Raw genomic sequence first — 72,089 nt, forward strand, 5'->3', positions numbered from 1 at the left:
GTAAATTCTTTCAGATGCCACACAGGAATTTTGCCAGTTCGGACAAGAAGGTCTTTCTTAACGGTATTTCACGTTTGATTACTTCAAAGTTCACAGTTCTCTGGGAGCTTCGCTCTCGGAAAAATGTTCGCATCTCGAAACATGCAGATAAAGTCCGGAGACAAATATCTGTGCATATTTTCCCGCCAAATGGAGGCTATCGTTAATATATACCTTTCCAGCTTGTGTGTTTTCTTTACCTATTTCAGGTCATGTGATGATACTCTAGCCAAAGAGCATTTTCTCTCAAATATGCAAATGTAAGCAGGATTTACAAGAGATAAAGCTGGGAATTCCCTTCAGACCTGAAGTGGGTAAACAAAAACATACAAGCCAAAGAGGTCTAGATCTATTGTCAGGCTGATACGATAAAAAATTGCCAGCCTAAGACAATTCACGGTTCAGTAATATTTTTGAATCAAGGAAAATATCGTGGCAACCCCTGAAAAAAGTGACCGTGGTTACTTTTAACTGGAAGAGAAAAGGCCGACCTGATTGGGAGAAAAAAATAAAAGCAATCATCATTATCTTCGTTTGACACATCTTTTCGGAGTTGAGAAACGAGTGTAATTTGGAAGGGACGTTTTAGCTTTTTCGGGATCACAAATGTCATGTTAATTTCTATCAAACTTCAAATTTTCCTCGTATGTCTGCTCAGAATCATGGGAATCATTATACCTTGTTTTATTTTGCTGAAAAAGCGCTCAAGTTCAAAGGAAAGAGAATCCATTTTTGGGGGGAATCATAAGCAATTTAACTTTTAACATCTGTAGCATGGAATTAGCGTTCAGACGAAAGCAAGAAAGTCTGTTAATTAAAATGTATGAAAATACCCCTCAATGACGTCATAGCTTTTTCGATGTGAATGTGAATGTGATATAAATGTGAATTTCGAGAAGGAACGTTAAACTTGTTAGTAAGTCAGATTTTTTTATTGCGATATTCTTAAGCCATTGGCATTGGTTTTATTGTGAAAGATGCAAGACGTTTGGGTTTTAAAGAGTGTGTTTTTTGTGTGTTCTGGTCACGTGACTTACCAAATATGGTGTGACTCATTCAACGTGACCGAGGAAGAACCTTTAAAACCTTTACGTATGATGCACGATCCTCGCAGTAGATAGCGCTATTTAAGCAATAGCGAAATTCAGACCTGAAAAAAATCAGGCCTGTACGGGACTCGAACCACTGACCTCTGCGATACTAGTGCAGCGCTCTAACCAATTGAGCTAACAAGCCAACTGAGAGCAGGCCGTTAAGTTGATTCGTAATGAACCCGTGAAAGTGATAAATGAGATAGAATAAATATATGAGTGGTTCGAGTCCCGTACAGGCCTGATTTTTTTCAGGTCTGAATTTCGCTATTGCTTAAATAGCGCTATCTACTGCGAGGATCGTGCATCATACGTATCAAATACCGCAGTTCAATATATGATTTTCATATATTTATTCTATCTCCTTTAAAACCTTTGTTAGAACCTTTGTTATTGTTAATTTTTCACCTCGTTCAATTTGTATGTTTTTCTGAATCTGAATTTTAAAGGACGTGCCTTTGGAGTAAATAGGTCACTTAGTTACAGAGGCTAGTTTTTTGGTAGTTTACGTTAAAAACAAAGTTATTTTATGCTGACTCGCATGGCTCGCTTGTTGACTCGCATGGCTCGCATGACTCGCTGGCTCGCTGGCTCGCATATTATACACACTCCCTAAAAAATCGACGAAACCGCGAACCGTTACAATTTCAGGGTCCGAAAAATCCGTTAAAATTTTTCTCTAAATCCGAAATCCGGGCAAAATAATTCTCAGAATCTTCCGATCCGTTAGCCTATTCACCCCCCTCCTTCAAATTCAGAAAACAATCTTTTATTAGTGCTCTATGAAAAAAAGTGACAGATAAAAGGGAAGCTGTACATCAGAACAAACGTGATTCAGCGACTACGTGATAAACATAATAACCACACATTGTGCTGAAGCCGGTTGATCTTTCTTCCCTCAAAGCAATCGTCTTCTCCCGCGTAATCACGCTAAATATAGAAGGTTTCAGGTAGAGAGAAAAGGAGCTCTGAGACGCTTAAGATGAACAAACAGAAAACCTTGGTGAACCTAAGTATTTGATCAAAAATGGTAAGTATGCTCTTATGCAATATCAAACATTTTAAGAAATCATAAAACAACTCTCGGTGCAAAGTTTTTCTTTCAACTCAGTCATGATTATTCTGCTCTTGAAATAACCCATGTGAACTCTTAGCTAAGAAAAGAAAACTTTCCTGTCACCTTACGCACCAGAAAGACAGTTAAGGGTCAATTTGTAGTTTATTTCTTGTTTTCTTTATAGTATATTCGCTCAGTTGTTGCCTGTACCATTGTTTTGTTCAACTGGATCTCGCATTTAGATGCAGAAGAGGCAAGTAGATTTTGTCCTCCTTTTTTTTTTTACATTTATATGATCATTGAAAGTTGAAAGTCCAAAAGGAAAAATGTCAACACAAGTAAATGTTCCGTTATTTTTTGTCCTCTGCTTTCATTTATCTTGACTAATATATTCAGCTTTTCATGTAATATATCGCATTTGTACAACGAGTCTAGAAATCCGTTTTTAATCGTTTCCAAGAACAATATTCAAAAGTTCATCGGATAGCAACCGTCGTCAAGACGGAGGTCACGTGGGTGAAAACCAAGAATTGGCCCTGCATATAGGACTTAAAAAAGTAAATGACTGTAAATACCTGGAAATCATATATGTGAACTGCAGGTTAAGAAATAAACATCAAACGATCTTCGCAGAAATGAACACTACTTGAGCAGTAGCGAAAATAGGGCCTGAAACAAATTCAGGCCTGTACGGGACTTGAACCCAAGACCTCCGCGATACTGGTGAAGTGTTCTACCAACTGAAGTAACAAGCCAACTCGGACAAATCCGCGAGGTGATAAATAAATGACTGGGATTATATCAAAATCCTATGTGTGAACTTTCTTAACCCGCAGTTCGCAAGTATTTCGAAAGTACTTTAGTCTTACTGTTTGGGTTATGCCTTGAAAGACCCCTAAAAATGTTATTGCTGACATTATAGCAAACTGGCCACTGGAACTATGAGATATTCCTGGGTCCAAAATCCAGTATTTAGATAATGAAATTGTACGATTTCTAAATGGATATGAAAAAAGGAACAAAAGGACATCGTGTCGGGCAAGTGTGGTTGAAAATGATGTGACTGTGTGATTTCAAACAGAGCTTGTTTGTAATTTGAAATCAAACATGTGATTTTAAAGCAAATAGAGCTCAGCTCCACTCAGTTTGTTAGGAATGCGGACTGATCGCCCCATTGACTACTCGCCCCACACCGCCTCTGGACTGATCGCCCCACATCAGACACAAGGAGATTTAATGCGACTTTTATTCATCGAATTCCTGCGTTTCTGCTGTGAAATTTACGACGAAAGTGTATTTTAATATTTTGAACTGCTGCTGAATAAAATTCTTTTTTTGTTAGCCTAAACTTATAAAATCGTTTGTATCTGGCGCATGTCAAACCCAGTTGTAGCTTAAAGGTCAAACAGGGATTGTCATTCACTAAATTGGCTCGCCATCAAGTCTTGTGATTGCCTTCGTATGAAATAGTTTTTTGTTGTTGTTCTTGTTTTTACATGTAAGACCGCGTTTTACTAGTCCTCGTTTTACTAGTCCGCGTTTTACTAGTCCGCGCTTTACTAGTCCGCGTTTTACTAGTCCGCGTCTTACTGGTCCTCGTTTTACTAGCCCGCGCTTTACTAGTCTGCGTTTTACTAGTCCAGTCCAGTCCAGTCCAGTCCAGTCCAGTCCAGTCCAGTCCAGTCCTCGATATACCATATGCCAGGAAAAAAAGATTCGAATGGTGATGGCGGCATGTTCATGGTTTCTCGTCAGGAATTTTTCTTTTGTCCTGTTAATAATAATCTCTGGTGGCATTTGGGTAATTGCCGAGGAAATTTTTACCAATTCCTGGGCTGTAAAATTTCGTGGCAGTCAGCGAGAAGCTGAGGAGTTGGCTCAAAAACATGGGTTTTCGTACGACAAACATGTGAGTTAATTTTTGTTTAAGAGTATTTTAGTGATTCTGTGAAAGAGGCACCCCTTTATTCGGGCTAATGCTTCTGATGCTGTATTCTGCACTTCCGAGAAGTGAGACCACACGAGAAATGGTTATTCAGTTTGGTATTTGCGACTGCCGTGGACTTCACAGTTGCGCTCTACAGAGAAAAACCGTCTCATTGCCCGCAAACGCTGGCGTGAACACGTTAAATTAGTACTCGATATCCAAGATTTGGACCTTTCCTAGGTTACATTTCCTCGTTACGGTGGCCAATTTACCATTTCAACTTTGTTGATATATCCAAAAAAATTAAACCAGTTTATCAAAACTCGTTGCGAGTGGAATCTTTGAGGAGAGACGGTAAGTAATTGCAAGGAGGACTCGTAAATTCCTAGGACTCCGCTCGAAGATACTGCCACGTTGGATTCAGAAATTTTTTTGTGGATACTTCCTCCTACCGGAGGCAAATCAAGAGCCACATACGTTATCGAAATGAGTATATGTACGTGATGTTAAAGCAACAATAGAATGCGGAACTTCACCCGATTTTGAACCGAGTTCACTTTTTGTTGAAGGAACTTCGTATAGATCGTTTTCACTTACGTGACCAAAACCCTGACAACTGTTGCTACGCCGCCATATTTGTGTAAGGATATCGCATGCAAATCTACTGCGTCCTTTGAAAGAAGATGGTTTTGTTCTTGATTGTCGGCTGTAGAAAAAGAAGCGGAAGGGATAAAGGATTTTAGTATATACTAAAACAGTGGATAGCGTTGAAGGCGCGCTCTGATTGGCTAGTCAAACTCCGAATATCCTTTGCTATTTACCTTCGAGCAACTCGGGAAAAAATGGCGCCCCCGTTTGCATCTGTGACAAGCGAAGAAATCACACAAATTAACGATGGTGGTGTATATTATCTCACTGTTTTAGTATATACTAAAACAACTATTCACCTCCACTTTGGTGAATAGTTGTTAAATATTTTGCCAAAATACCTTCAATAATTGAAAATCAAGGAAAAGAAGCCAGAGAATTGTTAGCAGAAAGAGGATCGCCCTGGATTTCTGCTATTAGCAGAGACGATCTCACCGATACCATTTTGGAAAATGATCACATGTGCGAGAAACACTTTGTTTCTGGAAAGGCTGCAAAATCATGGGATAAACTTAACATTGATTGGGTCCAAACTCTAAATTTAGGACATAATTTTCTTTACTGTGCTAGCATGGACTGTAAAATCAGCGTCCAGTGGACTGAGATTCAGGACTTCATTTTCTTAGCCGATGTAAAGTTTATATCCCGGGCCCTTGCGTACTCCACGTGGTCTACGAATGAGGGAAGAAGGCATGAGCATTTAACTTGCGTGCAAGCAAGTTTTCCATTTATCTTTGTCCACGCTTCTACGTAAAATAAAATGCGTGCAATATGTGAGCATGATTCAGCTAGCCCGGCCTTACAACCTAGGCAATGAGCGGATAGAATTGTCCCCTCCTTTTCTGCTATAATCCAGATAGGGATCAAAAGTCATTCATTCTCTGCGAATGTCTCACCTTGGCATACACAACAAATTTGTTTGCGATTATGTGGCCTTTAATGCTGGTTATAAATCCCGAAACCATCTGATTGTAGGCTTCCAGGCTTCGGAAAGCCTTAAACTGTTGTTGCGTGTAGAAGCTCGTCTCCAAAACCAGATAGAAAAGGAGATCTGTAGATTCAACTGGAGGCAAGCAGTCTGGTTGAAAATTCTTACTCTGGATAAGGACGGGGTCGATTCCAATCGCCAAAACCTTTTCCAAATAACGCTGCCTTACTCGTGGTTCTAGCTTCTTGGCATACTCAGAAAGAGGAAGATGGATACTGATATCAGTATTGGCACTTAATTTTGCTTCTGTTGCTGTAGTATTCATTTTTACAGGCAGAAATTGTTGATGTCGCATATATAATATTACCCTTGGTTGTACACAAATATGGCGACCGGAAATGATGTGATGTCACGTGAAAATAATCTATATTGATGTCTGCACCAGAGATTATTGGCAGCATACAGCTATGGCGACAGAGCTGAATAACGAAAAGCTACATCAGAAAGTATGCAGTCAACAACACGGGCTCAAATTTAGCGAAATTAGTGGAAAACAATAAGGGCTGGCTTTTAAAACTGAGGAACTCTGTTTTCGTCGAAGGCACTTTCCTATTTCCAGAGGTTTTAAGGAGAAAATTAATTTTTTAAAATTGTTAGGGGGTGCACCAAGTATTTGGAGGTTGTTCTGTAAAAGAAAAGCAGCAAGGAAAACAATTCCTCAAAGCAACAGAATAGGAAATCAACCATGCGAACGACTCCAACTCTGTGTTTTTGCAGCAAAAGCTAACGCATGCATATACAGTATTCAGCTCTGTCCACTATGGCAAGGAGAATGCTTTTGAAACTTCAAACACTCACTGACCTTGTTTCCATGCTGAAATCAATCCCAGTCTGGCGCACCGTCAGCCGTTATGAAAGTCGTGTATAACACTACGGAAAACGATAAACATCTTGACATCTCACTATTATTTCAGTTAAAAACAAAACTTTTCCTTGCAGAAATATCTTAATTAGTGGGGAGGAGAAATTGTTTCTTTTAAGAGATAGCATTTTACCATTTAAATCACCGACCTATACCCAAAATAGCTGCTAAATTTTCCAAGCAGGCAAGGTGCAAAATATGACAGCTTTAGTTTACAGGGTTACCCTATTTTAAGGGAAAATTCTTTACTTGACTCGTGAATTCTGTATTAAATTGCATGCAAAAACCAATATTGCATTCGTGCAATACCAGTTTTCAAGTGCAATTTAACTTATAATTCACAAGTCAAGTAATGGATTTTCCTTGAATCACACTATTGAATTAAAATGAGAATAAAAAGAAACAGCTTTACCTTTAGTCATTATGTATACATAGATGCTAAACAATATCACCAGCCTTGTTTTCAACTTGCAATTCCACCCTAAACACCTCGCTTCATTAACCAATCAGAATGTGAGATTTTACTCAATGATGTGATTCAATGCAGTGATGGAATGATGGAATGGTGTAATTGCAGAATATCCTAAAATGCAGAATTCTTTGTTGTGTAGGACAGAAGTCTCACAAAAATGGAATTGCTTTAAAATAAGAAAGTGAATTATGATTAAAAGGCAAAATTAAAAGAAGCAATTTAGCTTAATCATAATTGGGGCCCAGATGATAGGTTAGCTGTGAGGCTTTCAAGCCAGCCCCTACAACATATTATTTTATTACTGAAGTTATCATGATTATTATTGTTTATATGATTTGTTTGTTACAATTTTATTATTGTTTGAACATAAATTAGACATTTTGTTCCTGAATCATCTTCTCTTCTGGAACAGCTGGGTATACCTCAAATATGAAGGATGTGGTAGGTCTTCTGTGTTGCATGTAAATACACATCTTCTGCAACACTACCTTCTAACATTATTATAAAACTTTTATTTCTGTTCAACTTTATTGTGCCCTATAAGTATAGCCATATCAGCCACATATGCAGCAGTCTCAGAATGTAACTTGCAAGTCCCTTGCAAAAACAAAAGCTAATATTTTGGCAAATGCTGCATCTGGTTTATCAGAACTTAGGCAAATGTAATAATCATTCTGAAATGAAAATGTCTCGTTTTGAGAAAAAGTTGGAAACAAATTCAAACCTTCTCTATGTGAAGATATTTCGTTTCTTATTTTGTCTTTGTCTGTCTTTAAGCAAAATTAAGTTAAGGAGAGATCGCGATGGCTAATATATTTTGTACTCTTTCGGTTTATCTCTGCCAATCATCAAGGACCAATTTGCAATTAATTTCTTTATATATGTTTGTTTATATACGTTCTGTTCTGGAATACAGTGCGCAAATTTTCCCTCATTTGTTACCGATGCATCTTAGTAATGACATCGAAAGGGTCCAAAGGCGTGCATCATTAATTATTTCACCAGAACCGTCATATCATGCCTCCTTAGATAGGCATGGTTTAGCTTCGCTCTACGACAGACGCAAGAGGTTATGTACAGATTTGTTTTTGTCCATCTCAAATCCATTTCATGAATTATACAGTTTGCTGTTAGTTAGACATCATTCAGCATACATTAACACAAGACACCAGTGCATTTTTAACATGCCACGCTTCTACACTGATCATTTCAAGTCTTCATTTATGTGCGTGAGGGCTAATCTGGGGTCTTAGCATCGACTGCATATTTATTCCGTTGCTGTATAATTGTAATTAGTATATACTAAAACAGTGAATAGCATTGAAGGCGCACTGTGATTGGCTAGTCAAACTCCGAATATCCTTTGCTATTTACCTCCGAGCAACTTGGGAAAAAATGGAGCCCTGGTTTGCATCCGTGACAAGCGAAGAAATCCCTAAAATTAACGACGGTGGTGTATATTATCTCACTGTTTTAGTATATACTAAAACAACTATTCACCTCAGTGTCGGTGGTTAGCGGTGGATATTTACCTCGCCGCTTTGCAGCTCGGTAAATATCCACCGCTAACCACCTCCACTTTGGTGAATAGTTGTTAATTATTTTAGGTCTTAGAATTTTGTGTAAATTTTGTAGTTTTATATAGTCTCATATATATATATATATTTATAAATAATTGGGAAAAGTATGCAATTCAGCCTATGGCTGCGAAGTATTTTTATTTTTTGGTAATAAACTATCTATCTATCTATCTTATGTTTCACAAAGGTCTCCCATCAAGTAATCAAATCTGCAAAAAATTATGTTTTCAGCTTTTTCAGGATTATCATCTCTTTCAAAGACCAGATTTAGACAAAAGTTCAGGAAAGACTCAACTATCTTTAAAGATTGATGCAAAGTTGTCAAGAGAGCAAAAGGTACTTGTAAGACATTAGTCAAATTCACAGTGGTTTAAAGTGCTCTGTACTCTCGTCAACAAGGAAATCCATTATCACAGTGGGTAATGTGTGGTGGGTCGACTCGTGAGGTAGAACCAATAACCTCGAAGACATTTTAGCACCCTCAAAATATTCAGGTGGAAGGAGATTCAATCAGGCCAAGGAAGAAGTGAGAGGTTTCTTCAAATGTTCTAAAAAATACAGACAATATAATAGTAGGTAGTTTCAACCATACCAGAAATGCTATATGGATAAGTATGAAGGGCAAAATTAATAATTAAAAACTGTTTTCTGAGTGAAAAGTTTACGTGATCGACAAAATGATGTTAAAAAGTGGAACCTGATTTTTGCTACATCCTTCACTTGTAAACCACACTTATTTTATCGGTTCATGGTTAGGTTTATAGTTTCTTGAAAAACGTGTTGTATTTTTAGGTTGAGTGGTTTATACAACAACAAGAGAAAAAGTATAAACTATTTTCAAAAACTTTTGATGATCCTTGGTTTATTCAACAGTGGTACATTGTAAGTGACATTCTTTTGTCAATTATATGAGTAAAATGAAGTTAACAATTAAATTTGTTTGTGCTATATACATGTTAGTGCCTTCACATGGCTTTTTATTCAAACCTTGCCCTATTTGTCCAACCTCACCCTTTTCTTCAAACTTCTTTTCTTTTCTTCAAACCTCACTTCTTTTCTTCAACCTCACCTCTTAATTAAACATTGTCAAGTTTCCTAAACAGTAAAATATACATGTAGCTTGACAGCAACTTTCAGAATGCCAAATTTGATTGTCAGAAGACTTAAGTGCGACCATGCCAATGCACACTCTATCATATAGTCCAACCAATGTACCAACTTGCCCTTAGTGGACAAGTAAGTGAAACTGCATTCTCCTATTAATGGTGTGTACCTTTATTTAGGAGAGACCTAAGAGTTCTTTGGGGCCAACATACAATATCATCTCTGTTTGGAAAGCAGGTTATACAGGAAAAGGAATACTAGTGGCAGTGGTTGATGATGGTATTGACGGCAGCCATCCTGATCTGCGTGAAAACTATGTATTTCTTAATTAATTCCTTTCTATCATGATTTTGATTGAAATAGGAATGCTAACTAATTGATTGAAAAACTTCTTAGCATTTTTACCTGACTCAAGCCACAATGGGGTGTGAAGATGTCATGATATCCGCTGCAGCAGATATTGCAGTTATCAGGATGTTAATTGCCATGTTTCCAAGCCCCTTGTCCATAGAGTGTTCACAAAGTTTTGCAAACCCAGACAGAAAAGTTTACTTTTGCAGATAGTTTTAAAAATGTATAATCAAGGAATATTGAGTTCGGTTTTTGCAAGATATCATGAACTATCAAAAGCTCCGGTAGACACACTCTGACAGTCTAAGTGTCAGAGTGTGTCTACCTGAGCTTTCTGTCACGAAGGATAACGATCAGTCCCTGGTTGTGATTATTCAAGATATCATGCTCAACCTCATTTATTACTTGCTTGATATGTATAAATATATATGTACATGTGTATAATTTGTTGTTACTTGTAGAATTTTTGTATTCATTGTAATTTAAATTTGCAGTTGTATCTAATATGTACATTGTGTATGTATATATGTGTGTAGTACAGTATTTGTATATAGATATGGACATGGTATAGATATATGAAATATTTACAATTTTATTGTTTTCTAAAACCTATTTTAGAATTTAAAAGCAAGTTATGATTATTTGGATTCAAAACCAGCTCAATTTGGGAATAAAGTACCAGGGTAGGAGATCATGCTTCTTTTACCCCTAAATGTCCAAGTGATATATTAAATTAGTTTGGATTCATAAATTTGTTCTTTTCTTTTTCTTTTTTTTTTTTTTTGGAAGCTCAGTTGCATGTTAACCCTTGAACTCCCAAGATCTGATTGATATTTCTCCTCTCAACCTGCTAAACTGACATTTCCTTGTGAATTAGTTGTGATAATTTGGGGTTAGAATTGCAACAGAAGCACATGCACACATTAGCTCAAATTGATTTTGTAACAGTTAATGTGGCATTTTAGGTTTGCAATCTTGTGTCTCGCCTGCCTGCAAGCTCTTAAGTTCAGTGTATGTGCCCTGAGTTATTTTGACTTTGAAAAAGGTCATGCTTTACATTAAATTATGTTTTCAATTTTATCTCTGGTTCAATTTCTATTTTCCTTTTTTGTTTTGTCATGGTATTTTTGTCAATAAGTTTTAACAAAGAAAAATGAAATAGGAACACCACCGGGAAAAATTGATACATTTTAGTCTGAATTGTATCATATTCTCAGTAAAGGTTGTCATACAAATGTTTTTCCTTTCATTGGAAAAATGTCTTTGTCAATTTGAATGTCAAATTTCACAGTTAACCTATTAACAATCACAGATACTAATTTGTATTTCTCCAAAGTCATGGTAACCGCTGTGCTGGAATCATAGCTGGAGTAGCAAATAAACTTTGTGGGGTGGGATTGGCATACAATGCTAAAATTGCAGGTATTCCATTGTAAGGTTAACACTGAATTTTCAAAATTATATTTATGGAAATTAGGGGTAGTAGACATTTACCAAAGGTTGACAGACTAATTCTTTCAAGAATTATCGCATGCATTGCATCACATATTCACAAGCAGTTTAAGTGTGAGGCTATCAGATTAGTACTGTTTGAATTCCACTGGATCGTTGTGTTAGTATAAGGATAAAAAAAATTAGTTTGTACCAAAATAGCTGGAGATGCATTGAAGGTGTGCCCTGATTGCAGGCCTCTGAAAACTCCTAATATCCTTTGCTATGCACCTCTAAGCAACTTGCACCCCAAAATATTGTAATTGTTGCTGAAATATTCGAGTTAGAATCATCTATTGGTGCTTTATTATCTCACTATTTTAGTATTTACATGTACTAAAAGAACTTCTCACCTCAGTGTTACGTGCAGGCTACTGGTGGATATTTACTTTACTGCTTCACTGCTATGTAAATATCTACCTCCAGTCACCTGCACTTTGGTGAATAGTTTTGAATTATTTTAATATACTTTAAAGGGTGGAATAGTAAAAAAAAGATGGTTTTCAATTTTATGCTCTCATTGTTTTCCAACCATGTTAATTAATTTACGCGTTAAGAGCAAAGAAATCTGTAAAACTGATTGTCAATCTCTCTCGTACCTCCTCACTCAGGTGTTCGCCTCTTTGGTGCTGGAGAAACAACAACTGATGCACTTGAGGCCAAGGCATTAGTGCATGAACAAGGAAGTGTTGACATTTACTCCAACAGCTGGGGACCCGAAAGCAGAGGGTTTGAAATCAAGGGTCCTGGGCTTTTGACAATCAAAGCTATGGAAGATGGAATAGACAGGGTCTGTTTTAATACTTCGTACCTTTTTTATTTATGGGAGTTATGAATACTTTCTTTATATGAATAAGAACTTCGTGGTGTGGGCCAGCATGCATGTAAGTACATGTCCACAGCTGAGATTCACTGAAAAATTGAATTACTCTCATAAAAATCCTCATAACTGAAACACAAGAATGCAGCAAATTCCTTTGTGTTTGAATATGTCATTTGATTAATACAGTTGCATATTTTTAATTAACAAGTGACCATGGCAAGCAAGGAGTTCTAGAAAAATAAGGCCGCAGCTTCAGCATGTTCAGGGAAAAAACTACAGCTTTTATCTCCATTTAGTAAAATTTCAATATGACAGTGGTGATTTGATATACCGATCAACATGATATACATGTATGTTCATGTAGACATAGTTGTTTTTTTATGTTGTCATCAGTATGGGACAAAAAATGTATTCTCCACAAGGAATCAGACGTCAGTCCGTCAGGTTGTTTAGTACTCTGTTCAAAAGCCCCTATGTTGATGTTGTTTATCTTTAAAGTTGACTGGAACTCTCTCTTTTCTCTCAAAGACCTTTTATTATCTATGTCTGTTTCTGAACACGTAGAGTGTTAGTAGTGGCGTATTAGTTTCTTCCCAATCAACGTGCGAGTCCTTGGAAAGAACGTCTTTGTTTCCGGAGACTCGCCAAAAGGGGTGGACATCACTATTATTCGTCATCAAATTTTAATGCGACCATCTTCTGTTGACAAGTAACTTGAGCCTGTATTACGACGGTCGCTAAAAAACAAGTCGCTAAAAAAGTCGCGAGAAATAGTCGCTTGGAAAAGTCGCTCAAAAATTCGCTCAAAAAGTCGCTAAAACGATGAAAACATCACAATGTTTGCATGGCACTCATGAGCCACCGTATTTATCCATTTCAGTTTGAAAATTTTTAGTCGAAATTGCGTTTAAAAATGGCGCGTTTTGAGGGAGCGAGCGATTGTCTTCAGTCCAGCCATGAATATTAATAATACACCTCTCAAACTGAGCAAAATTCATTCGCCTGTAAAATTATTCATAATTGCCGCGAATTTTAAAACTGCTACGTGCAGCAGCTGTCAAACCTTAGCTTTACAGGCTAAGTATGTTGGCAAACCGTCAATGATCCGAGGCTCTTCAGAGCTCACTGATGCGACCGGGAGCTCTCTCAAAATGCCTGGACCTCTTTACTAAATTCTGGTCACACTCATCCAGACTTTTTTTTTTTTCAAAGGGTCGTGGTGGTTTGGGTGCCATCTACACGTTTGCAGTTGGAAATGGTGGCCGTTTAGATAGCTGCGCATACAATGGTTATGTGAATAGTATTTACACCATCGCTATCACTGGTGTGAACCAAGATGGCTCCAAACCAGTATACGCTGAGGAATGCGCCGGAATCATGGCTACCGCCTACAGTAAAGATAGTAGAAAAAACAGCGGAAACGTTGTAAGTAAAGATCGTTTAATTGCTTTTGGGAGTGAGACGACTGATCTGTCATATCTAATATTTTTTTTTCGATTTTGTCGATATTCTGGTTGAAATTGTTAACGAAGCCCACTTCCACAAAATTCCCTTGTACTCAGTATTGTCCTCCAGTACGCAGTCAATAGCCACACGTGTCATCAACAGTCATCTTGGCGGTCAGACACCTCCGTATGGGCGGCACACTATTGTGTCTTTTATTCCTTGTCGCACTTCTACGAGAAGTTCATGAGTTATCAAACTGCAGTTTTATGCATCCCGAACGCTGTACGCGACTGGTTATTCCACTCCACTTAACAACGTCAAGTGCTTACCACAAACCACCTTTTAAGCTCGCATCGAGGCGTTTTAATGGAGGAAGATTATTATACACTGCTACTGGTGTAGGTACATTTCAAGCGCAGAGATTGTTGATTTCTGGAGATGTTTCACCTAACTCTAGTCCGAGAAGGAAGTCTACGAAATATCCTTGTGGGGAATGTTCTAAATCCGTAAGAAGCAATCAAGACGCCATATTATGTTCTGAGTGCAACACCTGGTCGCATGCAAGATGTCTGAATATGTCGAACTGGACCCTTCAGTACTATCTTAATAATCCATCTGTTGACTGGATATGCTCCTTCTGTGCCTTGCCGAAGTTTAGCGATTCATTCTTTTCCACCTTGAATAGTTCCACGCATGCGTGTGACACTGAGCTGGACCTTAGTTCCCAACCTTCGGACATGAAGTTAATTAGAAACGAAAATCGCAAGGAATACATTATAGCAAACCTAAATGTCAACAGTTTACCTAGCAAATTTGAGGAGATCAAGGAGTGGCTACCGAACAGAGCCTTCGACATTCTATCCATACAGGAAACTAAGATCGATCGATCCTTTCCTAACTCTCAATTTCATGTTAACGGGTACAAGTTATTTGGCCGTGACAGGACGAAAGGTCTTGCCGTCTTTATTCGCGATAACATCGCCGCAACAAGTAAGAAAAGCATTACAAGATCAGTGGAATCACTCTTATTCGACCTACACATCGGACAAAGACGCTTCGCTTTTAGTCAGTGCCTACAAGCCTCCTTCTGTTAACAATGCTACTTTCAGAACTGAATTGACTTCAGTCCTGGATCAAGCGACATCTCTCTGCGTAAACGTGATTTGTCTTGGCGATCTAAATTTTGACATAATTCATCCGTTTATGAATAATAACCAGGGCAAATGCCTTTCGGATATATGCGATATCTATGACCTCGACACATTCATTAAAGAACCGACAAGAACTTCAACAACTAGAGCTTCTTGCCTGGACGTCATTCTTTCAAATGTGCCCATGTTTATGAAATCGTCTGGCGCTATCGAAACAGGAATCAGTACTCATCTGCTAGTTTACACGGTTCTCAAAACTAAAATGTTACATGCTAACGCCGAAGTCGTCAAGAAACGGATATTCAAGACCTTTAACCGGGATGATTTTCAGAAAGTTCTCAGTCGAGTTCCTTTTCATGCTGCATACGTTTTTGATGATATAGATGATGTTTACTGGTGCTGGGAGACGTTATACAACCAGGTGTTAGATGATCACTAACCAATGCGACCTTTCAAACGACGATCTTCAGCAGAATCGAAGTTTATGACTCCTGAAATTCGGAGAGTAATGGTACAACGAAAACGGCTTGAGAAAAAATTTAATAGATCACGTAATCAGTGTGATTGGGAGAGCTACCGTCTAGTGCGCAACAAAGTAGTTAGCATGAGAAGAAAATCTATACGTAGACATTTTGAGAAGCTGTGTTCGGAAAAATATACAGATCAAAAGAAGTTTTGGGGTGCCATCAAGCCTTGTGTTAATTCCCGAAAGAATGTAGACAATAGCGGAATAACATTAAAGGAGGGTGAGAAAATCATCTGGAATCCTCAAGAGGTGACCGAAACATTAAATAATTTCTTCACAAGCCGTACTCAAAGTACCAAAGAACAAAATCAAAACGGCTATCCAGTAGATTTATCGCACATATCAAATAACTTAATAAGCAGGCCGAATGTGTCGCTAAGCAACACTAATCCAACAGAAGTTTACGAAGTAACGAGGAAACTTGCTCCAAACAAGGCTTCTGGATGTGATGGGATCCCTCCACTAGCAGTTAAAGAATCGATGGATGTCTTATGCTTCCCTCTTAGTACACTGATTAATCATGTTTTTACTTCAACTAAGATACCACAGCAGTGGAAACTTGGCGAGGTCACTCCAATTCTCAAAAAAGACTGCAGCCTATTTAAAACTAACTATCGGCCGATAACGATTCTGCCAGCTTTATCGAAGGTTTTCGAAAAAATTGTTCATTGCCGAATAAGCCTGTATTTTGAAGAAATTTATCACAAATATGTGTTTGCTTATAGGAAATATCACGGCTGCGACTCAGCACTTCTTAGTCTAACCGAACAATGGAAAAAAGAAATTGATAACATTAAATTGATCGGTCTGGTCTCTATGGACTTGTCCAAGGCCTTTGACACCTTACCTCATGAACTGATTGTTTTGAAATTAAAAGAATATGGAGCAGACGAAGCAACAACAACCCTGATAAAAGATTATTTATCAAATCGATTCCAAAGAGTGAGACTAGGGGATACGCTTTCCAATTGGCAACCTATATGCAATGGTACCACAGGGATCCATCCTCGGCCCTTTACTATTCAACATCTTCATGAACGATCTTTCGTATGTCATCGAGAAGTGCACTCTGTCCACTTACGCTGATGACACTCAAATCTTTTACGCCGACAATCAACTCTCCAAAATTTAAGAAACAATCAACAATGATCTTAGTAGTGCTGATATATAGTTCGCGCGTAATGGTGTGAAGAGGAACAGTTCAAAATATCAGGCAATGGTGTTGGGAAAACATAAAGGAACTGATGAACCAGTGTTTAAGTGTGAGGAGTCACAACTTCCCATATCCAACACAATGGAACTTCTTGGCGTGACAATCGATGATAAATTAAATTTTGAAAAGCACATGGCCAAAATATGTAGAAAAGTCAGTCAACAGGTGGCTGTGTTAAAAAGGTTGCAGAAAATGTGGTCTTTTGAGACTAGAAGGGATCTTTACAAAGCCTTCATTTTACCACACTTTAATTACTGCTCCGAAACGTGGCACTTCTGTAATAAGAAGTCTGCTGACAAGTTAGGGTTGGTGAACAAACGTGCGCTCCGTTTTGTTTTTAGAGATAAGTCCTCGCCTTATGAGGAACTTTGTAAGCGTATCGGTCTCTCAAGTCTTCGTGAACAGCGATTAGCGAAAATATTGTACACTGTCTTTAAGATATTAACCAGTGGTGCAGGACCAAAAAGCTTACGTGATCTTATAACAGTCAGGTGCTCCACTTATAACCTTAGGGGCACCACAATAGTGGACCTCCCAAGAGTAAAATCAACAACTTTCGGGTTAAGATCGTGGAGACATGCTGCATCGAAACTATGCAACGCTTTACCGGGCGAGTCTCGAAAGATACTAACATTTACTACTTTTAAAAATTACTTAAAAACATTAGATCTCACGGAACTCTATTGCGGTGAGGATCTATCCTTAATTATATTTCCTGTTTTTAATTATTATATTTTATATATTCAACTCGGTGACTACATTGTTAAATTCTTATATTTTAATATTAGCTAGTTCTTAATATCAATTTTTTTTTTAAGTTATATACCCTCACAAGGCTTTATAATTTCCTTTTCTCTTTTTATTTCGTGGCGTACCTGTAAACCAGCTTTTAGCCAAGCGTTCTGACCACGTTAAATAAATTGATTGATTGATTGATTGATTGATTGATTGATTGATTGATTGATTGATTGATTGATTAGGTGACCATAGATGCTCAAGTTGGATGTGTAAACAATTTTGGGGGCACATCAGCGGCCAACGCTATGGCTTCAGGACTGATTGCTCTAACTTTGCAAGCAAAGTAAGGCTGTTATCTTAGATTAGCCTCAATCATACTGACGTAAACGAGTAGCCGAACTGATGTGTGGTCAAGCCCTCAGATAAAGGCATACATTTAGTTCCACAGCCTTAAAATTTTACCTTTGAGAAGGGGTGTGAATCTTATTAGATTTGGTTTCGTCTGCGTATGAGGTTGAAACTGTTCCTAGAGACATATCTTGTGCCGTGTGCGCACGTAAAGAAAATGAAATAAAGTTTTATCATTTGAAAAGAGGCTTGGGGTAAGAGGTTTTATCTAATCCTCATTTCAAATGGACCCGTAATAAGTTAAGTGTGAACTATATTTCAACAGGGGATGTATCCATCAAATGTTGTACTCGTGTATTTGGTCTGATGTATGTTAACTGTGGTTAATTCAGTTGGTATTTTAGACATTCACGTAGTAGTCTCAGGCTGCTCATTAAAGCAATTTTTTTCAGCACTCATTTAACTTGGCGTGACGTACAACATATCATAGTTTACAGTGCAAGAAGAGCGCCAGGCGTGATGGGTACCCCTCTCAAGCAAGGAGATTGGGTCGAGAACAAAGCGGGTTTGTTTGTCAGCCCGGTTTACGGCTTTGGACTCATGGACGCTGGCAGGATGGTCAGCCTAGCAAAAAACTGGACGAGAGTACCTCGGCAGGAGAAATGTGAGATCAAAGGCACAGATACGGATAAGTAAGTGAGTTTTCAATGTGGAACTAAATGTGGAACTTAGACGAACGAGTTCATCATCATTTTGACTAGTCCAAGGGTTTTCCACACAGATTGTACTGTTGGATGCATTACTATTTTGTCTTCGTCGGCGTTGCATTAATTTTCTGAGACAAAGTCCATGTTGTTAGACGACGCAGTTAATCACCAGGATTAAGGGCTGTTATCATGATCCAAACTTCAGCACAGCCTTCACTTTCGCTGTCAAGAGTGCGATATTGACTTTGTATCGTTGATTGGCACAATCTATACTTTTGCTACGTTAAAAAAGCACGCTCAACCAGAATGAATTGTGGACGAAGTGGGTGAAGTGGCTATTGTAGGCATTTTTCTGTTTTCAATGGCTTCATTACCGTGTTCGTGATAATCAAGCCATCGAAAAGAGGTCGTCCTCCACGGAAGGAAGGCCACCATATTGTAGGGCTTATTCAGTCAACTTTAAAAACAGCGGGATGAGAATGTTGTTTTCAGAATGGTTGTCTCAACAGACAATTTTCGAGTGGTTAAAATGCTCGTGAGAATCTCAAAACCTCAGTAAGTAGATAACTTTTGTAAATACTTTTAAATGACAATCAAAATTGAATGGTCTCAGGAGCATACCTCTCCTTTAAGAGAAACATATTTTCTGATTTACTGGCGTAAATAAGATTGTTTTCTACTTTCAGGCATATCCCAGATACAGTTTCAATAACAGTGAGGGACTGTCCGATAAAATTCCTGGAACATGTGCAGATAAAAGTAGACCTTGATTTTCTTTACCGGGGCGATTTACTTCTCCAGTTGACGGCTCCAAGTAATACAACATCTCCATTGACGAGAAGGCGTGCATTTGATCACCACGTGAAATTTCAAAACTTGACGAACTGGGTCATAACAACTCTTTTTCACTGGGGAGAAAATCCTTTTGGGACCTGGAAACTTAGGATGTCAGGTTTGGACCCAAACTACCGAAGCACAGGTACGCAGTGTAACTCCTTGTTTGCATTTTCAACACAAATGTCTACCACTTATTTTAATGAACCAAAATGGCTCATCTCGGCTGATCTATTTTTTTTTTTTTTTTTGTGGCATCCTCGTCTCGGAGAGGCGATGGTCAGCGCATCAGTGTTGGTGGGCTCTTGAGTGGCTCAAAAGCCCGATTCTTGAGTGGCAATCTTTGTTGCAGAGCCCCCTACACCCCATCTATTATGTCCCAAATATTCATGCAAACATATTCATTCAGGATTTTTCCGGTTTTTTTTACCCTGTCAGTGTGATGTGTTCCTAAGCAAGTTTATGGTATTAAAAATGGGCGCTTTGTTTGGCTTTACTCATGGCGAGGAACAAACTGAGAAAGTTTGTAAAGATATCCTAAAAATGCAGATGCTACCGCACAGTAGCTAAGTACAAGTACACTGTAGTTCCTGCAATATTGAGAAACAACCAGAGTTCAAATAAGCTGTGGAAGTTGCTATCCAACAGTACAAATCAATCTTATATGTAAGGCTTCAAGCTAGATTGCAATTTATAAGTTGCCTTGGAACAATAACATTGATCGTGTAGTCTGATCGTCCAGATGGGACTTGTCTCGAAGAGGAAGGTTCTTGGTTAAAATGACTGAATTTCATAAAGCTTTCGATGGGTGAGGGAAAAGATAGCGGACGCGAGCAGGGAAGTCAAACTTCTATGGCTGGGTTAATGTGCTTCAGTGCCAGTTAGTTTACAAGGTACCGAAGTCTAAAGAAACCCTAATAGTAGTCCTCTCATTCATTATCCGGTGATGTAGGTTTATTGTCACCACGGGCGACTTACCCACACTCTTTGTTGAGGAGTGAAATTCATTTTACGTTCTAGGCACTCTTCATAGCTGGTCATTGATTTTGTATGGAACGAGGGACTTTTATGCGCTCGTGACGATTCCTGAAACGCGCCCAACCAGACCAACAAGAACAGTTTCTACAACAAAAGAAAAGCTTCCTACTGATGACGATAATGATGATCACAGTGCCGGCAAAGTTGGTGAGGCTAATCTAGCTTTTACTTCTCTCATATAGCTTTCCTGTCAAGCAAACAACTTAGAACGTGATTTGGTGTTACACACCCCTTTTGTTCATAATCACAATTACTGGCAAACAATCATTGATAAATAGAATGAGAAAGACGATGAGTTTTGAGCTCGGTGAAAAATAGAGAAAGACGTTTATACTTCTCGTCACGAGCGTAGTACAAAGAAAACTTCTGAGTCCTTATAAGGAATCGAACCTCAGACCTTCAGATTCCGCGCTACGATGCTCTTCCACTGAGCTACAGCGACTCGGGTGAGCAAGGCTTGTTGCGAAGTTCACATACGACAGGTGTCTAGCATACTGCCAGGATCGGCAATGTCAATAGGTCTCAGTATGGTCATGTTTTGTAAATAGAATAAGAAAAGGGGGTAGGGGGTGAGTTTTGAGCTCGGTAAAGAATAGAGAGTAACTGGCGCAGTATCCGAAGGTCTGAGTTTGGATTCCTCATGGGACTCAGAATTTATCTTTGTCCCACACTCGTGACAAGACTATAAACATTTTTCAGAAATCATTGATAGTTGAATTACGACGTCAGTATGGTAGCCATTTATTTGACATCCCTTTTGAGAAGCTCTGAAGAAGCGTTTGCTCACTCGACCCAAGGAAAGGCAGCTCTTGCGAGTTTAAATTTAAGGAAGGTGAAAACCAAAAGGAAAAGATGAGACCTAATGAATGGCCCAGCCATAAGTATTCTTATTGCTTATCATTCTAGCGAGATTAGGGTGACAACTCCTTATGATGCCTTTCTATTTGACGAATAATCGAAGCAGGAAGATCATAGACTCTTCAGGCTATCGAATGTGGTCTGGTAAACCGTATCAAATCACTAAAGCAGCCTAGAGGAAATTTAGAATAGGGAAGCTGACGTAATTAGCCAATTCGTATGAGGTAATGGATTGTTGGCGACTAATATATTACGAATGCTCTCGTTGTGCTGAGTACAGAAGGTACACATTTGTGTTTTATATTATTTGACGTTCTTTCTATTTGTAGCTACCACAAAAATAATTGTTATATGTATCGCCGCCGTCTCTACGTTTTTGGTATTATTGGCGTGGATCAGCGTACATTTAATTAAACTTACATCGAAGAGAAACAGGAACCAAACCGTTGAACAAGGATCAAACAAAGAGATACAAGATGAAAATGTTGAAGAAGTTGGTAATGAGAAGTTTGAAAAAACCGCATACCCAACCCTCAAAGTGTGGCACACGGTTTTACCGGAAACCAGTGGTTGTGCAGAGATGTTGTAATTTAATTGTCGCTCCTGTTCTCAACCTTAAAAGCTATCATCCCATTGAGACTCTAAGCTTTGTAGGAGGAGCTTGTTTTCCAAGAGAAGAGATCTATCGCTGTGTGCTACAATGCCACCAACCTACCAGTAATATATGGAGACTCAGAGCCAGAAACTGTGCAAGACGAAAGGCAATACCTCTCAGTAAGATTAGATGTGTGGAGGCGCGGTGGCCTCATGGTTAGTGCGCTCGACTCCGGATCGAATGGTCTGGGTTCGAGCTCCGGCCGGGACATTGTGTTATGTTCTTAGGCAAGACACTTTACTCTCACAGTGCCTCTCTCCACCCAGGTGTATAAATGGGTACCGGCAATTTAATGCTGGGGGGTAACCCTGCGATGGACTGGCATACCATCCAGGGGGGAGTAGAAATACTCCTAGTCGCTTCATGCTACAGAAACCGGAGTTAAGCACAGGCCTAATGGGCCACTAGGCTCGTAAAATAGACTTTACTAAGATTAGCTGTAAGAGTTTCATGTAAAAATAATGATACATAAAGCTTTAAAGAAATTTCTCGAGTTAGTACCCACAATAATAATAATAATTTAATATTTATGTTGCGCAAATTAACATGTGAATATGATCAAATGCGCATCAGAACACTTTTCGGGGGACTTCGGCCAGACTGCATCAGCAGTTTACAAACTATCGAATGAAACTTATTTGAAGTTGCCCCCTCCCCCCCCCCACCCCAATTCCCAGTAAACAGGCCAGACCACATCACAGTAATCTCGTGTGTGGGTTCTTTAACGTCCCCTGCCTAACCAAATTAACTAATTAATAGATGCAGGAGATGGGACCTACAGTTTATTCGCCCTTATCCGAGAAGACTAGAATGTCTATCCATTTCTTATTAAAGAAAGGTAGCGCATTCTCCTCAGTTATTTTAAGACCTTGAGTGTTGGTCCGGCCGGGGCTCGAACCATCGACCTCGACCTCGACCTCCTGCACAGCAGTCCAGCGCTCCAACCAATTGAGCTAACCGGGAGGCGGTTAGCTCAGGTCCACCCACCTACTGCATGAGCAGCTCCCCTGGGGCTATGGTGATCAATCATGATTTACGCCATAAAACTAGCACCGGCAATTTGAGAAATAATGAACGTTTTATCGATACTTTAATCTATAGTCGTATATATTATTATTTTCTCAAATTGCGTTAAGGTAAGGAAGGATACGAAAACTCGATAAAGTATACTAAAGAAGTTTTGTTCAGTTTTAGTGACAAATTAGTCATGAATGTTGACTTTCCTTTTGTATTTGAGCTTGGGTTTAGTTTCGAGGCCTATGTGTCTTATAAAATATCTATTAAAAAATATGGAGTAAGCTTCGCAGGTCTGGTCACCTTTACACTAAAGTAAAGATCACTGCACTTGAGCGTGTACAAAGACTTGCAACTAAATTTATCCTGAAAACTGACTTGAGTTATCCTGAGAGACTCGTCAAACTGAAACTTCTACCTTCAGAATATAGAAGAGGGATATTGGATCTTTGTTTTTTCTTTAAGTGCCTGAAAGGTTATATTGATTTCAATGTTTTGTCACATGTAAATTTTAAGACACCCAAATATAACGTCAGAAATAGGGAAGCTACGCTGGTGAAAGGCCTATTTAAAACTGATGTTTTTAAGTTTTCTCTCTTCAATCGTAATGTAGACCTGTGGAATTGCCTACCGCTAGATATCAGAACAATTTCTCATCATTGAAGAACACTATTAACAACTTAACCGACGTAAATAAGGACGGATTTTTATAATTGATTAATAATATATTGTCATGATATTTCACACTATTTGAGCAAACTTGAATAATTTATGTACATATGTATATATATAGCGGTTATAAATTAATGACAGGAAGATCGTTTCACCATTACTCTGAGTTTCACGCAGCTTGCGCTGCGATCGTCAGACGATTTATTATTAATTGCTAGTTTATATTATATTTACAATAAGTGGTAAAAACAATAGGTATATATCTATATATATTTATATATAACATTAAGTGACTAGAAGGAAACACATGATTCGCTGCAACTCTGAGTTTCGTGCGTTAAGCATTATTAGGCAGATTTAATGAAGAAGCAATCCTATATGCTAGTATATATTTACAATAAGTGGTAAAAACAATAGGTAATTATGGCGTGATATTTACAATAGTTGAGAAAGGCGTAATATTTAGGTGAGAAAGGCAGTGATTACAACAATGGGAGGCGAAGTCTAAGAGCGTAGGATAATAAAGACTATTGTAACAACAACAAACATATGAAACACATGTATGAACTGCGGTTATGAAACGTATCTGTGCACGATCCTTCGCAGTAAAGCACTATTTAAGCAATAGTGAAAATCAGACCTGAAAAAAATGTCAGGCCTCTACGGGATTCGAACCACTGACCTCTGCGATACTAGTGCAGCGCTCTACCAATTGAGCTAACAAGCCAACTGGGAGCAGGCCATCAAATTAATCCGACATAAACCCGTAGATGATAGATCAAACAGCAACAAACATATGTATGAACTGCGGTTATGAAACGTATATGTGCACGATCCTTCGCAGTAAAGCACTATTTAAGCAATAGTGAAAATCAGACCTGAAAAAAAAAAATTTCAGGCCTGTACGGGATTCGAACCACTGACCTCTGCGATACTAGTGCAGCGCTCTACCAATTGAGCTAACAAGCCAACTGGGAGCAGGCCATCAAATTAATTCGACATAAACCCGTAGATGATAGATCAAACAAGAACAAACATATGAAACATATGTATGAACTGCGGTTATGAAACGTATATGTGCACGATCCTTCGCACATATACGTTCACATAACCGCAGTTCATACATATGTTTCATATGTTTGTTGTTGTTTGATCTATCATCTACGGGTTTATGTCGAATTAATTTGATGGCCTGCTCCCAGTTGCCTTGTTAGCTCAATTGGTAGAGCGCTGCACTAGTATCGCAGAGGTCAGTGGTTCGAATCCCGCACAGGCCTGAAATTTTTTTTTTTCAGGTCTGATTTTCACTATTGCTTAAATAGTGCTTTACTGCGAAGGATCGTGCACATATACGTTTCATAACCGCAGTTCATACATATGCTTCATATGTTTGTTGTTGTTTGATCTATCATCTACGGGTTTATGTCGAATTAATTTGATGGCCTGCTCCCAGTTGGCTTGTTAGCTCAATTGGTAGAGCGCTGCACTAGTATCGCAGAGGTCAGTGGTTCGAATCCCGTAGAGGCCTGACATTTTTTTCAGGTCTGATTTTCACTATTGCTTAAATAGTGCTTTACTGCGAAGGATCGTGCACATATACAAAAGACTAGTGTAGTAGGATAGCGTCAATTGCTCCTTGGATAAGATTTGTTTTCATGTCGGCACTTGGATATGAGTTCAGAACGTTTGTTTAAGAGATTGCAGTTGCCGTGTTTGATGATCATAAGCTTTTCAGTCAAGCAAAGGTCGCATCGTTTGCTGGAATTGTTGTAGGGGCTAGCTCTTGCGATGATAGACCATTTGATATTAAAGTTAATCGTGTTGTCCTTGAGGTGCCAGACGTATTTCGAGAGTTCAGTACTGTTAAAGTGTTTCTTGTGGTTGAATGACGCCTTGTGCTGTGTGTATCTCTGTTGAAAAGTTCCTTCAGTCAGGCCGATGTAGTTCTTGGTGGTAGTAATGTTATCTGTCGAGGACGTTACTTGGGCGTTATAAATAAGGCCGTAGGTTAGGCATTTGTTGTCAAGTGGGCAAGATCCTTTTGATCTGAAGTTGCATAGGCTGTTGTTGCTGCCGTGGGTGTTGTTGTTAGAAAGTACTTTCTTGTTGTGTTTGGTAATAATGGCTCCCATGTTCTCTGTCCAACTGTAGCTCACTTTGACGTTGTTTTTGTTGAATAGGGTGTGTTATTTGTGATGTCGAGGGAAGTGCTTGGATACAAGTTTTCGAAAGGTTCTTCCGATGTTGGTTTTCACGTTGCTGTTGAAAGGGGGGGTTGTACCAGATAATGTTTCTTTTGCGGTTTCTTTTAGGTCGTGCGGTCTGTTTGTGTTTGTTGTATGATAGAGTTTCTGTTTATCCACTTGATTGGAGGGCGGTGTCATAGATAGTCTTTCCTTCGTTGAATTCGTCTTCGTTGCAGGTAATGTCAGAAATTCTACGGTTAATGGAGTCGGGTAGCTGCACGGTAATGTTAGGAGGGTGATTAGACTTGGCGTTGATGTATAAAGGCTGGTTGTTAGGCTTTCTGTATGGGTAGCATGTTCCGTGGTTGAGGTGAATGTGACGTCGAGGTAGACGACAATCTTGAGGTTAGTTTGAATGGTGATGTTCGGTCCGTGGTTTTTGAAGTGTTTAGGATGTCCTTTCTAATTCTGTCGGCTTGTGGTCCCGGGGTGTTCTTGAGTACGGCAAGTCCGTCGTCTCTGTACAGTCCAATGCTTTCCTTTCCGTAGGTGTTACATAAACCGCTAAGAATGAATAATCCAACAAGCTCACAAACTTCCGCGCCGTCGTAACTGCCCATCGTAACGTCGAAGGAGCCGTTATCTTTCTTTATCCATGCTGTGCCGTTGTTGAAAAGTAGCGATTTTCTTGAGTGCATAATAATGTCAATGTCGCGGTCCGATATGTTAATATATTGTTTGGCGAAGTTGAGGGAGTTTGTTAAAAGCTTCTCTGTGATGGAAGGGTAGAAGTATATATACTAGCAGATATACTGCATATATATATATATATATATAAATTTTGATGAGGTATTATACCTAAAACGATTGTCCTGCCCTTAAAGTTGAGAATTTGAACTTTACGCCAACGCGATCACGGAAGTAAAATCTAAAGCACGTAACACCTAAATTTGTTTTTCTTGAACGATAAACTTCCTTACGCTGTAAGGGAAATTTTACATTTCATGAAAGAATGAGGAATTCAACCTGGAAACAGTTCTTAAAACCATGCATTTCGTTTCAAATCCAGTATAACTTGAAAGAGAGAAGAAGGAATTGCATGCCTTAGATTTTGTCGTTTACTCCCTATTTGTGATCAGCCAGAATGAACATTGGTAGCACGTTTTTGTTATTATTGTCAGTGCTGTAGCCTTTAGTGAGAATGCGAGTCGGCCACAGTATTTATAGAACTAACCGGGAAAGCAATTTTATTTTTCAACTAGAGTACACTCAGGTAGCACGCGCTATATATTTCGGGCCATGCTTCTTGGATTATCTTTTATTTGCCCTTAATAACTTGAACTTCTGACTTCTTGACCGATTATCGCCGACTCAAAGTGATTTACCTTTTTCAGAGTATTTAGAGTTTCATAAGAAGAAAATCTCGGTCACCCGAAGGACAAGATTTTCTTAGTCTGAGCCTTTTTTCTAAACAAGGAATTATGTCAAACAGATTTAGCTTCAAAAATTATCCTACTCACATTTTGTCTCAGGTTTCCATTAAATTTATCAGCCGAATTTCAAACCTTTTTTCATCTCTCACTCTCTTCGTTATTAAAATGTTTATAAACACGTAACAACATATTCTGATCTTAATAATGATTTCCCAGAATTTGCTACACAGTTATGCGTCGATCGTTTCGAATCTTTACCATCCTCCACCCCCAACCCAGCAAACCACAGACATTTGACTGTCTCCTTATCCGCGGGGCTGGGGAATTTATATCCTTCCCTGGTTCACGTGGCGAATTTGAACCTTCCCTGGCTGGGGTGGGGAATTAGAACCGTAAGAGGCTTGATCTTCTGACTGACAAATTCAGCCACGACCTCATATCCCACGTTAGTATTTACACATACGAAAAAGAGAGGAATTGTGTACCTTGTAGGTTTGTACGTGGCGTCCATCAAGGCCAGTTCACTACTTTATCTTTCAAGCATTCGTTGTTGCCATGGCTCTTGATGAAAAAAGAGAAAGGTCTCCCCAGCAGCTCTAGATCTTGGTTTATCTCTGTCGTTAATGACGACGTCTCTGGTTCTGTACAAAAAGTAGCTTTTGGGAGACATAGTTAGCCAGTCTTCAAGTTTTCTAGCCAGTGCTTCTTGGTCAGTCATCATCGCAATACTTCACTGTTGAAATTGCCATGGTAATATAGTTGCCATGGTAATGTGGTTACGCAAGTCCCGGCGACCAGGGTAGTATCGCCTGTTTGTCTTCTTCGGTCTTCGTTTGTCGGATTGGCAAGAAAATAATTCTTATCGCACATACTCGTCAATGGACCTTTGCACCTCAGAAAGGTTGGTTATGTTTTCTTTTACAAGCTCGTACACTTTGTCGACTACACGTTTGTGGACGTATTTTGCTATCGTGGTCGACTTCCCGACAGGGTGGTTGACATGGGCGGAGCTCAAGGGGATCTTCGCGTAGAACCGCGTCGAAGTACGGAAACTAAATTCCAGGTCCCCGATTTTTCAATCATTTCTTTTAGAATTGCCCTCTTAGCCATCACCAAGCCATTATCCGACAGGCACCTTGCCTTATCAGCGAAGTAATAGTTATATACCTCAATACAACGGATCTGCCTAAAGGCTGAGCAATCCAATTTTCTCGAATTCTGCAAATTTATTCTGCTCTTGCTTGCATAGTCGTGTACGTAATTGTTGTCTTTCTTCAAGGTACAACCTCCGCGGGCATCCTAAGCGATACATAGGATCTAAATATAGATCACGGACTTGTTCTATGGGGGCAAAATTTATATTTCTCTCAGTAGCGATATCTTTTTGGATTTGCACTGACCTCGCTGCTCTTTACCCAAAGAAATGTGAGGTCAACACCCTTCCCCTCACATTTCTTTGGGTAAATTGGGCATAAATTAACACATAAAACTTAAAATTCCTGTTACGTTTTGATCGTCGTAAATAGAAAAATAATCAGTCTGTCTGAATGAGCTCAAATTCAACCTCTTGTATACAATGTCGAGTTTTCACTGCTACAGATTGAAAAGGGATGGCCAAACAAATGTATGGGGACATTTCCGCGGTTATTTTCAAAGACAGGAGGTGCTGACAAATGAACAAAAAATGTTGTGCAACATGTCTTATTTCCGATTATTATAAAGTACAAAGGTTACAATTGGGACTTTCGCATGGCGCTAAGAACCCGGCAATAAAAACCTTTGACCCAAAGCCCATCACCAGATATCGGGGACATTTCGAGCCCATTACGAAATGTGAGCGGTATATCGTTTTACAGACAATTCAATATGCCGGCAGTGGAAGTGGAGCGAACAAGTAACTTTTTATTTTCGTAAAACCCCAAGAGAGAAAGGCCTGGTACCTTTCTATCCCAGAAAGCCAAAGGAGACGTCAAAACAAGGAAAATGGCGGCCAAGTTGTCCAGTTCCTAGGACTTGTATCTTTCGTGTTCTTTCTTCCTAAAATTGGGGCATTTAAAAATGGCGTATTTGGCTTTTGAGCTCTGTGAAAATACGAGGAGTTCCCCGGCTCTAGGAAAATTTGTGGGCAAACATGTTCGACCGTTCACGAGCGATTTAGTTGGGCAAACTTCTGCAGAATGCATATCGATCCACGCAGTTGCGAATCTTCATAAGGTTGTTCCCACGACAAAAGAATTGTAACACCAAGTCGAAGCAGATTATAAGAGTTTATATGGGAAAAAAGAGTTAGAATTATGAGTTTACTCATATACCTTGGGAAAAGGTAGGCTTGAATTTGAGGATTTCTTTTTCGTAGCGATGGACGCTTTAACCGATGCAGGCTGCATTTCCAAGTACGCAGCGAAAGAATAGCCCATTCTTGGACAGCTATTTTGAAAAAACAATCTTTTCCCATACATTTTCTTATACTGTTTCTGTTGTATCTTAGGAAATTCAAGGACGAAATTATAAAACAAACCAAGCAATGAACATGAACATTCCAAGATTCCTTTTATTCCTATTCTTCCCTGCGCAGGCGCATTCATTTATACGTAACACAACAATGAGGTAACTTAATATAATGTAACACAAGTATAACAAAACAAGGTCACGATATAACAGTTTCGGCGCCATTTTGATTGTAACACGAGAACCGCCTCCACCATGTTGTCCCAAATTTCTGGCAATGCACAGTTCGCTGACCGTAAAAGTAGAGATAGATGAACAAAAAAAAGAATAACAGCAACAACAAAACAAACACAAAGAAACTCAAATGAAATAAAAACATGGAGTTCAGCCGTAGCAGTCGCCTTTCACAGTTTGCAATAGACTGCCATCGGAGAATTTATCACAAACTCTGAAAGAAAGAGGTGATTCTTATCAATCTAAATTATTCCTGAATTAGACAGATTAGAATTGGAAACCAGGCCCTTTGTACTTCAAAACACTGAAAGAAAAAGTTACATACCTGTTTGAGAAAATCTTTTCTGGTTTTTCTCATTTGAACGGCTTTCTGTAAGTACATAACACGCTGAGTTCAACGCCTGAAATGATACTAACAAATCACCCATCTCTGCTCTGTTTCCTTCGAAATATCCGAAGCAATAATCGCCCTCAACAGAAAAGCCATTGAGCTCTTCTTTCAAAAAGTCGACCTCTAACTCTTTTAACGTTGTTAGCTTTTGTTCTTCATCCATTGCAAAATTTTCGGCAACAGATGAACTAGATTGCGAAAACCAATTCGCGCCAAATTTGATTGACGATTTTTGACAACGGGAAGTCAAGATGCATTTTTTTCGTCACACAGCAAATATCACACTTTCCTGAAGCCACCGACGCCTTACCCGATGCTTTCGTTAGTTATTAGAGTAGTAAAAAATATTTCTATAATCAACGCTTTTGAATTTTTTATAACTTTTTATGTAGCGAAGTTTTTTGTTAAAATGTGGGGGTTGATAACACGATTATTTAATGCAACTACAAATGATTTGTCTCTAAATGATGTATTAAAGCTATTTCACCGCTGACCACACATATCTCAGACTATTTTTCTTGCCCCGCTCGTCGCCCTAGTAACCCAGTTTTCGACGTTGGCCCAATAACACAACAGCCAACCACCTCTTCGAATCAACGGCGAATTGCCTGGACGAGGCGACAACGAACCACTTCAACGAAAGATCAGCGAATTGCTCTAACGAGATCAGCGCAACAACAACATCGACCGTTAAGGTTCAGGAAGCAGGAACGACATGCTTGGAGTCTTTTTGCTCACTCTCTCAGTTCTAGACAATACTTTTTCCGGTGAGATTTATCCCGATGTCTGGGCCGTGAAAATTCCCGGTACTCGACGAGAAGTGGAGCTTTTTGCTAGGAAGCATGGTCTCTCTTACGACAGTCATGTAAGTACAGTTTTTCACGTCAAAAATAGGCCTCTGTTTTTTTGTTTTTTTTTTTCCGCTTCAGGGAAATCTGGCTTAGACATTATTCGAAAGGTTTTGTTTAAGAACTTGTGAATAGCTTTCGATATCACATACCTTCAATTTCAACTCGGAGTTATTTGAAAGCCTAATTTACACCGAAGGCCTGACTTTAAAGGAAAACGCTTTTGAGTTTCGCGGAAAATATTCAAGTTCGGGCCGGGTACCGCAAGATTCGTGTAATGTGCAATCCTCAGAATATACTTACATCATAAATGCCCAAGTTATTCCCTCTAAGTGGACGAGTCGAAACGATGAAATACCGTAACGTAACGATGAAACGCCGTGACGAAGCAGCGAAACGACAAACGACGACGAATCAGTGTTATTCTAAGTTATTATAAGTGTTGTTATAAGATTTCCCGAAAATAGAACCATGAACCACGTTCCTCTTCAAGATGGCGGGGTAGCGCTTGTTCTCTCTCATTATCTATGCTGCGTTTGTAGTTCAAAGTTCCAACGACGGCTTTCTAGACGATCCGGATAGCATTCTCTTTAGCTGCCGAACTATACTGCTGCCTAATAGTCCACTATGCGAGGTGTATCCACAGAAAATTCGCTATTTCAAACGAAGATTGGCCTACTACAGCAACCTTGAAACATGCTTCTCTCCTCCTTAACCCTTCTTGGTAAACATTCATCTCAATCCTGGACCCGGATCGAATTTAACCCAAAATCAGAAGGAAAGTTTTAAACGCAAACTCCCCTGTATCTCTTTTAACTCGAGGAGTATTGTTAACAAGCGACTTGAACTAAACAGTCTTCTCGCTTTGAAACCTTACTAACTTAACTGGTCACCATTACAGAAACAGTTTTAGATTAATCGATAAACAGCTCATAAATATTCTCCGATTCATTCAACGTACAAAGGAGAGATCGCTCAAGACATGGTGATGGAGTTCTTTTGGCTGTTCACCAGGGTTTGTGCTGCATTAGAAGAACAGATTTCGAAACTAATTGTGAAATTCTATGGTGCGAGATAATTATTGTAAGAAATAGACAACTTTTTTTGAGAGACATGTTTCGGCATGCTTTTGCCATCTTCAATCAATGAGTAACTGAACGTGAGTAATTATATAACAGACAAGTAGATGAATAAAATATTTACAGTATGATGTAATACAAAAGCGGGTACTAATTACAACGTGACACCAAACATCAAAGGTGTAAACTAAAATGCTAGAAAAGTGTTATAATGCTGTAATTGTTTGTTAAGTTCAGGTTTGATCTTATTTATATAAAAAAGCTTCTTTGAGTTTTAAATCAATCGAGTTGTTAGCAGAATCCAGAATACTAAAGCAAGAAAGGGAGTATTTGTTCTTACAAGAAGGAGATGTGTTGAAATGCTTAAAAATGTGCGAGTTTTTATCGCTTTTCGTCTGCTCCTTTATCCTAGTAGAGAAATGGCGACTAGTTTCGCCAATATAATGGGAATTACATCCCGCACAAGAAAATTGATAAACTACCATGGATTTTAGAGCATCAGGAGTACGATCTTTAACACTGAACATGTTTTTAATTTTAAAAGAAGTGAAACTAGTGTAATATTTAGCTCCAATTTACAAAAGCGCTTAGTGAGTTGTCGGAGTTTAAGGTTCGCTATTTTAGAATAATAGCCGACAAAAGGGAGTTTAAAGTAACGTGTATTATTGTCATCAATGTTCCGGCTATTTTGAGAGGAGGACCCGTCAAGATACCGCTTGAAAGTTCTTTCAATAATATGCGAAGGAAAAGAATTACGTTTTAAAGTGTCGGAAAGTTTCTTAAGATCGTTTTGAAGGCCGGAAGAGGTGTTGTTGATTTTGTTGTCTATTTCTTACAATATTTATCATACTTGCTACTACTACGACCTTGCGAGATAATTGTTATTAAACCTTATTCAAGAATACCGGTTGGGGTATTTTACAGACCTTCGAGCGACATCGACTACTTAAAAGAGTTGGAAAGATCTTTATCGCTCATAGTGGTAGTAGTGGTAATAATCTAAGTATCCTTTTATTGGGTGACTTTAATCTTCCCCAAATTGTCTGGTCCACTCCATCACCTACGTGTCGACAGTTTGTCGTCTACCAGTTTTGCGATATCACTGCGGATTATTTCCTTCATCAGTTGGTACTTCAACCCACCCGCGAACAAAATATTCTCGACTTGGTTTTCATCACAGCCCCGGAGTTGGTAAAGGATCTGGAAATTTGTCAACCTGTCGGGGGATCTGATCATTGCTCTATTGAATTCAAGCTAAAATAAAAAATTCAGAGACCAGAACGTAGCTGCAGATTTGTTTACAATTATCGTGCCGCAGATTGGCTGGGTCTACGTGAAGACTTTTGTAATTTTCAGTGGGACAGTTCATATCTTATGGAGACTGTGGGTGATGCCTAGGATGCTCGGAAAACTTTATTTTTCCAAGCTGTCGAACGTAATATTCCATCAAAACGTCTTAAACCTCAGCACAACGCACCGTGGTTAAACGCCGAGCTAAGGAAATTAATTCACAAGAAGCATAGATTATGGAAACGAGCTAAATCCTCTAGGGATCCCGCTAACTGTGTTAAATACAAAAGGCTAAGTAACAGCGTGAGAGACCAATTAAACAAGGCGCACTGGAACTATGTCAACAAGTTAACTGCTTCTTTCAAGACCAGCCCTAAAAGATTCTGGTCTTTTGTCAAAGCACGCACAGGTAATCGTAGCGTGGCAAGCTGCATCGAGTATGAGGGGAAAAGAGCATATTCACCTCTTAACAAAGCTAACCTTTTCAACAGTTTATTCCAGTCTGTTTTCATCAAGGACTCAGAAGCAAGTGATTTCCAGAATCCTAGTCAGTTGACCGATCATGTTATCGGTGACTTATTCTGTTGCGAAGAAGAAGCGTCGAAACTACTTTAATCAATAGATGTCAACAAAGCATCTAGCCCTGACAACATTTCACCAAGAATACTCAAAGAATGCGCTATGGAATTGGCTCGAACACTGACAGACCTTTTTACTTTCACATTGTCTCGAGGGAATATCCCAACAGATTAGAAAGCTGCAAATGTTGTGCCAATATTCAAATCTGGCAAAAATAACTTGGCTGATAACTAACGTCCAATTTCATTGACTAGCGTCGTGGTGAAAATATTAGAGCGCTTGATCCACAAGCACACTATGAAGTATCTGACTGACTTCCAACTGCTAAACGACAATCAGCATGGATTTGGACTATCAAGATCTTGTGTTACTCAGCTACTTCAATTAGTACACGAGTGGCTTCAGGTCATGGATAAACTTGGATCAGTGAACGCAGTGTTTTTGGACTTTGCCAAGGCTTTCGATAAAGTCTCCCATGCCCATCTCCTCCACAACAACAACCACAAATTTTAGACGCGAAGATTTCCATTGTATTTGGGTTACGTCATACTTTTAACAATTTGATATTTAGATAGTTTGATACTGTTACTTATTATGTATATATTTTGTTCTTAGGTTCATTATTTATGCACGACCCCACAAGCTGCATAGCTTTTATTACTATCGTGCTAAAATAAAGGTTGTCTGACTGTCTGAATGCTATGGTATCAAAGACCAGATTTTAAATTGGTTAAAGTGCACCTTAACCCAAAAACATTTTTTCGCTTAACGAAATAAGCGTATTTTTTGGAGTATTTCTGTACAAAAAATTTTTTATTTTCTCAAATCCTCAATTTTCTGTGCCCTTTCAAAATACGGAAAATCGGTCGCCATCTTGCCCCACGACCGAGTTTAAAGAGGAATGGCTCTAGCGGGTAATGTGACGTCAAATCGAGAACACGAAAGTCTGCATTTCACACATTTGTACTTGTTTGGGAAGGTTGTAGTCAATATTGTCCGAAAATATGCCGACTAAGTGTGTTGTAGAAGGATGTAGCAACGTGCGAAATTTGCAAGAGGGTATCGCGCTTCACGTAAAGGAAACAGCGTGTAGTGATTAAAGGACAAGCACCTGATTGGTTAAGTGTTACATCTGGAGTGCCTCAAGGGAGTATACTTGAGCCTTTGCTGTTCCTTGTATACATCAAAGATCTTCCATACTCAGTAACCTGCAACTCAGATTTGTTTGCTGAGGATACAGTCCTTCATCGCCACACAAGAAATAGACCGGATTGCGATCTACTTCAAGTGGATTTGTCATCTGCCTCAGAATGGTGTAAGAGTTGGCTTGTTACTCTGAAGACCGAGAAGTGTGAAGACCGAGAAGTGTGAAGACCGAGAGGTGTGAAAGCTTTTAAAGGTAAGAGAAGACTCCACAATGTTAAAAGGTGTTTGGTGTTTTATTTTGCCGACAACTGTCAATAAACTGACATTCATAACTCTTTACCCTGCAACAATTTCTTACAAAACAAGCAATTTCTTTGTACAAAGGTTTTCCCAGCAAGACGAATTTACTACAGATACAGAAGAGATGAACATGGAGGAATTAAAGGAATGCTTGAGGAAATTTTATATGTCTGCAAGAAAACAGGACGGAGGTTATTATAATAAAGCATTTCTTACCTCGATCAGAGCCGCCATAGATCGGCACTTGAGCAACGAGCCACACAACAAGCCATTATCGATAATTAGCGACAGCCAGTTTACGGAAGCGAACAAAGCTCTAATTTCGTTTATGAAAACTCTGAACAAGTCAGGGTAAATTCGTTCTACAGTCCACAAACCCGCACTAACAACCGAAGCAGTTTCAAAGCTCTACGAAGATTAAAGTGCGTTTCAACTTTCTGTAAACTCACTCACTGTTCATTCATCAGGCATGAATTGAGGTCAATAAATTGCCTTTAAATGGCTTCCTTTTAACTATTGCCTTTAAATGGCTTCCTTTTAATTATTGCCTTTAAATGGCTTCCTTTTAATTATTGCCTTCAAATGGCTTCCTTTTAATTATTGTCGAGATCACTTCCTGTGTATATACTAAAACAGTTATTCTTTTAAATCACGGTAAATAGTGGCTTTCGGTAAACAGTCAGCCACTAATAACCTCGATTTCAAAGAATAATTGTTAACTAGAAGTAAGCATAAGTATAAAATAAGGCCTAAAGTTGCCCGTAAAAATTATTTTAAATATTAATTTTTTCATAGATATATCAATGATTTGAACTCTTTGCCTTCTGATGTAACGTCATCTCCTAGTATCCAGTCTTTTAAAGTTTCGCTGATTAAGTACCTGTGCTCATAGCTTACCTTGTAATACTAGGCATAGTGTTATTAACATCGGTTTATGCATTATTATTTTTGGAGGGTATGTCTTAACATGGGAATTTGGTTTCCCCTACTAGCATCCTGTTAACCATTTTTGAATTTTTCTTTGATTATATATGTATTTTTTTTTTAGTATTAGTTCATTTGTATCAGTTATGTATGGTTGCGAACTGTAATTAAACATTAAACATCCAACTGTGCTTCGTACAGTGCAAATAACGCGCGAGAAGAGTACAAATATCACGCGAAATTTGTACTCCAGAAATATCCGTGAAATTCACCCGCACTAAAAAATAACAATTTGGCGTGTTGGATAATAAATCTCTTATTACACGTTTTGTCATGTAGTATCGTTGATTATTATCCAACTACACTTCGTAGAGTACAACTAACGCCATAGACGAGTACAAATATCACGCGGTATTTGTACTCTAGAGTACCGGTTAAACAGGTTTTCCCGCATCACGCAAGCGAAGAGTAGAATTGTAGTTATGAAAATAAAAATTGCGGACAATTTGAATCAGATTTCTGACGACGAAAAGTCAGAATGGCTGGCAAATATACATCCAAGTTTATTAGATGAATCCAACGAAGAAAAAGAGCTAGACGACCTGGAAATTTCTTATTTTAATGAAGAAAATAGAAACAACAACACGACAACGCGCTAATTCCATTCCGCTTTGCATACTTCTGTCACGCACTCCCCGTAAATAAATAACCGTGAAATTCGCCCGCACTGAAATAACAGTTTGGCGTGTTGGATAATAAAAAACTTATTAGACGTTTTGTTGTGTAGTATCGCTAAGTATTTTTACTTGTTATTTGTATTTTGCCTCGCCATACGGGCTTGTCAAAATACGGCACAACTCGTAAAAATACTCAGCGATACTACACAACAAAACGTGTAATAAGATATATGTATTTTTACTCGTTCTTTGTATTTCTTTGTATTTTGACTCGCCCTACGGGCTCGTCAAAGTACGGCATAACTCGTAAAAATACTCGGCGATACTACACAACAAAACGTCTAGTAAGATATATATATTCGAACTCAACGAGTCGGAGAGGCCAGTCGATGAATCGTACTGACAATATGACGAGACTTCCATGGATAATAACGATCTTTAATCGTTGCATAAAGTGGTTATTTTTGAAGTATTACTGTTTTGCGAAAGGGACAGCTTTTACTCGATTATTATTTTTGGTTCCAAAGGGTTAAAATATCGAATACACGTCCCACACTATTACTTGGGACAAAGTAAAATTTTGAGTCTCCATGAGGAATCGAACCTCAGATCTTCGGATTCCGCACTCGGACGCTCTTCCACTGAGTCACAGAGACTATAGTGAGTAAGGCCCATTAAAAAGTTCATTTAGGACACGTTTCCTGCTTTGCTCCATTTTGTCCAATTTCTCTGTCCCACGCTCGTGACAATACAAGAAACATCCTTCTCTGTATGAAGTATGTTTTTCGCAAAATAGTAACTAAAGGACAGTTATTATTTTGCAAAATGGGCTATTTTCACCCCTGATCATTCTTTTTAGGTAAAAAAAGGTTTAAATATTATGAGCTAGGATATTACAGCAGATCTTGGCCTCCTCTCTAATTGTATTGAGGTGTATCTTGCAAAAATGGATTCTTCTAAAACTACTACTTCAAGTACTCAGTTTTGATTAAATAATAATGTGCTGTATAAAGTTTTCAAGATATTAGAAAAAGTAGAAACCTTAGTGGTTAAATATATTTTGTGACAAATAAACAGTGACATCATTACTAAAAGGGGAACATAGTCCAATTTGCAAAATAGTAACTCTCCTAAAATTACAATTTATGCAAAATATATTTCATTATAGCTAAAGAAATAGGAGATGACCAGAATTGTTAATTACATTTTTGTGACAATGTAAACAGAGACATTGTCACTGAAGGGTGGAAAAAGTCAATTTTGTAAAATAGAAATACACCCCAATTGTACCTTGAGATTATTATTTTGCAAAATGATTACAAATCGTCATTATCAATTGACAGTCACTGCCATGAAAATAGCAATAACGATATTAGCACTATATAAGTTTTATCATTATTATTATTATTATTATTATTATTATTACTATTACTAAAATCCTCCTGAAAGTTTTTATTGCTTACTCCTTTTGTTTCATTGCATCTCGCCTGGTTTCGTTTTGTTTTGTATTACAAAGCAGAATTAAGCCGTTTTAAATGGCCTCTATAATTCTAAGGAAATATCTCTGTCACAAGGAGCACAGAATTGCTGTAACTAACAAAAATGCTTTCTCGTACATGTTTCAGCTCTTCGAGGACTATCATACCTTGAAAAAAGTTGGATTGGAGAGAAGGTCAGGAAAGACGCAGATATGGTCAGAAATTGATTATATATTAAATTTAGAGCCAGAGGTAAGAATAGTGGTTTTAGTTTCATGTTCCTAACACATCTAACTTTGGTCCTTATGCAATAATAACCGTTGCATATATTCATGGAGGGGGAGTTTCCTTGTTAATGGGCACTCTGGAACAGTGTCAATTTTTAGAAACCAATATAGTTCAATTCTAGGAAAGGTGGGGAACTTGAGGTGTGAGGGAACCAATGTGATTACACTGCTAAATTATAATTCTCCACAGAAGTGGCAGGAGGTATCAATTTCATGATAAAAAATAAAATGATCGCAACTCCAAAAAATCATCTTTAATTATAAATAATATCATCATGGTTCTGCCTAGGTTGAGTGGTTTATGCACCAGAAAAAGAAAAAGTACCAACTGTTATCAACAGGAGACCCAAGATTTCATGAGGAATGGTACATTGTAAGTAGTGTTTTCCTAACATTAATTGGTGTGTGAACGTGTTTGACTTCAGACAAAATGATTTTCCATCACTAACTACCACAAGAGAGTACAATCACCAACATAATTTCAAGCACCATTACTGCAATGTATTAGTAATCACCACCATTAAATACATGTACACGCACCTCTTATTAACTGAGTTTGAGGTCCATACTGTAAGTTACAGACCAAGTTTTCTCCACTCCTGAGTCCAAATAGACTGAGAGCTACTGAAAGATTATTATACATGTAGGCAGTAAGGGTTATGTTGAATTTTAACCCTCACGTACACATTTAACTAGGTTCGAACCCATAATGAGGAAATCACCTTTATTTACAAGAAAACAGCAAGTCATAGTACTTTGTAATCATCTAAAAGTGTCTTGCATACATGTTGTAATTTGCTCATGTGCAGTAGAACTATTTGTGATGGATTCTAAGGTTTGCCATAAAAAAAACATGTTCATTGAAAGTTTACTATGACCTGCAATATTGGATTTTGAAGTATTTGGGATTTCCAAATCTGTGCTGTGAGTTCAAAATTAAATGAATTGTTCACATCAGATTGATATGAGCTTGCCTTCCATAAAGCTTTTGATGAGAAAAGTTCATTTGCCTCACTTCAAGTCATTAACTTTGACCAGTTGAAGGCATTTGTTAATTGTCTTATCTTTTAAGAATTTTCATAACAAAACTGCAGATCTATTCCACTTTTCTGTGTTCACAATAAGGTACGATACCGATTGAGAATCAAGGCTCGAGTGTCAAGAATGAACAATTGAGATGCTTGAAGAACTTTTCAAGGATCTCCATCTGCAGTTTTGAGGAAACAATAAATATCGAGAATCCGCAGACAGTTGCAAAATTTCGTAATTCATTTTATTTTTTCTAAAGGACCCTCTTAATGAACCTATTTTAAGAACTATATCAAAGAGTTCTATCGCGCCTTTTTTTCCCGAAAAATTGAAAAGTTCAAAATATGCCTAGATGGTGGTTGTCCCCCCCATAAAGCACTGGAAAATTAAGCAACTTCGGCAACTTCGTATGCTACAACGCAATGCACAATGAAATCCCGCTTCTTAATTGTGTGTGCTAGCAGATTGTCCTTTGATCTCTTGGAAAATATTAATTTATTATTATGTTGTTACGTTTAAGTCAGAATAGTGACCCATTGAAATAAAGTACTTCGCGTCTTTTTCGCAGAGGTAAAATAAAAAACCATACATTTGTTATCAAATCTCTTTTCACTTCTTCAATTCTAGGAAAGAGGTGAGGGATCTGCAGAGCCAACATATAATATCATTTCTGCCTGGGAAGCAGGCTACACAGGGAAAGGAATTCGAATTGCAGTAGTTGACGATGGAGTCGATGGCAGTCATCCTGAACTGAAAGACAACTATGTAATTATTTCTGTCCCATTTTCATTCCCTCTTTTCTGTTTGAATGTCAGTTGCCTCTTCTGTGCTAGAATATAAACCTGTGATAATCATGTAGAGCTGTAAGTTTACAGACTGTAAATGCCTGGCAAAAATCAGCTTTTGAAACAGCCTTGTAGGTATAAAAACATAGTCGTCATATTTTTCTACTCAACATATATATTTAATACATAGAGGTAGAGCGATGTATATATTGTGGGAGAAAAAAGACAAATAAGCTACAAGTTAGAAGTCTGTTTCGTGGTTGCACACTCATCCCCTGGATATGGTTTCACAAAGGATCCAGATTTTATATTCGAAGGCCTTGTTCGCAGTGCATTTTATCCAGGTAGATTTCTTAGCATGCGCAAGCTCACACTTTGGTATTAGGCCATTGCACTCAACAAATAAAAAGCAAGGAAACTTCATTACTCATCAACTCCTTGCCTTGACAAGTTTGAGAAGGACTATATTATGTTGGACTTTTTCCTTCAGAGAGGTGAATGTTTGAAGAAATGCAATGGAACAAAAGTAAAGGGAGGAGAGCTTTCTCTAGATAGGTTTGGGTTTTGTGATCTATATGGCCCTTTAAGGTCCTGGATTGCAGTTAGCAAGAAAAAGCAAACCCTTTAACAGTCATGTCCCTTAATGTGCAAGTCCTCACTGTGTAACGATTAGGACCATGTCATCATTGTAGATAGCTGCTGTAGTGGAGGGTTTGCTAGGCAGTTACACAGTTTTCTTGAGGATATGAAAGAGATAGATCAAACACTGATGAATGGAAAAACTCTTTAACTCGGGACATGTAGCCAAAACGCAGAATACATGTAGTTTGGTAACTATTCAACACAAATCGTACAAGGCCGTAAAGGATAATGAATTTTGTTGAACAGTGTCATCTTCTTTAATTGAAAATGCAGAAGTTCATAGTGCCCTAAGGTTACAAGGACTCTTGGCCTTCGTTTAAATCAGTGTTTACTTTTTATCTGTCTATTTATCTTCATTTATTTTGACTATCATGTCTCATCAGAACTGGGGATTGAGTTATGATTATGTGGAAGGCAAACACATGCCATATGGCACTGCGGTCTCAGGGTGAGTAGGTCATAATAATTTGGATATATCAACAAAGTTGAAATGGTAAATTGGCCACCGCAACGATTACAAAAGCTGACGTTTCGAGCGTTAGCCCTTTCGTCGGAGCTCCGACGAAGGGCTATAGCTCGAAATGTCAACTTTTGTAATCGTTACGGTGGCCAATTTACCATTTCAACTTAGTTTATATATCCAAATTATTTCGTTATTCCCACCGACGCAGCCCCAAACAGTTTCTTTAGAAACTATCACCCTTTATTCATGAGTAGATCATAGTCTTCATGGTATTGTTAGAAATCAAGATAAAGTTTGTCAAGCTTACAAAACTTCGGCGAGTACGAAACGAATACATACCAAATGAACAATGCTTCATTTTGTAGTTAGAAACGAGCAACGCTTTCCTTTGCTGTTAGAAATGAACAATGTCTATAATTTTCATGGTGTTATCGGTAACAAACGAGTGCCTTAGTGATTAAGACCTCAATTTGACTGACTAGTTACAGTATGTAAGTCTGATTTTTTAAGTCATTGTTTCTTCGGGCAACTTGCTTTTTTTTTTCGGGAGACACGACTAAAATTTCAGGCAACATGGCTCAGGTTCTGGGAGTCATGACTTCAGGCGAGATGACTCTCACGTGACTTGACTGTAAACGCGTAAGATACAACAATTCTTGAATGCAGTCTTCCTTGTTTAGTGAGAATGGTTGATGAGTGGTTAAGTTATCATGGTTATCTGTTAAAATCCAAGGCTGCAATGGAAATCACCAACCAAATCTTGTGTGTTGTCTGCATGAAAATATAAAGCAAATACATGTACACGGTAGCATCACGAGGAGTTAACTGTGTGTTTGTAGAGAATAGGAATTGCCGCAGCGTCACCATATAAGATAATTATGGTATATTGGCTCATATACCATAATGGCTGAGCCAATAAAAAGTCTTGAATTGCATTATCCAATGATCCAGTTTTTAATAATTTGGTTTATTTTTAGTCATGGCAATGCAGTTGCAGGGATCATAGTTGGAAAACGTCATAACGGTGCATGTGGAGTAGGATTGGCCTATGATGCCACTGTAGCAGGTAACCTAATGTTCCTTTTTAACGGAGTCTGACAACTAAGCGCTTATTACAGGGTGACCGCTAAATACGGTGCTGCTGAATACAGGTTTGACGGTAAAGCCTTTCTTATTAAGAACACATATTCTTTTAAATATTGCATTGTCTTGTCTCAGGTATCCGCATCCATGATGATGGCACTATGTCAACTGATGCAGCACAATCCGCGGGCTTGGTTCATAAACTAGACAGTATCGACATATACTCTAACAGCTGGGGGCCTGGGGACATAGGCTGGCATGTAAAGGGTCCAGGACCGCTCACCGAGAAAGCCTTGGAACGAGGCATAAAAGAGGTATTGTATTAACCCTTAATATCACAATTTCTGATTGTTCCTTCTCCCCCTTGTTGCGACGCATTTTCTTGTAAATAGCTACGAGAATTTGAGTATTCTCATTATCTGTTTGCTGAATGATGTATGGATATTATAGGGAGATTGAGAAGTTACATTTTAATCACTTCTGGAAGTGAAAGGGTTGAAAAAACTGAGCGTCCGGCATGATTTATCAACCTCTCAATTGTTAGCTCGTTTGGTCTTCCGTGATCATCTACTCGATAGTTACCTTCCTGGTTGAGTGTGTTTTTCTCGTAAATACTGAGGCATAATGGCGCACGTTAAGCCTCCTGTACTTTCAACTGAACTAGAGTGAAAATAAATTCCTGGAGTTGTATTTTGTACGGTCTAAAGAATTGTGTAAGTAAAGGTTGATCTCTAGTAAAGTCAGGTTGCATTTTCTGGTTCACCTTCATGGGATTATTTTATGTAAACCGTAAACGAAGGCACAGCATGTACATGTAGTATATGAACGTAAGTCAGTAAGCAATGCCTTGTGTTATTATTCTCCTTGAACTCTTAGCGTTTGACGTAAATACACTTCACATGTCTTGCTCCATTACACATTAAATCGTCTGTTCAGATTTCGGTTTCTTCAGCTCCGTTCTCAACCGTGCCATCCTTGTCGCTGGCGAGAAAGTCCAAGACACCTTTGTCGTTTGCAAAGAAATCCTGCAGCAATTTCTCTCTGTCTTCCGTCACTTCGTTGCCATCTTCAATAATTTTCTGCGTTTCTTCGATGACATTGCCATCTTCGTTATGTTTTAATCAAGGGTCGGAATGGCCTGGGTGCTATCTATACGTTTGCAGCTGGAAATGGCGGAATGTCAGGAGACAGCTGTGCCTACAGTGGTTATGTAAATAGTATTTACACCATCGCCATCAACGGAGTAAATAAAGATGGATCTCTTCCCGTCTATGCTGAGGAATGTCCTGGAATCATGGCTACTACGTACAGCAGGGATACGTTTACAGGATACGGAAAAGTTGTAAGTGGAGTAAAAGAGCGACAAAAAGTCCTTTATGAAATCATGTATGATTTGTAAAGCAGTGATTTACGAATACACTGTACATTTTTAATTCACTATTCGTTCTCTGCCGCCTTGTAAATTAGTAAATACATGATTGTCCAAAATAATGATATCTAAAATTTTCTTGACAAGTACGGCCGTACCCGTCTGTTTTGAATGGGAAAACGAAAGTATTGAAGTTAAGTACTGCTCCTTTGAGTGAACTGGTCGATACCTACATAAGTTTTTTCGACGTTTTTTTTTTTTTTTTTTTTTTTTGAGGTTTATGAACGTACAAGCTTGACAAAAGCTAGCACAATTGCATGTGAAGATCACTAAGGGGTATGAGATATCGCTAATTATTATCCAACTACACCTAGACGAGTACAAATAACGCCATAGACGAGTACAAATATCACGCGGTATTTGTACTCGTCTATTGTAGTACCGGTTAAAGTGGTTTTCCCGCATCGCGCAGGCGAAGAATTAGATTGTAGTTGCGAAAAGAAATAAAGTGGCGGACAATTTGAATCATATCTCCGACGACAAAGAGTCGGAATGGCTGGCAAATATAGGTCCAAGTTCATTAGACGAATCGAATGAAGAAAAACAGCTTGACGACCAGAAAATTTCTTCATTTAATGAAGAAAATAGAAACAGCGACACAACAACGCGCCAATTCCGTTCCGTTTCGCATACTTCTGTCACGCACTCCACGTAAATGAATATCTGCGAAACTCGCCCGCACTGAAATAACAGTTTGGCGTGTTGGATGATAAGATATATTTATTATCCAACTACACTTCGTAGAGTACAAATAACGCCATAGACGAGTACAAATATCACGCGGTATTTGTACTCTAGAGTACCGATTAAACAGGTTTTCTCGCATCGCGCAAGCGAAGAATTGAATTGTAGTTACGAAAAAAATGGCGGACAATTTGAATCATATTTCCGACGACGAAGAGTCAGAATGGCTGGCAAATATACATCCCGTAAATAAATATCCGCGAAATTCGCCCGCACTGAAATAACAGTTTGGCGTGTTGGATAATAAATAACTTATTAGACGTTTTGTTGTGTAGTATCGTTGAGTATTTTTACTCGTTATTTGTATTTTGACTCGCTCTACGGGCTCGTCAAAATACGGCACAACTCGTAAAAATACTCTGCGATACTATACAACAAAACGTCTAATAAGATTTAGGTATCAGTCTTACGTGATGAATTAATGCAACTAGAAGTTGCTGGATGTCTAAGATACTTTAGTTAATTATACGTTGTTTTAATATATCGTTCAGATAACAGTTGATAATAAAGATGGATGTGTCGATAATTTTGGGGCCACGTCAGCGGCTACCGCCATGGCATCAGGGCTGATTGCAATCACGTTGCAAGCAAAGTAAGACTTAAACTTCATTGATACAGCTTGATGGGAGGGTACATTCAGGTGGTTGAACAGGAGAAACTCACTCCTGTTCTTCCGTTGCCGCATTTCATTGCATTTCAAGGCGTATCTAAGAAAGGCGCCAGGATGCATGCGACCAATCTTTGTGAAGAAAAATTGCCAATGATAACAGAAAGACTTATTTCATCACAACTATTTCAATGTTTTGGGATGAGCCTTCCAAAGGGATTCAATTGACGTTTTGGTTGAAGTTTCTTTTTCGTAATCACTCTAATGAAGTTCATAGTTATCATTATTTTATGTAATGTTTTAACACTTTTTCAAGACTCTACCCCATAAAGATCGACTGTCGTCTTTAAACTTCATTGCTGTTTTCAATGCTTAATATTAATTGCATTTACTTTAACTGATCCTCAACAAATCAATTAATTGTGTAATAAGTTTTCATGTAGTTTGAGAGCGAAGCTCGAGGAAAACATGTGGGCTTCCCGTTCTTCTGTAACAACCGCGAAACGCTCTCATCTTGAATTAAGTTTTAACCGAGGACTTATCGTATCAGACATAAGGTTTCAAAATTGGTCAGTATCACTTGGTTGATATTCTCGGATATCCTTTAGCTTCAGCAAGGGGAATATTCTGTCACGTGATGCGTTTAGACCAATCGCGCGCAAATATTAATTTTTGATGGATTATAATTACTGTTATGATTATGATATCATTATTATTGTTATTATCACTTTCAGCCCTCAGCTAACCTGGCGCGACGTTCAGCACATTATAGCTCAGAGCGCAAGAGCAGCACCGGGTGGGGTTCCGCTCAAAAACGGCGATTGGCGCCGAAACAAAGCAGGTCTGTACGTCAGCAAGTTTTATGGTTTTGGACTTATGGACGCTGGCAAAATGGTGAACCTATCCAGGAGCTGGAACAAAGTCCCTCGGCAACTGAAATGCAAAATCGAAGGCAGTGAGAAAAACAGGTGAGCCTCAATGTTACACTTTTTAGCATGTGATTGAAGCCGGCCTGTATTTTTCGATTTCTGAAAGAACGTGGCATATAAACTGGCAGAAGAACAAAAAGTTTGCTGAACTTTTTTGCTGCCCACCCTATCGATGTAAGTAGACAAGCAACGTTGGTAAAGCGGTGCACCGGTTGAATTCTTTGGAAGTTGAATAAAGTCCTTGATGCAGAACCTCAGTCCTTTTTTTCACTCGAATTATCAATTACAGACAAAGAACTCGTGTAGAACACTCTTCAAGAGATTTTCGCTCCCCGAGTATACCATATTCTCTGAAGAATAATTTTGGTGCCCATTCACTCTTCATTAGTATTACTCTCCACTATGAGTTAATTCGAAGGGAGCATTGGTAAATGCTGTACAATTTTTTATTTCAGGCGTATACCAAGTACTTTTTCGATGAAAGTGCCGGAAGATTGTCCAATCGAATTCCTGGAGCACGTGCAGGTCAAAGTAAATCTTGATTTCTCTCAACGTGGTGATCTGTCCCTGAAATTGAGGGCACCAAGTGGTACAGTTTCTCCACTGACAGGAAGACGCAAAGTTGACAACTTAAGAAGAGTCAATAACTTGACAGACTGGGTTATAACGACTCTGTTCCACTGGAAAGAGAATGCTACAGGACGATGGGAACTCAGTGTTGATGACTTCGATCCAATTACTCCTAGTACAGGTTAATTTAATGATAATCATTAAATTAAATTGAATTTTTTTGCTGTTGGTAGTTAGTTTTACCATTGTTTCTCTCCATCTTTTGAAGTTCTTTTTAACTTAATGAAATAGCGAAGTTGCTGCGTGGAAAGTGAATCTTCTTTGGAAGGCAAGAAGTCTCAGCCATTATTTCGCCGATTGAGTAAAAAGAGAGCCAGTGATCCAAACACTCTCTCTCAAGTTGATTACGGCCCTAGAGTTCAACATTTATTACCTTCGGTCGATTTGATAATGATCAAGTTTTTCAATTGATTTCAGATGCAACAGTTCTCGGATTTTTTGCGTTTTGTCGCACCCAAGTTATGTGTCCTCTCTTGCACTATAGGTACACTTTACGGCTGGTCCTTGATGTTGTATGGCACTTCGTCAGATCCATTTGAACCCGGAGAAGGAGAAGATATCTTCACTATAACCTGGCCAACAAGTTCAGTTACCACTCTTGAACAATCCTTGCCAACAGCTTCTACAGCCTCACCAGGTAGCTTAATCTGTTAAAGTGTTAATCAAGCGGAAATACGTTTTAAAATTGGGATTGGGAAAGGTTGTTACAGACTTCGTGGGAGCCACATTGACTTTCTCTCTCTCTCTCTCTCTCTCTCTCTCTCTCTCTCTCTCTCTCTCTCTCTCTCTCTCTCTCTCTCTCTCTCTCTCTCTCTCTCTCTCTCTCTCTCTCTCTCTCTCTCTCTCTCTCTCTCTCTCTCTCTCTCTCTCTCTCTCTCTCTCTCTCTGTGTGTGATATACATATATATACACAAATGTGAAAGAAGGAAATTATTACCTAGTTACTCGAGTTTCACGCTCTAGGCGATCATCAGACTGAGAGTTGTCTACGAGAAATAAACGGTTAACGGTTAACCGTTTCCACACATTTCCGGTGTGGATTTAAATTGTCACAAACTGTCACACAATAGTATTCTGAAGGTGGTTGTAGGTGGTTTTAGGTGGTTCTAGATGGTTGTAGGTGGTGGTTGTGGGTGGTTGTAGTTGGTTTTAGACAGTTGTAGGTGGTTTTAGGTCATTCCTTAATTACGGTTGCCCGAGGCAATAGCCGAGGGCAACTCTAGCTTCTTGAGTGCTCTCCAAACTTCCCACGTGCTGCATAACTCGATAGTGCACGGCTGAAAGCATGAACCAATTGTTTCAAAACATAACCGGTGAAATCGTGTATCAAATCCGACACGAAAAACGGACATCAATATCAATTGAAGCGAATCGTGACGGCGCTGATGCCGAGTCTCCTATTCCGTTGTTTTTCTCTTTTCGTGCCTCATATAAGAACTCTAGCCCAAGGGAAAAGGTCGAAAAACTGTCTTCGTTTTGGGACTAGTAGCCCGAGTCTGTTTGTGTCCATTATTGTCGCAAAATATATTATGTTTCCCCGCGCTAACAATGGCCATTCGCACAAAAAAATTAAAAATTCTGACGAAGCGATTTGCTCACGCTATCAGCGTGCACTATCGGGATTTTGAGCACGCTTACGTATACTGAATTTGACTGCGCGGCTCTGCTAGCTATGTTCTAATGTAATATCACTGATATCAATGAGAAATCGATGCTCTACGATATTTTTTGTGTTCGATTATACAGTGATTATTCATCAAGGAGTATAGTCTAGGAGTATACAGTTGATTGCAAATTGGTCGATAATTGCTTTTTATTACATCCAAAATGACGAGAATCCTCTGCCACTATATGGGAGTACGTAGACCATAACCTCATCATGTGGAGCCTGTTTGGTGGTATATTGTGATGTAATGTAATGTTTTTTTTTTAATTTTCATAACACCATGGTCCAGTTACAACTATTATTGTAATTATCAACATTATTATCATTATTATCATTTCCCACATATCTGTGTCACTCCAACTGAAAACATCTTTTGTGTCAGGTCCTCTTACTAAATCCTCGAAGATAGTGCCCATGGTTGTCAGAGCGATTATCGGAGGGACTGTAGCATTGCTGGTGGTAATGGCTATCCAGGGTTACTTCTAAGGCGACTTCGGGGACACACTGATCTCCAGCTGGAAGACGTCGAACCGAGACCCGATGATCTCCAGCCGCCAAAAGAACCGAGACCCAATGATCCCTAGCCGCCAAACGAACCGAAACTACGGCATACATCGTACAAGAAACCTTATCCTGCCAAGCGTTCATCCATTGTATTCCCAACAACGAAACCTCCTCCATATATGGTGTAAGGTGCCAAGGAAAAAATATAAATCATCATCAAAACAAAGTTGATTCTGCAGAGTTTTGGAGACCTAAATAGTTTATTAAGGCAATCGAATTAACTAAAAGGAGTAAGAGGAGTACAATTGTTGGACAACAATTTAGATTAAAAAATTTTTCCTTCAGTTACATTGTAACCCTCAATCAAAAAGTTTTCAATTCTCGTACGAAATCTAGAAAATAGGGTAGTTTGTTTAATATAGGTGGCAATGAATTCCAGAGGTTGGTACCAGTGTAACAAATAAAACAATTGCTTAACGGGTAGTTTGAACTGAGTTTGCACTCAAATTTCTATTTAGTGGCTGATTTGTAAAATACGAGTGTACAGGAGATATTTGCCTGACAAGGGAAGACTGAAAAAGGTCGAGTCACGTTATTGAACTAATTCTAAACAAAAGAAAGGGAATTACGAATATAGAGCCTTTCTTAAAAAACTGGAATTACTTTTCGGAAAAAATGCCGCAGAGGAAAGAGGCATGATTCAACTGGAGCAATGGAAGTCTTCAGAATTTTGAGTAACGGAACTGGTATACCACAGAGATCAATAGATTTATATGTCCAGAAAAATTAGGTAAGCTGGTTTGGTTTTGAGAGGACTTAGCTGGAGGTTTAAACAGTGATGTCCATACTTTTTAACTTGAGTATTTAAAAACTAAGGAAACAGGAAGGAGCTTCGTTTATTTATCTTAAGTGATGACTATATGGTAATTTTTCTCCTGTGGTTCTCATTTGCACACAAAACTGGAAATTATAATGAACTTAACATGATCAATTCAGTGTTTATTCAACGAATTACGAATTGCCAATTTTGTGCGAAACGTATGACAACAAGAAGGGCGTTAGAAAAGCATTACAGCCAAAAGCATCCTATTTGTGATACTCCTTAGAGTATCGTCTTTCCTAAAGGAAGTATGTAGGCTCCAGTAGTGAAGCCGCAAATTTTAACTGAGCAATGGGCATACTTGAAATGTCTGGCAGAATTAGTGGATTGCATCAACTCTGCACATAACCCTGGAGTTCCTGGTAAGTACTAAAAAATCAAACTTGGATCAAACTGTTCAGACTATACCATTTTGCGATGATTTGTTAATCGTACAACTATTTATCTTTCTCCAAAGGTTTTTTTTTTTTTTACACAGTTCCAAGTGTTATACGAGCTTAATTATCTTGTTGGGTCTTTGATCATTAATACTTCAGATAGCCGCTTTTTACCAGTGTAACAAAACAAGCAGTTTTACCAGCTCGAACATGTCGAAGGCTTTGCTCGAACAAAGTGCATCAACGTCGGGAAAGTTATTTCCCCCGTAGGGGTTTTTTTTTAACACAGTTTCAAGGCCAGGCGGTACCGAGAATGGCTCACATGCTCGCGCCTACTATTGAAAATTAAAACAAAAAATGGCCAGTTGACTTGATCCTCTACTCTGCATGTTTTTACAAACTTTAAGAGAACTTGTTCAAACTTGCCCAAACTTCTTTTTCAAATTTAGGTAAGAAAAACACTTAAAGAAAAATCACATATGGAAAACATGGAAAAGATATATCTACATATAATATAACATGAATAAAACGGAATCACAGAATCTGACAAAACACCTCTACTGTGAAAATATCAACCCAAAACATTAAACAGGAAAATCAAATTCGCTCCATCGTTCATTAATGTTAAACAAATGGATCAAGCTTATGAGGAAAACATTATTGAACCACCTCTAGAGGTTCGAGATGATTATAAACCAGTGCCTAAACCAAGAACAAAGAAGCCTGTCCCTCTACCAAGAACAAGAATTGGTGAAACATATAAAGCTTTAAAAGGATATACAAAATCATATGAAATAAACATAAAGAATGATAAAGATCCATTAAGTCAAATGTAGAGCACGAGATTGGCAATTGGTAAATACAATGAGAATATATTGAGTGAAATAAAAGGTCTCAAATTCGTAGAGGCATTAAAGATAACTTTTGAAAAGATTACTTTGAGGGATAATTCTGACGGTGAAGTTCAGATGAAAACAGCATATTTCAATAGCAAACCGCAGACAATAATGAATGAAACAGGAATAGCAGACTCTTTATAATCAACAGAGCAAAATATATTAAATCGAGTTGCACAATTGAATCGAGTTGTTCACTTGTTTTTACAATTGAAGTATTGACGGAACTAATTGGAAATGTTGCATTTGTTTAATCTTCTGCAATTGTTCCGGTTGGAAAAGCGTGGCAGCCTATAGGTCATGGCGCCCTAGACATCCTTCAGGCGTGTAAATGGGTGGAGGCGAATTTAAAATGGGGAGTAACCATGTGATGGACTAGCATCTCTTTGAGTGCATAGACTCGTAGGATCCAATAGGTTCTCATATCCTAGTTACTTTTGCCATAATTGTATCTTACGATATTGTGAAGCGCGACTGAATATATTCATATAGAAGTCTGCGCTATATAAATGTAAATTATTATCATTATTATTATTCCATCCAGGGGGAAGGGAGAGTACAAATACTTTTGTTTTTGGGCTATAGTAATTTTATAAAAAATAAGACACAAACAGCAGTGATAAACGTATTGAACTTGCACATTTTGATTATGACTTGACGTTTCGTATTTCCTCAACATACATTTTCAAAAGTAACCACTGAAATTTAAAACAGCTATGTATATATATATAATTTGGATATATCAACAAAGTTGAAGTGGTAAATTGGCCACCGAAACGATCATAAAAGCTGACGTTTCGAGCGTTAGCCCTTCGCTCCGACGAAGTAAGTAAGTAAGGACTTTATTTATAGAGGGGGAAACGTAACAGCTGTATAGCTGACAAACCTGTGGCCCTCTAACTAGATTATACAACAATACAAAAAAACTGATAAATAAATAAATATCTAAATAATTACAAAATTCTATAATAGAAATAGCAGGATAGATTAAAAATAGAAAGATAAAATTAATTTATAAAAAATTAAAATTAGATAATGTACAATTGCTTAATATTGTTTCAAAGTTGTCCAGGTTTTTATATGAGCTTATAAGATGCTTTTTCACAGCTGTTTTGAATAGTTTTGCACTAGGCTTATATTTGATATCATGGGGAAGGCTGTTCCATAGCTTAACTGCGTCAACACTGAAAGCCTTGCCACCATCGTTACTTCTTAGGTATTTGGGACACACTAAATTTAAATTGCCATGTCTAGTAGATCTATTGTGTACAGAACGGTTAGTCTTGAGCAAGTCTCTGATGTAAATCGGAACATCGCCTTTAAGGCTCTTAAAAATCATTGTACATTTATTTAATTTGATTTCACCAAAAAAAGGGCAACCAGCCTAGTTTACTAAAGTTTACAACAATTCAAAAGACGAAACGAGAAATATATTTAAGGAAAGAAAACTGCGTGCGTTCTTTTTTCAACCACTGACGCAAGGAATGTAAAAGAAACGCGCACAAAGCGACAGACAACAACGTGAAAAAACAATGTGCTCATCAAGTTAAAAAAAAATACTTCTACCTACAAATTAGGAAAACCACTAAATCAAAGAATTCGCATTTAGCCTTACACTTTACAATGCTAAAGGGCGTCTTTAAAATGAGAGTGTTATTAACTATTGCATCTTAGGCTTTGAAAGAGGGCAGGCAAAAAAATAATGATCCTGGAAATAACCTCTTTATGAAAACCGTCGACCAACATAAAATAAACAGAGGGTAGAACAGTCCACGCAATTTTGTTTTATGGATTATCAACCATCAATTTATGATCACTGACGAGAATTTCAAAAATTAAACACGTGTGCCGCTTGCTCTTTAACGAATTACATGCTTAAAGCGTTTTAAGCCGCATGTCATTAATTTATTGTCCATTGGGTTTTGTCTTATAAATAGTCGACTTACAAATATATGCAATCATTTCAATTCGTCAAAGTCAAGTGCATTTCATTGTACTACGTGTTTCACAACATTACTTTTAAAGCGGTAAAAAAAATTCGTTGGGTTCAGCGGTCCATTGGGAAGAGTAGTATCGTGGCCAGAAACATTCTCATGCCCAGAGCCCTTTTCGCTTCTGTTAGCCGGCTCAGGCTAAGAGAAGCGAAATGGGCTTTGGGCACGAGAATGGGCCCGAAAAAGATCAAATGACTTGTATAAGTTGTAGTTAGCCTAGGAGAGTTTGAATTCAGGAAGAAGCTGCAGTTGTAATGGTTCACGAGTGTTCGAAAAGTTTCAATCAACTTTCAGAGTCGTTTTATTAAAGGCTGATAGTTTCGAAAGAAACTGTTTGGGGCTGCGTCGGTGGGAGTAACGAAATAATTTGGATATATCAACAAAGTTGAAATGGTAAATTGGCCACCGTAATGATTACAAAAGCTGACGTTTCGAGCGTTAGCCCTTCGTCGGAGCGAATAGAGGAAATGTGGGTTGTGTGTGATTTTAAAGGCAGAAAATGGAGCTACGTTATTGGTGGGTGCATGGCAACGAGAAAAACATGAATAAATTAGTGGAATGAAAAGCGTTCATTGATCCCTGTGGGATTGAGACTGCCGGTTTGAAAGATGAGCTTTTGTTCAAGATTTTTACGGCTTTCCGTGCCATCTAAGTGCAAGGAAAGACCGCAGATTGCCATATGTTGCTTAGAATGATTAGGTAAATTAAAATGTCTAGCGACTGGTTTAGATGTGTCCTTGTCGTTCCTTTCCACGTCTCGAAGGTGTTTTCGGAATCGGTCACCTAGTCTTCTGCCTGTTTCGCCGATGTATATCTTTTTGCAATAAGTGCAAGTTATGCAATAGATTACATTAGCGGAGGTGCACGTGAAGTGATCGGTGATCTTAATGGATCGTTTAGGTCCCGATATTTTATCAGTGTTGTGAAGGAAAGGACACGTTTTGCATCGTGCACGAGCGCATTTAAAAGTGCCTGGTTGCTCATTAGTCTGAAAAGAACTTCTGACCAAAAAATTGCCTAAGTTTTTGTCGCGTTTGAATGAAATGAGCGGAGGCTGCGAGAAGATAGTGCTTGTCTCTGGATCGTTTTGAAGTAATTTGAAGTTTTTAAGAATGATGGATTTAACTTAGTGGTTGTGAGGGTGAGACGTGAGAGTGAATTGAAGGTAACGGTTTATGCACTAGTGTGTATTACAAACCTACAGACTCGCATAATTACTTGTTATATTCGTCTTCTCATCCATCTCACGTTAAGAATTCCATTCCTTTTTCTCAGTTTCTAAGACTTCGTCGTTTATGTAGTAATGACTCTGATTTTCACCACAAATCAGAGTCAATGTGCCAGTTCTTCGATAAACGTGGTTACCCTGTTTCCGTCGTTCAAGCGGGTTAACACCGCGCTCAACTTATTGATCGACATTCAGCACTACAAACGTCGCATAAGGAAGATTCCGACCGCATTCCATTCATTTTTGGTCAGAAGTTCTTTTCAGACTAATGAGCAACCAGGCACTTTTAAATGCGCTCGTGCACGATGCAAAACGTGTCCTTTCATTCACAATACTGATAAAATATCGGGACCTAAACGATCCATTAAGATCACCGATCACTTCACGTGCACCTCCGCTAATGTAATCTATTGCATAACTTGCACTTATTGCAAAAAGATATACATCGGCGAAACAGGCAGAAGACTAGGTGACCGATTCCGAGAACACCTTCGAGACGTGGAAAGGAATGACAAGGACACATCTAAACCAGTCGCTAGACATTTTAATTTACCTAATAATTCTAAGCAACATATGGCAATCTGCGGTCTTTCCTTGCACTTAGGTGGCACGGAAAGCCGTAAAAATCTTGAACAAAAGCTCATCTTTCAAACCGGCAGTCTCAATCCCACAGGGATCAATGAACGCTTTTCATTCCACTAATTTATTCATGTTTTTCTCGTTGCCATGCACCCACCAACAACAACAACAACAACAACCTTTATTTATGTGTCAAATCTAAAATAGCAGTTATACAACCACTAACTGGGGACACTAAATACTACCTAAAAATTTAAGAAATTTAAAAATAAAACAATATATATGTACAATTTAAAATCTAACCTAAGTCTTACATAAAAGGCAGTTTTCACATTTACTATCAGTCAATTTAGAAACAAGGTCTATTCTACGTATGTTACATTTAAAAGATGATATGGATGTCAGTTCTCTTACATTTCTTGGTACAATTGCCCATATTTTGGGTCCCATATATCTAAGCGAATGTTTTCCAAAAGTGACAGTATTAAATCTAGGTATACCAAAATCATTATTACGCAGTGTGTACCTAAGTTGTGGAATTTGAAAAAGGCTACATATGTAATTAGGAGATAAATTGTTCTTTACCTTATACATAAGAATGGCTATATCCTGTAGTCTTCTGTTCTGCAGTGTACTTAGGTTAGCCATGTCTAATAATTTATCATAACTACTCCCCTTATCACAGTAAACTGCCCTAAGTGCCCTTTCTTGAATACGTTCCAATTTTCTAGTATCACTCGCCCTACAAAAATGCCAGACAAGATGGCTGTATGTTAAATACCAATAACGTAGCTCCATTTTCTGCCTTTAAAATCACACACAACCCACATTTCCTCTATTCGCTCCGACGAAGGGCTAACGCTCGAAACGTCAGCTTTTGTAATCATTACGGTGGCCAATTTACCATTTCAACTTTGTTGATATATCCAAATTATCTCGTTTTATTAAAGCTATTATGCGTAAGTTTTCGCTTACCTATCGTCCAGACCTCGCTCTTTTTGTCACAAACTTCCCCACCCCACCCCTTTTAGATGTGTCTAGGCTGCAACGATCATTACCACAACCTCCCCCACAAAGGCTGTGTTTGTAACACTAATCGCTACCGAAGAAATTTAAATTTCGCGCTCAGTGAGCTGGCTACGCGCCGGTGATTACTAACCTTTGTCTTGCGAACAAAAAAAACCTTTTCCTTCAAACAATAGATAAGGACATATAAGGAGCAAAAGCTTAACTTATTTTTCAGCCAAAATCCTAACCAAAAGTTTGATATGCTAGAATAAGAGTCCACTCCAAGAATTACTCGAGCAGCCCTTTTCTGTAACCTTAGGAGACAATGGAGTTCTTTAGCGTCACAGATATTCCAAACCATGCTCTTGTACATAAGGACGGGTTTAATAAAGGCGTTGTAGTATAAGAGTCTTTCCTTAATTAGAAGGTATCTTTATCTTTTTCAATAAACCAATAAGTTGAGAAAGCTTGGCCCTTAGGCTAGAAATGTGGTCACTAAATGTAAGATCTTGATCGAGTGTTACACCAAGCAATTTATATGAAGCTACTTGTTCTATTTCGGCCCCATCAAGGGTCACTGGCAGGTGATTGCCATTAGCTAATGATGAATGTAGCCTCTTTTCCGTGATAAGTAATGCTTTGGTTTTAACGGCGTTTAGGACTATCCCATTTTCGCTAGACCATTTACTTAATTTATCCATGTATTCTTGAAGACGTCGTTCCAATTCCAAAGGTGCGTTATCGATATTAGGGCTGGCTTTAAATGTGGTGTCATCCGCGTAAGCATGAATAGTTGAGTCCGATCCAACAGCTTCGGGAAGATCGTTGACGAAAATTAAAAACAGTAGAGGTCACAATATGTTACCTTGAGGAACTCCATTGGTTAGCATAAGTTGTGACGAAGTCGAGTTATTTACAGTAACACACTGTTTGCGATTGAGTAGATAGCTCTGAAATAGCTTTACAACATTATCTGGAAATCCATATGATCTTAACTTTACCAGGAGAATGTCATGATTGATCAGGTCGAATGCCTTGGTATAGTCCACAAAAACTTAGCCGCTGACGTTGTTCTTATCAAGGTCAAGAAGGACTTGGTCCAGAAGAGACAACAAAGCAGTATCCGTGGAGTGGTTTTTACGGAACCCTGATTGGAAGCGATATAAAAGTGAATTTTCTGTTAAGTAGGTGTTTACAGCAATTAAGATGTGTCTTTCAAAGACTTTAGAAAGAATAGGCAAAATACTAATAGGACGAGAGCTGGGCTCCCTCGTTAGATTTTATTATTATTATTATTATTATTATTATTATAAGTGGAGTTTATTTCAGCTTTGTACATATGTCACTATGGGTTAAAACGTCTTTTATTGATAGTTGATAAACAAGAATTTGTGTGAAACAGGTTTAAACTTGCTGATTCAAAGAACTCATATCGATTTTTGCAATCTTTTACCTCTCACCATAGAAAAAGAGTCTGGTAAATATTCCTTCAGACGGTAGACTGGGTACTGGTCACAGAATTCTGCGCCTCCTTTCTGAGGGAGACCTTCTCCACTTCTCCAGCAATGATCCACTTTTTGGAAACTGTCGAGATCTTGTAATTGGTGCCGGACGATTTGAAGTCTTGTGGAGAATGATTGAAAATCTGTTAAGATTAATTAAAGCCACTTCTTAGCCAAATGATAATAAAGCAATAGATGCATTTTGCTGAATCTTGGAAATTGAAGGATCAAAACTGTCCGTATTAAGTTAGCCGGCCTGATCGGACTTAAACGGTCACGTGTTTGTTATTAAGTTCATATTCTCCATCAACGCCTCTCCTATGATGTTTTAATCGCACTAATTAGAAGCTCGTAGAAAAACTTTTGCAACTTAACTTTAGTAAAACCTGTGTGAGACCAGTATACAGATCTTTTGGTCTTGGCAAGTCTTCTTGTCTAAAGGTTTTAGGTAGCAAGCCCCATCACTTTTGGAACGAGGAACGCTTACGTTCTGCGATATGCAATAATGACTTTTAAATGTGTCCATTCTACAAGGTTAATTAAGTTCTAAGATTTTGTGAAAGTTGCAGAGTGTCCTCGATAGATTAGATAGTTTATCTTACCATTCAGTAGACGAAAATTTCTCCATTCTCTGGCAAACCATTATGAGGAGGAACATTGAAATAAGCAATCTGCTCATCTTCGTTGATCTCGACTTTCTCATCAAATCTTGTTCCCTTCTCTGTAATGGCGAGCTTAAACTTTTGTGTCTCTCGACGAACATGTACTTCGTTTAGTGGAAGCTGAGAGAGGAAAGGAAGAACTTGTATGACTGGCTCAGGGAACTTGTAAATTAACAAAAAAATAAGAGACAACAAAAAAACCTTGCAGAATTGCAATCACATTCACAGAAAATCTTCTTCTGAGGACTGACCAAGCGTTAAATCTAGTGTCGCTAAATATAATTCCATTCTATTTTATTAAATCCATGCACTGATAAAGCAAAACGGTGACGACGAAATTTTTTTCAGGTCTGATTTTCACTATTGCTTAAATAGTGCTTTACTGCGAAGGATCGTGCACATATACGTTTCATAACCGCAGTTCATATATATGTATTTCATATGTTTGTTGTTTGATTTATCATCTACGGGTTTATGTCGAATTAATTTGATGGCCTGCTCCCAGTTGGCTTGTTAGCTCAATGAAGAACAGGTGCCATTTAATAGCTCAACATTTGTAGCAGTGTAGTGTCTGGTTCCGTTTCAGCGCAACAGGAGTTAGCGGAGAGACTTGCTAATTGATGTAACTCAGTACTTATGACAGCAATAACTTTTCAAAGGTCTCATCTTATACTATGGAACCCAGAACTAAAGCTACAAGTAATGCCTTGGACATCCCCTTTATGCACAATAAGATGTAACTCAGATACAAATAGGCGCACTTTCAACAACGACTGTTAATGTATTGTCTGGGCTGTGGGGTGTATTATTCGTAGCTCTTACAATCTAAAGCCGTAAATCTTATTAGCTGAGTATCTTGCGCGTATAGCATTGCGGTAAGTTTCCATTAAGACAATAAAACAGCACTTTACTCTTGGTGGCGGGATGTTTTACTGCTTACTAAGTAGGGAGAAAGAAGAAACAAACAAGCCTTATTATTGTCACACGATAGCACGAAGTTTTTAAAAAGACTATTGTAGCATGAGGATAAGGTCTGTTGAACAATCTGACCATAATCATTTTAAAAGTCAAATAAACTGAACTCTGTAATTCAGCATCAACTTGTCATGGCACTCATTTTTGTAAGATGTAAGTTCTTGTGCACAAAATCTTACGTGGAAATTGATGCCATACAATCTCCTTCGGCTAAATGTTGAGGTACTTCTAAGAAACAGGGGTTGAATTGTCGAGGGATCCTTTGCTTTTTTTTTCCTTTAGCTCAAGCTCAAACAACTTCAGTGCTTTTGAATTGTTGGGCGCTTGTCACGTCATTCGGTCACGCTTCTTTGTGACTCTTAAACTATTGTTTTTGTTGTAGAGTCGTTGTTGGGTTTTTATAACCAAATTCTTCCACCAGTCTCAAGAGTCATTTTCAAATCATTCTTTTTACCTTTTTGTTCTATTTTAACTGGAATATTTAAGAACTAACTGAAGCCAGGCATACTGTGCTCGTGTTTAGAAGTGATTGATGAAGGAAAGAAAACAATCGGATTTGTAAAAATTGAGCAACTGTCACATGCTCAGTAGTTCCGTTTCAGCACAAGAGGATGAACTAGTGAGAAGTGCAAATTAGTTATACTTATCACGCGGGAAATGTATTAATCGATCGTGAAAAACAAAATTATTTTTAAAAAAATATGCCATCTTATTCCACGGACCCAGCCACGATAACAAAACCTTCATACAATGCACTGCATAACAAGGGCCGGCACCGTGGACATATTATATTCTGTCGTCCAAGGATCGTATATTTTGCAGTTAGCCCGATTCAACGAGGTTTTCGGTAAAACTATCTCATTGAGAAACTCACAGCGCTAACCATTAGGGAAACTGTTCCGTTCATTTCTCAATTTCTGCTTTTAGCTTCGCAGTCTAACTGACGTGCTTTCGCATCTTTGTTTGTTGTCTGTAGATGTGAGGTTGTGATCGCGATTTCTACGAACAGGCGAACACAACATCTAAGTTTCCAGTTTCCCCCCTCGAATAATTTGAATCATTCTTCCGATCTCGAGATCCGTATATAGACGAGAATGATCCCACTGTAACCAGTGGACTCTGTCAAAAACAAAAGACTAGTTTTCCCGGAAGAGCTACAATGTTTATTAACTTAATATCCCTTACGATGAAGCAAGTACGTGATGCGTTGAGTAAATATGCATAGCTTTTTCCTTGTTACCATCCCACCGTGCATCACGTGGAATCACGAACTTGTCCAGGGGAAGTTTAAAAGTGACCACCTTTACAGATGTTTACAAGAATTTGGCGACCAAATTAGCATTGCAATGGCTAGATTCTCGAGTTCTTTACTGTTTCCCATATTCTTTTTTGTAAGCAGTACTTTTGCTAGTGAGATTTACACCAATGTCTGGGCCGTGAAAATCCAAGGAGGTCAGCGAGAGGTCGAAAAAGTAGCGCAGAAATATGGTTTTTCTTATGACAAACATGTAAGTACTGCCCGACTCAGGCCAAAGGCAATGAAAGAAAGCTTAAGTCTTATCTGTCTGTCTCCTATTTCTCGTGAAAGTGATATCGCAAAGATGGTCGGACAAGAGATTTTCTGTAGATAGTCCCAACTGAGACCCGGCCCAATTTCAAGCTTGACTTGGCGTTTCCTGAAATCCCGATCTACACTACAGACGAGTTTGTTTTGCCATCTCACTCTGTACTCGAGTATCTTCAGAAAATGTTAGAAGCTCGCTTTAGAAGAGCAAGACTCTATAGTGTTTTCCTCATATTGGGTGACTCAGGCACCCAAAATTGCTTCTTTACGTGTTTTGATTCCAATGGTGATCACTGACTTTTCCCTCTGAGTTTATATACCAATCTCTACAAGTAACGTATCATTTTGAAGCTTCATGACTGGACTTAAGGAAAATGTGGCTTGTTTTACTTCTCTTGTTTTCATTAGGTCATGTGAGGGAATTCATTTTGATCAAATACTTGTGCAACACCTCTATTTCGATGGTGATTGTTCATAGGAATATTTCTCTATATTGTGTTGAAAACTTTTGACAAGAGAGGTTAGGGTTGAGTGGAACATAATGAATTATCTCATTTAAAAAGTTAACCAAAATAAGCTAAAAATTTACAAAATTACTGTTATTGTAGTTAACTCTGAGGTTTTCAGAACTAATCAAAGAAATTTGTCTGGAAGAGCTAAATGCCCACATTTGTCTAAATGTTAATGTAAGCATTTTTTGCTTTTTAAGACAAAAGTGTGGTTGAATGTTGGGAAGCATCTCAAAAGCATTGAACATTTTAACCTGGTTTAAAGATTTGTCTTAGAAAGGTTGTATTTCACAGCAGCCTTAAGGCTACTTAGAGAGCCACAAATTGGAAAACTTAGTGGAAAATTTGAACTCTTGAATGGTTATTATTATGTCGCAGAGAAATCAACTGAATGCTACATTCTAATCAGGCAGCACAGGGCGAAAACCGTAACCTGTGAGCCATGGAGTAAAAAAATATATGTACATTAACTAATCCTAAAAAGCTTATTATTATTATTATTATTATTATTATTATTATTATTATTATTATTCTGAGATTACTGTATACAGGGCTGCAATGACTGTTGGTCAGTGAACATTGTCGGACCAGATATGTCTGGTCAATTTCACATTTACAAATGTGTGCAATATTCAAACTTTTAACAAAAGACATTTTGAACAATGCCAAAAGAGTCACCTGGTCACTCTTGAATTCTTAAAATAATGGTTGGTAGTATGCTTTCACAGTAGATTTGAAAACCCTAACATACGTGTAACAATTCTCAGCTCTTCCAGGAATATCATACTTTAAAGAAACCTGAATTGAAGGAGCAGTCTGAAAAGATCAAATCATATTTAGAGGTTGACAGAAACTTACAGTTTGAGCCAAAGGTGAGGTACTTTAATTAGTTATTTACATATATTTATATATATAACAACTTTGTTTTCCAGTGAACAGAGGTGGGTGAATTTAACTCCAGAAAAGAGTTAGTTTTACTGTTCTTAGAATGTGATATATAGGAATGGAATACTAGGTGGATAGGACAATTCCTTGAAGACTATGTGCTTGCTACAGTTTTACTGTTTTTAGAATGTGATATAGGAATGGAATACTAGGTGGATAAGACAATTCCTTGAAGACTATGTGCTTGCTACAGTGGCTAACTAGACTAAGTTGAAGTGATGTGATGCTTCACTTTTTCTGTTTAATAAAAGAGAAATGTTATTGCTTTACTTCTAACACATGGTACAAGATCTTTGGTTGTTTTGAATCTTGATTAGAGGAGAGGTAATACCTAAATATCATTGTTAGTCAAGAACATCCATGTAACTTCATTTGATGATTTTTGAACAATGCACAATTTGCTAAAACCTGCATGAAGCAGACAGTTTAGCTGGAAGGAGGGTTTCTCTGCACTTATTATTTTTTCTTGCAATAAGGTAGCCATTACCTCTCTCAGGAAAAATGGAACTTCTAACTTATATTAACAATTCCACATTAATTGTGGAAATCATCAGCCACTAATTCACCACATTTACTGCCTTTTTGATATTTAGGTTGAATGGTTCATGCATCAGAAGCTGAAAAAATACCAGTTATTCTCTAGAACAGACCCAAGATTTCAGGAGCAGTGGTACATTGTAAGTAATTGTTACTGACCATTCAACTTTTAAGTAAGCCAATTTATAAAAATAAACTTTTTTTGTACAAGCCAGCAATGATTGCTTGAGGAGTCATGTCCAATAAATACAAAGCTTAAATTTTGTTATCTAAAATCCTTAAAATCCCAGGTGAAAAAGCTCCAATTAGTCTTATAATCTTCACATTTCAAATTTAAAGTACTGGTACCAAGGGATGTGCTATAGATCAAAATTTATTTGATAGTGTTGTTGTAATAATGATGATAATGACTATATTGATGTAAATGATACATGTGATGGCAGTGACATTGATAATCATGCATTTTATTTCATTCATTGTATTGCTGTTAGTGCCCTTGGGCAGTATTGAAGCAAATCCTTTGTTCTGATTGGCTATACCTGAGTGTCAGTACAAAGTTTGTAATTTTTGGACAATGTCAACAATGGAGCAGCAAAAAATGGCAAAAGACAGTCAATCAAAGAAAACATTCATGACCCTTGTGGATTTATTTTGCCACAAACACAGTTGCTTTGGCTTTCTTTTGGGGCTTCCTAATTAAGCAAAATATTTTAATTTGTAAATTATATAATAAATCCTTTATTTACCAAGCTTGTTCAGTCAAGGTGAACTCGGCCAATATCCAGCCAACTTGACCTTACACTGGTTTAATAACTTGATTTACATTGCTAATCCATCATTTTGCCAACTAGCTATGTATCATAATTTGATGTGTGGCTTTTGAGATTAATTTGCAACAAAAAGCTTGGAGAAGTTTAAATTCCTTACTGTCCCATTGAAAAATTTTGCTGAGTTGAATATTTTGGTCATTTTAAGGGAGCAATAATGTATTTTTATTCAATTTTTGCAATGTGATAACTAATAACAAAATGAAGGAAACAAAATAGTACTGTTTAAGTCAGCTTAGTAAGAACAGAAAAACACAGAAGGTGCAGTAACAAAGCAAGAAGAATACAAAGATTGCTAAGGATCTCTAAAGATGGTGAAGAACAATAAAGAACATTTTAAGTGAAGTTTTTCAAGATCACAAATTTAAATGAGAAATTGTTCCTTTGAGATTGCATAGGGGATCACATGCCCCACCCAAAAAGTGTAACCTTCTACACCCTAACATTATGCATATCTCCATACTGTTCTCTAGACATTTCCTAAGATGCTGACAAGGAAAATTTGTTTTTCAATCAAGAGCTTCTTTAGTGAGGGATCATGTTCTTTATTCTCATGACCTTAATGTGTGTCTCAGGGGTGATATTGTAAGGAGAAATCAGAAGCTGGTCACTTTTAGGGGTTACACACTTGTGCCATTTCTTTTCTAGAGAAGACCAGCAGGATCCAATGAGCCAACATACAACATCACTTCCACTTGGGACAAAGGCTATACAGGAAAAGGAATTATGGTGGCTGTGGTTGATGATGGAGTAGATGGATCGCATCCTGAACTGCGTAAAAACTATGTAATTGTTGTTGTAACATCTTATTTTTCTCTCTATCTTCTCCAATTTGTTTTGAAACATTCATAACCATGGCTATTTCTTAATTGAGAGACAAACAATGCATGATCGAAATAAACTTACATGAAGTGCACATATATCGTACAACTAACCAGTTCAATTGACTTGTAAACACTGGAACATAATGTCCAGCTTTGTTTTTTCTCTTTATTCAATTCTTCATTTTTGATATAAAGTAAAGGTTACATGAAATTAGGTCAATGTGTGCATAACTCTACATACATGAAGAAATGACCTTTTCCTCCATTTCTCTTTATATATTTATTTGTGTGTTTCTATTTGCATGTTTATGTGTCATTTATTTCCTTTAATCTGTTTCATCAGAACTGGACTTTAAGTTATGATTATGTGGCTAACGAACACATGCAATATGGAACACCAGTATCAGGGTAAGTTACAATTACTTTGTTTGTTTGTCCACATTATTAGCTATAAATTTTCTGATCATTACCCCCTATTATGCAATGTACCCACTTTTAATTTAAACACTTAGTGGTCATAGAAACCTGTTTTTAACATGATGCCTTGTGGAAGAAAGAGGTCCCAGGCAAAGAACCTGTCAAACCCCACAAATGTTAGAGAATTTCTAATGATTTTGGTTATCAAGGTTTAAAAACCAACAGGTGTGCCTTCATGTAATGCCTAAACATGAAAACTTAACTGGAGCTCTGATAAATAAGCTGGGGAATTGAATCATCCCTCATTCTAATTATTACATATCAGTGAAAATATTTATACTATTAAGTTATACGTTAATTGTCTATTAGTTAATTCACACATTACATGTTTGTTCCAAAATGTGTGGAAATTTTTGTTAACTTTGTGTTGTGATTCCTATTTTTTTCTGTGGTTTATTTGTAAACATGTATGCTTCATGTTCATTGTTGCTATTCCTTTCAGCATAGTTTGATGATGTTTTTTAGTAAAGAGCAAATTTTTCATCCATTTGTGCATAAATCTCCATAAAATAGTTTCAACAATCCAATCTTATGGTATCGTTGTAATCTGGTTAATTTGTAGCCATGGCAACAAGTGTGCAGGTATCATTGCAGGAGTAGCCAATAATGGTTTATGTGGGCGGGGTTTGGCATATGAAGCAAACATTGCAGGTAATGGCTTGTTTGGTATGTTAACATGTTCCTCTTTGAATAAGCATTGCCTTGATGACGATTTTGACTACAAAGGAAGAGCATGAACAGTACTCTTGTTGACGCTAGTTAAACTACATCCTTTAGAAACCTATAACTGCGTGTTTTTCTCAAGAATTGAGTTCTAAGCATAGCACTTGTTACCAGAATGTCTTTATCTAACGGTGTAGGGAAACCCCTGAGTTTTGTCCATTCTGCTCAGTGTTCATGGTAATTGTTCTTTGAAGTGGAGCATTTTCATCAACTTGTCTTTCAACAATATTCTGGGTTAACTGCAGAGAGTAAAGAACTTAACAAGCTGTCACAAATTTTAATCATGGGAAACGTGCCCCTGAAATAGAAGAAGCAAGAGATAAATGTAAAGTTTGGGCTCAGCAAGTTGATATACATGGTGAGAAAAATGTTTCTTTATCTTGTCAGGAGCATTAAGCAAAAAATTCTGAGTCCCCATGAGGGTATCTTTATTGTTACAGACACACTGACCTTTTATCATTGCATTGTCTTGTGTTAGGCATTCGCCTCTTTGACGAAGGTATTAAGTCTACCGATGCAACAGAATCTGTGGCCTTGGTGCACAAACTGGAAAGTATTGACATATACTCAAACAGCTGGGGGCCTGGGGACATGGGCTGGCGAGTAGAGGGGCCAGGCCCGTTGACTAGGAAAGCCTTTGAACTCGGCATTAAAAAGGTATTGTATAAAATTATTAGTCAGAACTCTATCATATAATGATCTCATTCTTTTCATCCCCTAAGGTGTTCTGTCATCAGTTATCTAATGTTATCTCTGTATCTTCTTAAACCATCAACGCCTTTAGTGTCTTTGTCAACATTGTCAACGTTGAAATTCTCAGCAGTCAGTTTTCATTATAACTACTTGCATCCAAACAAGAATCAACATAAGAATAACCAGTGTTATTTTTAAATGTTAATGTATTTCAGCGCACATTTTCTTTAGTCAACTTGGGTTGTTGCTCATTGTTCACTTGTAAAGCAGGTATTTGAAGACGAAAATAATCACTTAACGACTAACTGCAAAATGCCACAATGCTAGAAATGTCACCCGACCGGTAGCCACGCTCTGTTCACCCGCGACGGTGATTCTCAGTCAACATTCGCGAGTAGTATCTCACATTTACCCTCTGAATTCATAGATTTTTCAGTTGTGCCGCTCAGAGACTTTTGATGGGAAATAGTTTCATTGTTTGATGTCATGCGCGCACTGTTGGAGGAAAATACGACAACCGTGACGATCCGTGATAACCAGTAGTGTGAAAGTGTGACGAAGCTACGTACTTTTAATTCAAATCTAGGGTCGTGGCGGCCTGGGCGCCATTTACACATTTGCAGCAGGAAATGGAGGCATTACGGGAGACAGCTGTGCATACAATGGTTATGTGAATAGTATTTACACCATCGCTATCAATGGTGTAAACAAAGATGGAACTAATCCCACCTACGCAGAGGAATGTCCCGGAGTCATGGCCACCACGTACAGCAGGGATTCATTTAAGGGACTTGGAAAAGTTGTAAGTGAAGTGAAACAAGACGTTTTAGAAACGAAAATGGATACTGGGAAGTAAAACATAACATCAAATGAAAGGAGGACAATGCAAAACAAAAGTTTGAAAGTGACCCTTGTACGCTCTTTAGTCGACCAGTGCACAAAATTAAACAAGCAAGCAAACAAGCAAAGAAAAAAAGACATCCAGAAGTTACCTCAAGTAACTTTTCTTCCTTCCCTTTGACACTTTCGCTTGTTTTGTTCAGGGTGTGTTTGATATCTTTGGACGTTTTGTTTGAAGTTTTAGGGAAAGGGAAGCGTTCCTGAAAAGCAAGTGCAATCATAAAAACTGATCGCTACAAATTTTTAAAACCTTGTTTTAATTTCCTTTCAGTTGTGTGGTTGTTTTGGTTAGTTTGTTTGAATCTGTTTTGTGTATCATGTACTAGATAACAGTGGATAACAAGGAGGGCTGTGTCGATGATTTCGCAGCCACGTCAGCGGCTACTGCCATGGCGTCCGGGCTGATTGCACTGACCCTGCAGGCAAAGTAAGACTATAACGTCATCCTGTTTAACTTCACGAATAGAGGGGGAAGTGAGCCACAAAGAGAGACACAACTTAATTATAATTTTTTATGTCAGAAGGAACATGTACAGTCCCTGCACTTGCCTTAGCATTGCAATTTCGTGGTGGAGTTCACCCTTTACGCCCCAACTCTAGCAGACATATTCTCCATACTGTCCGTAGACATTTCCTAAGGCGCTGAGAAACAGGATTTGTTTAACAATAGAGAGCTTCTTAAATTGGTGATCATTTACATTCTTCTCGTGACCCTATTTTGTGATTCAGGGGTGATATTGTAAGGAGAAATTAGATGCTGGTCACTCTTAGGGAATGTCTATTTGAGCTTCTGTAGCCGTCAAGTTAGAGGGTTGTCCATAAGAATTGACGAGTTTTTGTTATTTTCCTTATAATATTGATTAAGTTTAAATGGCCCAGAACAGACAATTTCTGGCAATTTAACGCCCAGCCAACCTGCTGCGGTTGAATAGAGCGTAAAAGAGAATCACTGAAATCTAATTGAGTGGCTGAGGACAGGATTTGAACTTGAGACGTTCAGATTTCGAATAAGATGCTCTAAGCCACATGGATAAACCTTTCAAAAGAAACAACGACAAAAAAACAACATAGAGGGTAGGGATGGATCTGTGTGCCAGTCTCGTTAATGATGCTTGAAATCACCCTTATTTGTTTGTGTGCCTGTGTCTTTTACTTTGCCTTTTTTGACCGTCATGTTCCTTGTGAACGAAAATAATCCAAGAGACTAAAAATATCTGGACTTTTTTTATCATCAAATTATACCGTTATTGTTAGATTTTCTGGTTATGTTTTGAGATTTCCCTCATCGCTCGGTCTATTTTCTCTTAGTCCTCAACTAACCTGGCGCGACATGCAACACATTGTAGCTCACAGTGCAAGGCCAGCACCAGGGGGGGTGACCCTTAAACGAGGATATTGGCAGCGGAACAAAGCAGGTCTGTATGTCAGCAAGTTTTATGGCTTTGGACTCATGGACGCTGGTAAGATGGTGAGCCTAGCAAAGAAATGGACAAGAGTGCCTGAACAGCTGAAATGTGAAATTGAAGGCAGCGACAAGAATAAGTAAGCTATAATATTAGTTTCCTTTTGAATTTTTTGGACTCGATAGATCACACGTATCCTTCGAACGGACAAAGAACTTTAATTTTGACAGTGTCGCGAAATGGGATGACTCTACTTGCTTCGAACGGTTACAGAAACAAACCTTTGCCATGTTGGTGTACCAAGTTATTCTGTGAAAGTTTAATGCTTTTATTTCAACAAGCAGATATTACAGCTGATCTCATGAGTTAAAATACTATTCAGGTCACTTTCGCCCTTTAAGCATCCCAAAACTATTCTATATTAATCCCATCATTGTATTTTTTCAATGTATTAAAGACGTTTTCCCTTACAATGCTGGGAGGCAATTAAGAATGACGTAAATATCTTCCCCAAGAATTCTGTAACGTATTCTTTAAAACTTACGATGAACCTTCTCGCCAATATAGCAGCCTTTCTAGTGAGGGTAAATACAGCAGCGACAAACCTAACCTGTTTAATATTTTCATTTGCAGACAAATCCCGGGCGCAGTTTTTATAGAAGTGAAAAATTGCACGATCAAATTCCTGGAGCACGTGCAGATCAAAATAAATCTTGACTTTTCTCGCCGTGGTGACTTGGCCCTTGAGTTGAAAGCACCAAGCGGCACTGCATCTCCGCTAACTCGAAAACGAAGAATGGACAACTATACAGGATACAGAAACTTAACAGACTGGATTATGGCAACTCTGTTTCACTGGAGAGAGAATCCCAGAGGGAGATGGGAGCTAAAAGTTGATGACTTTGACCCCAAAATTCCCAGTTCAGGTTAATATTGATTTTGGTCCCGAAGTTATTAGTTATTATTGTTGTTGTTGGTTTTGTTTCTGTTCCTCCCAAGTCGCATGAACCCTTTCCAAACGTTTTTAAAGTAGTTTATAATATGTACTGTGTCATTTGATGCCTCGCGGGCATCCACCCCTTCCCCCCATTTCCTACAGGCATGTGTAATACGATACTGATTGAGCAGACAGGTTATGATATCAGTAGATATTATAAATTAGAATATCATCAACTAGATGTGGCATTATATCGTAAAATAGACTGTGGTTATTCATCGTAGTAAATAGCACTTTAAAGAGAAATGTAATCGTTTGTCTCACGCTGTGGTCCGATTTGGGATGTGGGATGTAACATCTTGACAAAGGAAAGGCTCATAAAGGTCTGTACAGTCATGTGCCAGGAGAAGATGTACCACTTAGTTTTCATTGATCTAGCAAATCAAACTATTGTTGTTTCTTTTTGTGACATTCTCATAATTTTCTTTTGGGCTTTTTTCTGCTGCTGTATAGGTACGCTTTACGACTGGTCTTTGATACTCTACGGGACTTCCTCAGACCCACTTAAGCCTTTACGAGAAGACGACAACATTCTAAGGAACCACACCACACCGACGTCAGACTTCAATATCATTGAACCAACCGAACCTTCTCGCAAGCCAAATCGAACGCAACCAGCGCCAATAAAACCACAAAAACCAACAAAACCACAAACACCAATAAAACCACAAACACCAACAAAACCACAAACACCAACAAAACCACAAACACCAACAAAACCACAAACACCAACAAAACCACAAACACCAACAAAACCACAAACACCAACAAAACCACAAACACCAACAAAACCACAAACACCAACAAAACCACAAAAACCAACAAAACCACAAAAACCAACAAAACCACAAAAACCAACAAAGCCACTAAAACCAACAAAACTACAAAAACCAAGGAAACCACCGCCCCAGCCAGGTATGGTAATCTGTTCATTGCCCCAGCTAGTATCTGCGAGGCACAGGTTTGAATCCCGTCAGTTCGTGAAATGTTTTCTGCATTTGCTTAAATCTGATTGCACTGCACCTGCGAAGATCATTTTCTCCACTTGCGTTTCTTGTTGTACATGTAGCAATTTGGATCGTTAGTAAACCAATGATTCACATGTTACTTTAGATAAGTTAGAAAAAGTTGGTTAGGAGCTTTGTTAGAAGTTAGGAGCTTTGTTAGAAGCCAGTGCCGAAGGCGTTCTCACGTTGAATTACTTAGTGGAGAGACTTAAAAGTGCCTTGCTGCAATGATTAAAAGCAAAGGAAGAAGAGAACTAAATGCACAAACATTGCAGTAAAAAACGAAACATGAGCTAAAATGGTCTGATCTGGATGAGAGAACTGTGAGGTTACAGGTACCACGACTCTTGGGCGATAAATTTTGAGTTATCAAGTTGTGATTGGCTTTTGTTTACTTCTGATTTTGATGTAGTGACGCAAATCCAGTCATCAATCCTGAAATTCTCCTTTCCGGTCTTTCCGTGTTGAATATCAGATAAAACGAAAACTCTCCAAACTAGTTATATTATATCTTAAAGTAACAAGCATTTTGTTGCCATCTAGGATTAAATCGATGTTGTAGTGGCGTAAGTTTATGCCCTAATTTTTTTTTTAACATTTGTTTTTAATTCAAAGTTCCACGGCGGACGCTTGCATTCATAGTTGTCGGCGTTGTCCTTTTCGTCATTTCGGTGGTGTTGGCTGCATTGTTTTTGTATTATTTGCGGAAAAAGCCTATAGGAGTCGAACAGCAACCTTGTAAAGACGATGTAACGAGAGAAGGAAACCATAATTATGGCATGCATGTATTTCCGGATGATCAACAGAGTCACAGGAATCCCAATTCTACGAGGTTTCAGGAAAAAATTGCATCCGCCGTATGAGGCTAGAGGCTGGTTGGAATATTCTACCTCCGTTTGACTTGAGTAAGGTGAAACTGATATTTGTAAACTTTAAGCGAATGCGATACGTTTACATTTCCTTAAATTTCCTTACTCAAAAACCCTTTTTGACTTTGTTTCTGTCGCTTCCATCTACAGTATGGTCAGTTATTCAATATCGAACCAGCAAAACATTACGTGATGTAGCCTCATCAATGTAAACATGTTTTGTTCAGGAAGTAAGTTTCGTTTTAAACGTGGAATTTCACATGTGCCCA

General features: G+C 38.2%; 3 protein-coding genes across 3 annotated transcripts in view; all 3 read left to right on the forward strand.

Moving 5' to 3' along the window:
* Positions 1 to 3,913: 3,913 nt before the first annotated feature.
* Positions 3,914 to 22,073, forward strand: LOC111335101 (neuroendocrine convertase 2). Its single transcript, XM_088749160.1, has 13 exons — positions 3,914 to 4,096; positions 8,896 to 9,000; positions 9,457 to 9,546; positions 9,948 to 10,085; positions 10,738 to 10,802; positions 11,456 to 11,541; positions 12,222 to 12,400; positions 13,646 to 13,858; positions 17,750 to 17,850; positions 18,308 to 18,547; positions 19,249 to 19,541; positions 20,417 to 20,581; positions 21,622 to 22,073. The coding sequence occupies exons 1-13, from the start codon at positions 3,914 to 3,916 to the stop codon at positions 21,879 to 21,881; spliced, it is 2,118 nt and encodes a 705-aa protein (XP_088605286.1). The 3' UTR covers positions 21,882 to 22,073.
* An 8,952-nt stretch (positions 22,074 to 31,025) lies between these two features.
* LOC111335108 (furin) lies at positions 31,026 to 49,927 on the forward strand. The gene is made up of 13 exons (XM_088747928.1): positions 31,026 to 31,190; positions 38,794 to 38,898; positions 39,223 to 39,306; positions 40,590 to 40,727; positions 41,773 to 41,837; positions 42,830 to 42,918; positions 43,071 to 43,249; positions 44,062 to 44,277; positions 45,600 to 45,700; positions 46,450 to 46,683; positions 47,100 to 47,395; positions 47,759 to 47,911; positions 49,323 to 49,927. The coding sequence occupies exons 1-13, from the start codon at positions 31,041 to 31,043 to the stop codon at positions 49,424 to 49,426; spliced, it is 1,914 nt and encodes a 637-aa protein (XP_088604054.1). The 5' UTR covers positions 31,026 to 31,040; the 3' UTR covers positions 49,427 to 49,927.
* Positions 49,928 to 60,786: 10,859 nt separating this feature from the next.
* The window catches only part of LOC111335110 (proprotein convertase subtilisin/kexin type 4), a 12,062-nt gene continuing 759 nt past the window's right edge, over positions 60,787 to 72,089 (forward strand). The window contains exons 1-13 of the mRNA XM_022940964.2: positions 60,787 to 61,053; positions 62,386 to 62,490; positions 63,157 to 63,240; positions 64,576 to 64,713; positions 65,095 to 65,159; positions 65,791 to 65,879; positions 66,430 to 66,608; positions 67,231 to 67,446; positions 67,871 to 67,971; positions 68,853 to 69,086; positions 69,581 to 69,873; positions 70,398 to 70,859; positions 71,567 to 72,089. The exon at positions 71,567 to 72,089 is cut by the window's right edge and continues 759 nt beyond it. Of these exons, the coding sequence (XP_022796699.2) occupies positions 60,892 to 61,053; positions 62,386 to 62,490; positions 63,157 to 63,240; positions 64,576 to 64,713; positions 65,095 to 65,159; positions 65,791 to 65,879; positions 66,430 to 66,608; positions 67,231 to 67,446; positions 67,871 to 67,971; positions 68,853 to 69,086; positions 69,581 to 69,873; positions 70,398 to 70,859; positions 71,567 to 71,814 (2,376 nt within the window). The 5' untranslated portion in view covers positions 60,787 to 60,891 and the 3' untranslated portion in view covers positions 71,815 to 72,089. The remainder of the gene's footprint in view (positions 61,054 to 62,385; positions 62,491 to 63,156; positions 63,241 to 64,575; positions 64,714 to 65,094; positions 65,160 to 65,790; positions 65,880 to 66,429; positions 66,609 to 67,230; positions 67,447 to 67,870; positions 67,972 to 68,852; positions 69,087 to 69,580; positions 69,874 to 70,397; positions 70,860 to 71,566) is intronic.

This window comes from Stylophora pistillata, chromosome 2 (genome assembly GCF_964205215.1).
Source record: "Stylophora pistillata chromosome 2, jaStyPist1.2, whole genome shotgun sequence".
Taxonomy (NCBI): domain Eukaryota; kingdom Metazoa; phylum Cnidaria; class Anthozoa; order Scleractinia; family Pocilloporidae; genus Stylophora; species Stylophora pistillata.

Coding starts and splice junctions, on each gene's coding strand:
- LOC111335101 (XM_088749160.1), top strand. CDS start 3,914: ATGGCGGCATGTTCATGGTTTCTCGTCAGGAATTTTTCTTTTGTCCTG. Junction 9,001..9,456: donor AGTTGTCAAGAGAGCAAAAG/GTACTTGTAAGA, acceptor TTGTATTTTTAG/GTTGAGTGGTTTATACAACA. Junction 12,401..13,645: donor TGGAAGATGGAATAGACAGG/GTCTGTTTTAAT, acceptor TTTTTTTCAAAG/GGTCGTGGTGGTTTGGGTGC.
- LOC111335108 (XM_088747928.1), top strand. CDS start 31,041: ATGCTTGGAGTCTTTTTGCTCACTCTCTCAGTTCTAGACAATACTTTT. Junction 31,191..38,793: donor GTCTCTCTTACGACAGTCAT/GTAAGTACAGTT, acceptor TACATGTTTCAG/CTCTTCGAGGACTATCATAC. Junction 38,899..39,222: donor TATTAAATTTAGAGCCAGAG/GTAAGAATAGTG, acceptor GGTTCTGCCTAG/GTTGAGTGGTTTATGCACCA.